The sequence below is a fragment of the Gossypium arboreum genome, chromosome 13 (assembly GCF_025698485.1).
Source record: "Gossypium arboreum isolate Shixiya-1 chromosome 13, ASM2569848v2, whole genome shotgun sequence".
Taxonomy (NCBI): domain Eukaryota; kingdom Viridiplantae; phylum Streptophyta; class Magnoliopsida; order Malvales; family Malvaceae; genus Gossypium; species Gossypium arboreum.
The window spans coordinates 24,950,379-25,022,467 of record NC_069082.1 but is presented as its reverse complement, the minus strand read 5'-3'; the positions used below and the strand labels follow the sequence as shown (position 1 = coordinate 25,022,467).

The 72,089-nt window shown below is 35.2% G+C and overlaps 4 protein-coding genes and 1 long non-coding RNA gene across 6 annotated transcripts; 2 read left to right on the top strand and 3 right to left on the bottom strand.

The window, feature by feature from the left end:
* Positions 1-14,719: 14,719 nt before the first annotated feature.
* Positions 14,720-16,878, bottom strand: LOC128286438 (uncharacterized). Its single transcript, XR_008276996.1, has 3 exons — positions 16,753-16,878; positions 15,794-15,835; positions 14,720-14,910 (listed from the first exon to the last, which is right to left on the bottom strand). It is a non-coding gene; the product is annotated as an uncharacterized LOC128286438 (long non-coding RNA).
* Positions 16,879-28,273: 11,395 nt separating this feature from the next.
* On the bottom strand, positions 28,274-30,164 carry LOC108461444 (mitochondrial uncoupling protein 3). The gene is made up of 2 exons (XM_017761285.2): positions 29,692-30,164; positions 28,274-29,244 (listed from the first exon to the last, which is right to left on the bottom strand). The coding sequence occupies exons 1-2, from the start codon at positions 30,079-30,081 to the stop codon at positions 28,702-28,704; spliced, it is 933 nt and encodes a 310-aa protein (XP_017616774.1). The 5' UTR covers positions 30,082-30,164; the 3' UTR covers positions 28,274-28,701.
* Positions 30,165-30,683: 519 nt separating this feature from the next.
* LOC108464370 (anaphase-promoting complex subunit 2) lies at positions 30,684-37,066 on the top strand. Of its 2 annotated transcripts, XM_053023887.1 has the most exons (16): positions 30,684-31,119; positions 31,198-31,510; positions 31,618-31,907; positions 32,134-32,205; positions 32,434-32,678; positions 32,996-33,412; positions 33,523-33,724; positions 33,827-33,941; positions 34,039-34,121; positions 34,891-35,010; positions 35,136-35,224; positions 35,299-35,380; positions 35,835-36,026; positions 36,106-36,174; positions 36,258-36,321; positions 36,581-37,066. In XM_053023887.1, the coding sequence occupies exons 1-16, from the start codon at positions 30,886-30,888 to the stop codon at positions 36,652-36,654; spliced, it is 2,661 nt and encodes an 886-aa protein (XP_052879847.1). In that variant the 5' UTR covers positions 30,684-30,885; the 3' UTR covers positions 36,655-37,066. The 2 variants fall into 2 exon arrangements, with proteins under 2 accessions (XP_052879847.1, XP_052879848.1); XM_053023888.1 differs by having other exon boundaries at positions 30,685-31,119; positions 36,258-37,066.
* A 107-nt stretch (positions 37,067-37,173) lies between these two features.
* On the top strand, positions 37,174-39,332 carry LOC108464506 (methyltransferase FGSG_00040). The gene has a single exon (XM_017764843.2). It carries the CDS (start codon positions 37,566-37,568, stop codon positions 39,162-39,164), a length of 1,599 nt encoding a protein of 532 aa, XP_017620332.1. The 5' UTR covers positions 37,174-37,565; the 3' UTR covers positions 39,165-39,332.
* A 78-nt stretch (positions 39,333-39,410) lies between these two features.
* LOC108464505 (abrin-a-like) lies at positions 39,411-41,455 on the bottom strand. Its single transcript, XM_017764842.2, has one exon. The coding sequence runs from the start codon at positions 41,254-41,256 to the stop codon at positions 39,523-39,525; it is 1,734 nt and encodes a 577-aa protein (XP_017620331.1). The 5' UTR covers positions 41,257-41,455; the 3' UTR covers positions 39,411-39,522.
* Positions 41,456-72,089: the final 30,634 nt, after the last annotated feature.

The window sequence follows — 72,089 nt, the reverse complement described above, 5'->3', positions numbered from 1 at the left end:
CAGGGGACACATGGCCAGATCACACGCCCATAGGGAAAACCGTGTGGACAATTTTTAGGCTATTTTCCAAGCCATTTTCCACCATTAAACACTCACATACTCAATCCTATTTCATAGCATACAACATGGCACATTTGACTACACAAGCATTCACCATCATATTAATCCATGTCTTTATAATGTGGACATATCACATACTCCCACCATCATACTCCCATATGACATTCCATACCAATTTCATATTACATCATCTTTTTAATTCTTCTTTCAAGTTACTCAATTACACTATAAATATGGTCATACCTATTAGTCCTCATTCATTCGCTTAATACATATGCCATTCATCTCACATATCATCCACAAGCAACCAAAACCACATCAAAACATAATCACATTTGCATGCATGCACCAATAATTAGGGTTACAACCCAAATAATCAATATGAGCCACCTCTCATGGCCATATACAAAATAATTATAATACCATCATGAGCCAACACATTTGGCTAACCAATATGACACATAACAAAAAGGCCAAGTCCCTATACATGCCATAACCAAAATGATAAAGCTAACTATATCCAAATGTTCAATTGATAGTGTGATCGAGCATCTGACGTTCTTCGATCCCCGAGCTAGCTTGGCGAAACTATAAGAGATGGAAAAGGAAGGGGATAAGCAAAAAGTTTAGTAAGTTCACATACAAATAAAATGAAATTTAAACAAACACTAATCATACATTTAACATGATGAGCATAACCTTGTACATTATCAAAACTCTTAAACTTATTTTTCATATACATATACATATATTCTTACCACAAGTTTATCATGTCTCAAGTCATTCTCATAAGTTTAATGTACATACCTGTGCCACTTGCACATGATAACATATTTTCTCGTCTTTGACATAATCATCAAGATTTCTCATTGAAATTCCTTTAGAACTACCCGTTGAACACTTAGAATACTATTGGATACGTCAGAAATTTGCACCTAAGTGCTTTATATATAGCCAATGGCTACTTCATATCTCGGATCACATGTTGCTCGTTTACGAGCTACTCACGGGTCTGTTCACATAGGCTGTCAGATATCCGCAACACATGTTGGACTACCTCACCATTAATAACATATACGAAACCAGTCCCCTGATGCCAAAACATGTCTCACATATATCACGAACTCAGACTACAACTCAATGAGTTCGGATGTCACATATATCTTGAACTTAGACCACAACTCAATGAGTTCAGATTACAAAATTCCTAGTGACATGTCACTTGTATCCTAAACTATTCCTAAGGTTCAAACGGGATTCTTCGATACCACATTTCTATCGAACTTGCTTGGAACATCAAGTTCAATACTCATAGCACCAATCACATATTCATGGAATTGTCAAGCATAATTCATCATACAATTTAGGCAATAAACACATGATACAACATCACATTAAAAATGTATGTACTTACCATACATGCAATATTAAAGCATTTAAAGTATGGTATATTTTGCATTATTTGCAAATAAACTTACCTCGGTACAATATGACAGAAACTAGCCTAATCCTCGTAAACTTTGTTTTTCCCCCGATCAAGACCCAAATCACGTTTTTCTTGATCTATAATATCAAATTTAACTTGTTTAATACATACATTGGTCAAATCGACCCTACACCATGGTCATATCAGCCCATATTTTCCTTTATTTCACATTTCTACTACTCATTTTTACACCTTTTACAAATAAGTCCTTTTTAGGTGTTTTCACTAAAAATGACTTAGTAAAAGATGTTTACCACACATCAAACATTCATATTCTTCCATTAAACATCAAAATACAACCTTGTCACATATGGGTCAAATTTCATGCATGAACCCTAACTTAAAATAATGGTAGAAATAGCTAGACCGATTGATGACAACTTCAAAAATGTAAAGAACATTAAAAACGAGGCCTGGGAGCATTTACAATCAAGCTTGAAAATGTTCAAAACCTTAGGTATGGAGACTCCCCAAATTTCAGCACCCTTAGAGAAGATGGACAAGATTTTTCTCTTCATTTTCCCTTTTTATTCTTTTATTTACCAAATGACAAAAATGCCCTTAAAGCCTTTCTTTCAAATTTCTCCTATTCATGCCCATTTTTGTCCAAAATTTTAGAACTTGGTCAAATTTTCATTTAAGGACCTATAATTAATAATCCAATGCAATTTCATGCTTAAAGCTTCTAGAACACAAGTTTTACAACTTATTCAATTTGGTCTCTAAAGTCAAATTGGGCATCTTAGGCATAGAATTTCTTCATAGAAATTTCACACAAACATGCAATCATGTCATAGACTATCAAACAATCATAAAATAATTATTTCTATTTTGAATTTGTGGTCTCAAAATCACTGTCCTGACTAGACCCTAATTCGGGATGTTACAAATAATCCATCCTGACAAGAATGAAATTGACAGACTTGGTCACACGATCCATGATGACCTATACAGAATCCTTCTTAGTAGAAGTTAAAGGAAACCCACTAACGAAGTCCATAGTCACTCATTCCTATTTCCATAGGAGAATCTTAATGGGTTGAAGCAAACCCAAAGGTAATTAATACTCAGCTTTAACTTGCTGGCACGTTAAACACCAAGAAACGAAATTCATTACCTCCCGTTTCAAACCCAGCCACCAGTATAACTCACGCAGATCACGATACATCTTATTTTCATCGGATGCGTAGTATAGGGGATACTATACGCTCCCGTAGAATGGATCACCTCAAATTAAAATCGCTAGACACACAAACTCGTCCTTGAAAAGACAGAATCCCATCACTGTTCAACCCAAAATTAGAAGTAATACCATCCTCAACCTTAAGGAATTGTAGAACCAAAGAGACATCCCCCAACTGTTTAACCTGAATCTGATCAATCCAAGTCGGCTTAACTTGTAACTCGGTTAACAAACTCCCATAATCAAACAGACTTAGGCGAGCAAACATTGCCCTTAAATCAAACATTACTCTATGACTAAAAGCATCAGCCACCATATTGGTCTAACTAGGATGGTACTCAATCATACAATCGTAGTCCTTAAGTAACTCAATCCATCTACGTTAACTAAGGTTCAACTTCTTCTGAGTAAAGAGATAATTTAGGCTCTTGTGATCGGTATAAATGATATACCTCTCACCATACAGATAGTGCCTATAAATCTTTAAGGCAAAGACAACTGCAGCCAACTCAAGATTGTGCATGGGATAGTTTCCTTCATGTGACTTAAGCTGTCGAAACACATAAGTCACTATCTTACCGTCTTGCATCAGAACACAACCTAATCCAACATGAAATGCATCATTGTAAACCATAAATTCCTTGTCAGATTCACATTGTATTAAAATAAGAGCCTGAGTCAAAATAGATTTAAGCTTCTCAAAATTTGATTACTGCTCATCTGTCCAAACAAATGGTGTATTTTTACATAATAGCTAAGTGAGAGGAGCTGTAATAAATGAAAACTCATCGATAAACCTTCGATAGTAATTTGTCAGCCCAAGGAAACTGCGGATCTCAGAAACATTCCTAGGATGTTTCCACTCAAACACAATCTCAATTTTTTTAGGATTAACTGGACCCCCTAACAGAAACCACGTGGCTTAGAGAAGTGACTTCCCTAAGCTAAAACTCACACTTGCTCAACTTAACGTAAAGCTATTTCTCACAGAATATCTGAAAAACTACTCTAAGATGCTTATCATGCTCATCCTCACTCTTAGAGTATACCAAAATGTTGTTGATGAAGACCACGACGAACTGATCCAAGTATGGTTGAAAAACCCGGTTCATAAGATCCATGAATGCAACCGGAGCATTCATCAAAGCAAAAGGCATGACTAGGAACTCGTAGTACCCTTAACAAGTCCTAAAAGTAGTCTTATGAACACTGACCTCTTTAACCTTAAGCTGATGATACCCAGTACGAAGATCTATTTTGGTAAATACAGAAGCCCCATGAAATTGATCGAACAAGTCATTGATCTTTGGAAGCGGATATTTATTCTTTACCATCAATTTATTTAATTGACGATAATCTACACACATCCTCATAATCTCATCTTTTTTCTTTACAAATAAAACTAGTGCCCCCCACGGAGACACGTTAGGAAAAATAAGCCTTCGATCGAGGAGTTCCTGAAGCTGAGCCTTTAATTCCATAAGCTTTTTTGGTTCCATGCGGTAGTGAGTAATGGACATTAGATTTGTCCTCGATAGAATCTCGATACCGAACTTGACCTCTCGATCCGAAGGCAAACTTGACAACTCTTCAAGGAAGGCATCTAAAAACTCCTTAACTATTTAAATGTCCCCAACAGATAAATATATAGAAGTTGAATTGTGCATAAAAGCCAAAAATACTTCACACCTTTTTTGAACTAACTTTTCAGCCGTAAGAGTAGAGATCAAATTGGAAAGGTAATCTCAGCGCTCATTAATCATAACCACTTCCACATCACCCTCAGATCTCAGAACCGCCCTTTTTGTAGCACAGTCTAGGCTAACTCGATGTTCCACAAGCCAGTCTATTCCTAGAATTAAATCAAATTCCCCAAATGGTAGTTCAATCAAATTAGCCAAAAACACAACCCCTTGTATCTCTAGCGGTACATTCCTATAAAGCCTATTAAACCAAACTGATTGACCTAGTGGACTAAACACAATAATCTCTCCAAAAATGCTCTCAATAGACATACCCAAGTCCATAGAGACAGAACTAGCTATATAAAAGTGTGTTGATCCTATGTCTATCAAAGAAAAATACGGAGCATTATGAATAAAGAACGTACCAAAGATAACATCTGTGGTGTCTTTATCCTCATATTATCTAGCCACATAAACCAGTAAAGGTTGCCTAACCTTATTCTGATTAGCACCTCTGTCCGATGCTCTCTCTACCTGTACTGTTACCACCCTTGATAAGACCACGGGCCCCGCTGAGGTTGAACTAAACCTGGAGTTGGAGCTCGCACCTAATTAAATCATTGTGAACAATCCCTGATATAGTGTTCCATCGACCTGCATCGTAAACAAACTCCTTACCTCCTCCAACATTCCCCAAATGGCATCTATCGCAATCTCTACATGGCTGAACCACAGTAGGAGCAACTGGAACCTCAACTCTCAGAAGCCTAACAGATCTGGCCCATTTCTTAGGCCACTTAACAAAACTAGAGGGCTCTGAATCATTCTTATTCTTACTCCTCTCACAGTCCCTATTTTCGCACTCAACGCGCTTAACCTCCTTAGAAATTCTCGCTTGTCCACTAAGACAGCAAAATCTTGCTCCTTCTGTGGAGCTATTAGAATCCTAAGGTTATCCCTCAACCCTTTCTCAAAGCAGATACACTTATCATAGTGATTCGATACCAGCTCACAAGCATATTTTCTCAATATTAGAAATTTGGCCTTATACTCAGCCATAGTCCTATCCCCCTGAGTAAGGCTCATAAACTCATGTCTACGAGCATCCACATAACTCTCCCCCACATATTTACTCTGGAAGGTGCTTTTAAAATAATCTCATGTAATCTGATCCCGCTGAATACCCTCATTAATCATCAACTATCATTGATATGCCTCGTCACGAAGCAGAGATATTGCACCCCTTCAATTTTAGCTTAGAGGTGTAGTCGGTATCATTCATAATCCTCTATGTGGCCTTCAACTAATATTCGACCATAGTCGAGGTGACTCTAGTGACACCCCTAAATAATTCAACTCTATTAAAGTAAAGTCGTTCAGTTATCGAACCACGATTCCCATAACCAGAATGGGGCCCAGTAACTCTGTCCAAAACCCTCAACATGGCTTGGGACAATGTGTCATCCTTAGCCAAGCGACATTGAGACCCGGTCTTAGCAGTAAGTGAACCCGGTATTTCACTTATATCCAAATTGGGCATATTACCCATCAAGGATGACTCAACTCAAAGCCCTCTTCGGCACTGCCGTGCCCATAGGTACCGCACCTACGTGATCCACAAGTTCTCATTGTATATATTATCTACATTACAAATTTTTATATATCAGTTCTAGTATTTATTAACGGATATTTTATGCTCAAAAAGTTATCGGAAGAATTTATAGAGATGTCTCAATCTCTAATTATAGTAGTACAGTTCTATTCATTTTAGAAATTTTCTAAACTAAAGTTTGTCTAAGTCAAAATTACTTACAGAATCGATGCCGGAGCTCGGTATTTCACAAAATGATTTTTTTCAAATAAATGCAGAAATGAACTTTTCCAAAAAAATAGTCTTCACAAAATTTTGAACCCAAAATTTCACAGTCTGAGTTTTGCAACATGATTCTAGCACCAAATGTAACACCTTAAACCCGGCCTAGACTGTAAAAGCCCATTTTTTGGTCAAATCGAAACAGTGGTTTTGGAACCATAAATCTGAAGTCAAAATATTTATTTTATTATTTTATTAAAGTTTACAGCATGGTAAAATTATTGTATGAATGTTTCGTAAAGAAATTTTACTGTTTGAATGCTTAATTCGATAAAAAGGACTAAATTGCGTAAAGCGTAAAACTTATGTTCTATTAGCTAAAAGTGTCAAATAACTATAGAACATTAAATTAAAGTTTCTTAAGTGGTAAATAGGCTAGTTATAAGTTAGTGGATGATAGTGGAGTGGCATTTGGTGTAATTACTAATGTTTTTAAAGGATATTTTGGTAATTAGTTAATAAAGTTAATGTTTATTAAAAAAAAATTAAAATCATCATCTTTTCACCATTTCTCCATGAAAATTAGAAAGAATGGCAGCTATGGGAGAAGCTTTTGGTTTGGCCAAACTTCAAATGCTCGATTAGATATGGTTTTAGCTCCGTTTTTAATGATTTCTACATTTTTGAGATCGTTGCAACTAGTACTAGCTAGCCCGTGTCTTCGATTTCAAAGCTGTTAAAGATTTTGATAGTTTTCATTGATGATCTTATGTGTTCCTTGATGTTTAATGGTGAAATATGAATATTTGATGTTAGATTTTCATATTTTATAAAGTGATTTTTGATGAAAATGCAAATTAGGGATTAAATTGTGAAATATTGAAATTATGTGGTTAAAAGGGTGATTATTTGGAAAATGTTGGATGCTAAGGCAATAAGAAGAATTTGGCTAAGCATAGGTAGGATGAAATTGCATGAAATTGTGATTTTATGTGATAATAACTAAATAGAAAAAATGTGAAATAATAGGGGCAAAAGTGTAATTTTGCCAAAACATGTAAATTGTGTTAAATTGAATGAATTAATGATTGAATAAGTAATTTTTTTTATTATATAGATTGAGAAAAATGAGATTCGGATCTAGAACGGGGGAAAATAAAGTATCAGATTAATCAACTTAATTCGTCGTTACAGCAAACGAGGTAAGTTCATATGCTAATAAACATACTTAATTATGTGTTATAAATTCTTATTTATTATTGAATTGAATTGAATACTGAATGGTTATGATTACGAGTCAAAATCGACAGAGTTAAGGCATCCGAAAGTTCTGTACGAACCTTAGGAATAGTATAGGATACAAATGTCATGACATTAGGGTTATCGAGATGAGAATATGTGTAAGACCATATCTGGGATATGGCATCGGTATGATATTACGTGTAAGACCATGTCTGGGACATGGCATCGATACGAAATTTTGTGTAAGACCATAGTTGGGCTATTGGCATCAATATGAGATTACATGTAAGACCATATCCGGATATGCCATTGTACAACTTATGTGTGATTCCCGAGTATCCTTAGTGATTCTGAATAGTTCAACGGGCATAGTCAAGACGAGAATGATACAATCAAATTAAGTGTAACAGGTACGTACAAAACCAATATGAGAATCAAATGAAGGTAATTTGGTAAGTTCTTAGTGTTTCATGTGTATGAAATGAGAAAGATTTATGTATAAGTATGTTTTGTGCCAAAAAAATGTGTTTATTTGGCTATAATGAGGTATGAATTGAATGATGTGTGAGATATGAGTTATAAATGTTTTAACTAAATATACATATGGCACATAGTATGCGAAATACTGTTATTTGATGATAATTCACATGATTTATCTTTACTAAATAGAATGTAATTGATCTACACGAGCAAAGAAATAAATAAACTTGTGAAGCTTTGTTAATTATGTGATTAGGATTATGGTATAAATGTGAAATCAAATGAATTTATATTATAGTATATGTAAATGCTTAATATATGCTATTTAATAAGATAAATTTAATATCATACGAGCTTACTAAGCTTTATAGCTTACTTTATATTATTTTTCTATGTTTTATAGTGATTCAGACATTCGCTCAGTTGGAAGCCGGCAGAGATCACATCACATTATCTGGTTTTTTATTTCAGTATTTATACACTTGTGACTTGGTTATATGGCATGTATAGGCTTGAGTCTTTTTGATAAAGGTTTTGGTGATGTATTTGGCCATTTTATATGGCTTATTAATGACTTATGTTTGACGTGTAATTTGCCTTGTGTAATGGCATAATTTGGTATGGTTGGTGATGGTTCAATATGATCATTTGGTCATTTGGTATATGTTGAGTATTTACTTATGAAAAGCATGAATTTAGACTTAATAAAATGAATGGTTAATAGATGATTTATGAGCCAAGCTTTGTATGTGATTGATGGCAGTAAAAAAAATACATGTTTAAATAGGTTGTATTGATGAGTATGATATGTACTTTGGTATATGATTGAATAGGTGAGTAATGAGGAATGAATCATGCTAGTTGATATGTGTTTGATTGTACAAATGGCATTGATTTGAGTAGTGAAATGGTTGAAGATGAAATGACATGATTTGTATATGAATTAGCATGTTTTGGTTGCCTATAAGTGCATTAAAATGGTATGAAATGGTTTGGTTTAGGTATGCTTGAAGAGGGTGAGAAATGTTGCTTAAACCAAGCCTAATTTCACCCCACACGGTTGAGCACACGGCGTGTGACTCGACCGTGTGTCTACTGTAACTTAATTAAAGAAGTCAGTGAGTTACACGACTTAGACACACGGTGTGTCTACTGGCCGTGTGTGACACACGGGCTGGCACATGGGCGTGTGACCGGCCGTGTGACCCAAGTCAGTTTACCTTCCAGTTTTCCCACTGCCATAGCACACGGGCGTGTCTTCGGCCGTGTGATGTAAGTCAGTATGTATGCCCTATTTTCACACGGCTTGTGACACGAGCGTGTCTAGTGGCCATGTGAGGCACACGGCCTGTTCACACGGGCGTGTGACCCTTGAATGGTTGAAATTTTTATGTGTTTCCTAAAGTTTGCAAATATTATCGGTTTAGTCCCGAACCTCTTCCAATCAAGTTTTAAGGTCTCGTAGAGCCTTATAAGGGACATTATAATTATATTTTATTAATGTTTATGTGAAAATGAATGATTTATGTTGTGATTGATCTGTAATGCCTCGTAACTCTATTCCGGCGACGGATACGGGTTAGGGGTGTTACATAAACATTATGGCCAAAATCCCCAAAAAAAAAAATAATCTGAAATAGTCCAAATATTTAGAAAAATGATTTAATCTAAATTAAAATAAATTAAAAAAATAAATTTATTGTAACTGAGCTTCTGTGACACTGGCCCGTATGAGTCTGAGGATTACCTAAAAATATCAGTTAAACAAAATATGAGTTTTTGAAACTCAGTTTGTAACAAATAACTTAAACAATTAATTTATATCAGATCGATTTAACTGAAACAAAATCATAACAAAGCAGTACAAATACAGACATATTTCCTACCCCATCTGCTATACCCCATCTGCTACACACCATCTCCGACCATCCAACACACCATGGGGTATGAAGCACCAATCCAATCCTACATACCACTTAATGTTGATATGACACCTTTTAAAATATTTGCAGTTGAGCTGCTAGTGTAATAGTTGAGTTATCATCATTCACACAAATACTTCCTCCACATAATATAACCCATCCCAAATGCAAATACAGATCAGAATAGAAATCAGACATGATACAGTTATACATGTATAACATAACAGATACAAAGCATGCATAGCATTTTTCGGGTTACTCAGAGCCTATTACAAGGTTTACTTATCATATGACGTCTCAAATATATGAATAGATATAAAAATTTATACTAATAGACGACCAAATTTCATATTTTACAATTTCATATTTTACAGTTTATTTGATCATATACTGACCCCACAGAAGGCCTACGAAAAATCAGAATGATATGTATGGCCTTAGGAAAAAATTCAATATTTTGGGGCCACACGGCTTAGATGGCAAGCCCGTGTGACCCACACGACCTCACACACGCTCGTGTGGTCCACACGGCTCAAATAGCCTAGACCATGTGTCACACATGGCCCAGAATATGACCTATCACACAACCTGGCACACAGCCGTGTGGTGTCGACAGATTGCTTTTTCGGCTTCCATGGATAATTGTTTTTTTGGTGTTTTGCATTATACACCTGGTTGGATTTTGAAGGCAACCTCAAGATTTCTAGTACCTAAAATTGACAATTAAGCACTCAAATCAATAATAATCTACCCAAGACTAAACCTTTCTCCACCATAACTTCCACCATTAACCCAAATTTAACAATTAACTCACACGTAACAGCGATTACTTACCCGAAACAAAAAAAAATAGCCTTCACAGATACTAACTCATCGGAGGACCGTTATTCCTAAAATCTTCACCTAATATCCAAAAAGATTTCTCAATTAAACAACAACAAACATCCACTCACAACCCCAAAACTTTTCACCAACTACAAATTAACTAAAATAATAATTAAAGAAACACTTAATATCGAAAAAAATAATTGCAAAAACACTTACACAAGTAACCGATAGTAAGAATCACACCCCAACATAGATTAACTTTGCAACCCAAAAGAATAAAATATGGTTTCTTGACCAAATAGGAGTCAACAAGGAAAAAGAATGAACAAAATAGAAAATAACTAAAACACACAAAAAAAAAAAGAAGAAGAAACAAGAACGGTAAAGAGGGAGCAATGGGAAGAACATGAGACGTGAGAGAGGAAAGAGAATTTCTTTTAGGGATAAGAATTAAAATAAAATAAAATAATAATTAAATCTATTTATTAACCAACCCAATCCCAGCAACCTACTAATTAATCCTTACTTAACAGCTTAATTAGAGTTCAAATCAAACCCAAATTCTACTAATAGAACAACTCACAAGGTTACTAACAAACAAAAAATAATAATCATAGCTGTTTCAACCGAGACTCAAACCTATGCCCAAAGAGCACAAGTCACTTAACCACTAAACCAAACTAGTTACTACATTGGAATTTTACAAACCAACAACTTAGATTTTTAGGGCGTTACATTAACTCTCATCAAATCAACTCTAAAATCCAAAAAAATTACATCCATAAGACTATATTTGACAAATTAAACAAATGCACAATTAACAATAAATTTATTCTATTAACAAAATTATGAAAAATCCAAACCTAATAACATTAGCAATTAACTTTCATAAAATCGAATTAAACATTAAAAACTAACACCATTACATGTGAGTACCAAAATGTATATCTTTTGACATATATAAATACCAAAATGGACAAAAAAAATATAAGTACTACAATAGAAAAAAGTATCAAACTCAATACCAAATAATATATTAACCAATAAAAAGGTTAATTTGATTTTTTTTTTTGGCTTTATTTAGCCCTCATTGGATGAAAAAATTATCATCACCATTAACTCCTTGATGTGGATGTCAAAGGCAGATGTGGCATTTATGTTATTTACACACAAATTTCGAGTCAAAAGTTGACTTGAAAATCTAGAGTCAAATTTATTGATAAATTCGAAAAGAAAGTTACAATCTCTCGATTTCTTTACAAAGAAATATCATTTCATTCTTCTCTCTAGTTTGATTTCGATCTAGAGGTCGTTTAGATTTGATCTTAAATGGATATGAATTGTTTCAAGTGTCGTGGCGACTTGCTCTTAAAACGGATTTAGACCTTCTTTCTTCGACTAATTTGAATCAAAAGGCGATTAGCTTTCTTAAAAAATGATTGAACTAGATAAGAAAGCGACTTTTCTTCAAAACGTGTATGGTATTTGTCAAAATTTCTTTAAGTTCTTTGCTTTCTTCAAAGAATTCTGTGGAAATCTTCTAGGCAGCTTGGGTGACCCTTTTTACAGGGACATTGACTTGAATAAAAAAAATTCTTATATAATTTAAGTGTTTCATTTTACAGTTTTACAAGAATTTAAATTCTTTCATTTATCTCTTATTAAATTAATTAATTAGAGCTAAAATAATCCTTTAAAATTATCACTTAATAATTTTATTTTTAGTTAGTGGTAATATAAAATTTTATTAATTATCTTTTAATAATTAAAATAATTAAAGAAAATAATTATGATACAAGTATAATGTTTTCATTTTTACCCGTAATAATTTTAGTTTTACCCACAATAACTTCAGCTTGACACATGATATTTTGCAATTGATTCAAAATTTGGGACTCTTAAAATTTTGTAAAAGAATTTATAAGGCTTTCTTGCTTTTCAATTGCTTCTGTTTTACTCTAAAATATCTTTTAATAAAATTCAAAAATATATATGAACTATAATTTAATGTATAATTTAATACATGAATTTTAATTTAATATAATTATACATATAAAACTTTTGTTGTGGTTCAAATATATACATGAAATTTTAATTTTGATTCAATAATATACATTTACAATAACACATACATCAATTTATTTTATATTGAATAAATATAATTAATTTTATATACAATATATAAATATAAAATAATGTTATATCAATAATTATGTTGAATCATTATTATAATTGACTCTATTAACGTATGAACTGCATTAAGTTGTAGATGATTCCATAGTAATTTTAATTAACTTTTGTTTCTGATTAAGTTTTTAGTCTATAATTTTTAAAGCTTTTAAAATTTATTTTACTTTTTACTATTTAATGTCATGATATATAAAATAAAGTAATAACAATAAATACATGTGAATTGCGGCATAATATCCTATCCTATTCACAACTTCATTAACTTTATCATCCAATTTGACAGATAATAAAATATGGGGCTAAATATAAAAAGCCCCGAAAAAGGGCCAAATTAAATTTTTTGGTATAGTTCGAGGGCGAAAGAAATAATTCAGCCTAACTTTTATTTCCTATATTATGAAAATACCCACAAATCCCTATGGTTTAAAAAACATCACATAAATCCTCTTTTAAGATTTATTTGAGTAAAAAAGATAATTATACCTTTGTTACTATTTAGTATGAATCTTCTACTTCTTTTCTTAAGATATATTTTCTCCACGTTTAATAACAAAATACTAAAATTTTAATTATTATTTTATTGAAGTACTAAAAATCAAGGATAAATTATGAAAAAAGTCACTTTTATTTGTCTCAGATTACATTTTAGTCACTTATGTTTGAAATTTTACGTTTTACCCACTTACATTATCGTGTTGTAACATTTTAGTCACCGAGCCATTAATTGTCGTTAACGGTGTAACGATAAGCTGATGTGGCATGTTAAATCATTATTTCAAATGAAAATTTTAGGTTAAATTATACAATTGGTCCTTATATTTTTTTCATTTGAGCAATTTAATTTTTTTTCTTTTATGTTATTTTAACTTTCCTTTTTTTTCTTCTTCTTTATTTTCCATTCTCTTCTGCTTCTTTTATTGTTTTCCTCCTTTCAATTATTTATGTCAATAACTGGCAATGACTGGTTAGTTCGGAAAAGAAATGAACAATGATATAAATCAGCTTAAGATAGCGTACTCAGGTGCATGATAGCCGAAGGTTCCCAAAACACAAGTAAAATGAAGACGAGCAGCCATGTCGAGACCCTGGTTTGAGAGGTTAAAATCTGCAGTCTTCACTTTGAAGTCTTCAAAAAGGACATTGCTAGATCTGATATCTTTGTGGATAATCAAAGGTTGAACCCTCTCGTGCAAATATTCAAAGCCCCTTACCACATCAACCACAATTCTTACCCTCTACATCTAGTCAAGAACCAGACCCGGTTGTGCTCCTTGAACTCCCTTCCTTCTTGTGATTCCCAAAAGCAAGAAAAAAAAATGTCAAACTAAAATGCTTAACCTATATGCACGGATATTTTAACAAATGGAAAATATAGAAAAACTACGTTAAGAGAAATTGAGATGTAACACCCCAAACCCGGCCCAGACGTTATGGCTGGATCCGACATGCCATATCGAAGCGTTCAAAACATTTTATATTGTTGATCCAGAAAAACCTACTTAGTGTTTTAAAGATAATTTCATTATAGGTTAAAGTGAATGGAAGTCATGCACCGTAGGAAACCGAAAAGAGGAGGTGAGTCTATCGGACTACTTAAGTACCAAGCTCCCTTCGAATCCAATCCTAGACATGCACACCGCCATTGCCACACCTTAACGTCATGTATATTTCTAGGAAACCGATTTGATTAAGTTATTTTTAGGAAAAGTGATTAATTTTGGAAAATACTTTCATTGCGGAAGCTTTGCTTGTTGTCGTGTTATTTTAAAATCAATTGTTGTTTTTTTTTTGAAAATGCGCCCTAAAGCTATCCAATTTCAATAGTTAAAATAAGTAATACCTATCTTAGTAATACATATTAAAACCATCAAAAATAATTAAGCAGCCTTATTACATTTAAAAACCCAAACCTCAACGTAAATAATAGGATGTCCAGTTCACCAGAAGAAAACCAGACTTTCAGAACGGGTGGCCACTCCGAATTCCCTCACAGCTCCAAGCCCACTATGGTTGGGGATTTCCTGCGTGGATGAAAATAAAAGGGGTGAGTTTGGGGAAACTCAGTGTGTAAGGAAAACCCATTCAAAGCCCAAGTCAACTAAAGCCTATTGGGCCTAAGCCCATTCAGTAATGATGGGTCTTGGACGAGCCCTTTTCAATTACAATAAACTGGGCCTTAGCCCCTTATTCAGATAACAGTATGGCCCATAGGCCCATTTCAGAATACATGCAACATCAATAGCATATGCAAGCCCATTTGGGGAGACTACTCAACCCACCAACCACTACACTCCACCCGTACCACCCCTACACTCCATGTGGGGAATAGCTCAACCCACCCATTAACACTCCACAGCTTGCGCCTTGCTTCTCGATTAACGATGAATTGAGGCAAAGCTTCCAAGATGCGTGGACAAGCCACTTTCAGTACTTCCTCATCAATATCCCAATCCCATGCATCGATAATAACAACATGGCATGCAGTAAATAACAACAGTCAAACATGCATTTAGGTCAATTTAACCCTAGGGGTATTTCGATAATTTATCTACTAGGAGTAAAACTGTAAATTTTCCACTTTTAAAGGTATTTCAGCAATTTATCTATTTTAGGTTTTTCATGCATATTCCTACTTTTCACGTACTAACAGAATCACGTGCCGAGGGTTCTTACCGAATTGGGCCGTTGGCCCATCATTCCAATTTTGGCCCATTAAGCCCAAAAATATCGAGGGCATAGAAATCATGCACTTTGCAGTCCAAATTTTGCAGCTTACCAAAAACATTAATCGATTTACCTCACGAGCATTCGCACACTCGCAAATCTACAAAATACTAGTTTTCGGCATTTCAGCTTTTTGACTTTTGCCGATCCAGACTAAGAAAGAGGGTGTTAGTTACACACCTGTTTGCGATGATATGCTGACGAGATCCACACACGAACTGCCTACAATTGGATTACTAACACATTAATCTAACTATTCAAATACGAACTATGTATTAACCTCTTACAATATTCAGTCAACCACACCTACAGATCATAGTAAGCTTATAAGAAATCAATAAGTAACTCATTAACAAATTTTTGTCAATGTGTACCATATAATCATAATCTCACTGCAAGCTGTCTTCCTGAACAACAGTCACTAAATCATTTATAACTGGAGCTACGAAACTCCAAATCAAGTGCCGTTAATTTTACCTGAAAATAGACTCATATATCTTCTATCCATAAAATGTTCAGAATTTTTGGTTTAGCCAATCAATACCAGATTTTTCTTAAAGTTTCCCATGTTTCACTGTTTGACTAATCTGACCACTCTTCATTACGAATCAAATTTCTCATTGTACAGAATTCAAAATATGTTCTCGTTTATTTCATTTGAAAATAGACTCATTAAGCTTTAATTACATAATTTATTCAGCTTCTAACTCATCTCTCACAATTTATGGTGATTTTCCAAATTCACGTTACTGCTGCTGTCCCAAGCAGATTTATTACCAAATCACTCTTTCACACATAACTTGCATGCATGTTTTTTTTAAACATATATATCACCAATCAATCATCACATATCTATGATTTTACTTAAGTATAATCTCCATTTCATCATTTTAAAGCACAACATATTAGCCGATTTTTCCCCTTAGCATCTAAGCACATGCATGCTCATTTGTTTGCCTCAACTTCACATATCTTCCATTTTTCATCAAAAGAACATGAAACAACAACCATTTCCTTCATTTTAATTCATGACCAAATGCTTACAACACAACCAAAAACTAAAATATGCTTCAAGAGTTAAGGTAGAATCAAGAAGAACTCATGAACATCAAGATAGAAGCAAACTACCATGAACTTACCTTCAATTTTCTTCCCCAAGTGACCGAACATTCAAGATCTTTCTCATCTCCTTTCTCTTCTCTAACTTTAGGCTATGATGAACAAAGATGGACAAAACTTTGTTCTTTTCACCCCTTTTTTTTAATAAAATTTCATATTTCATCCATTTAATTCTTTAATACAAAAGACATGAAATTCCCATCATGGAACATTTACCTAACCCATTATCATGGAACATTTACCTAACCCATTATCATGAAACATTTACCTAACCCATTATCAATTTGTATCAATTTGTACCATAAATTATGGATATCAAGTGCACATTTTGTCTACAACAACATGATGGCCGGCCACTTCATGAAAAACGGGGGGTTTGTCATGCAAATCCTCCTATTTTGCACTCCTATTTATTTAGCCACTTCAGTTTAGCCTATAGCATTTTCAAACATGTTCACATAGGTCCTATTTCATAATTTCACCCCCTTTTTCTTATGGAACAAAAATTAACTAAAATTGTCGGGTTCTATCTTAAGCTTGGGCCTTCTAGAGGCCCACTAACATAATTAAACCTATGCCAACATTCACAGAATTCCCGAAAATTGGGGCGTTACAACTCTACCCCCCTTAAAAAAATTTCGGCCTCAAAATTTACCTGATCCAAATAGTTGAGGGTATTGTTGACGCATAGTCTCTTCTGATTCCCAAGTAACTTCTTCCCTTCCATGATTACGCCACAGTACTTTTACCAACGGAACCAACTTCCTTCTTAGAACTTTAACCTCTCGATCTAAAATTTGTATGGGTTCTTCCTCAAAGGTCAAATCAGTCCTTACTTCAATCTCCTCCACTGGCACAACTTGTGAGGGATCCGATCGATATCATCTTAACATAGACACATGAAAGACGTCATGGATTCTATCTAACTCTGGTGGTAACTCTAACTGATACGCTATTGGCCCTACTCGCTTAAGAACCCGATAAGGCCTTATAAACCGCGGACTCAATTTGCCTTTCTTGCCGAATCTCAAGATCTTCTTCCAAGGTGAAACCTTTAAGAAAACCATATCACCTACTGAGTACTCAATCTCCTTACGCTTCAAATTTGCATACGACTTTTGCCTATCAGATGCTTCTCTTAACCTGTCCCTAATTATTCTGACCTTATCCTCAGTATCAGCTACCAACTCTGGTCCAAGAACTTCTCGCTCTCCTAGTTCGGTCCAACAACTAGGTGTACGACACCTTCATCCATACAGTGTTTCATACGGTGCCATCCGAATACTACCAGTAACTGCTATTGTATGCATAAATTCGCCAACGGCAAGTAATCCTCCCAACTACCTCGAAAATCAATCACGCATCCCCTCAATATGTCCTCCAGAATCTGAATAACCCTTTCCGATTGACCATCAGTCTGGGGATGGAAAGCCGTACTAAAATTCAATCGTGTCCCCAATGCCTTATGCAACTTTTGCCAAAACTGAGATGTAAATCTAGGATCCCAATCAGAAATAATTGAAACTGGGACTCCATGAAGTCACACAATCTCCGCCACATACAACTTGGCTAACTTTTGAAGTGAAAAGTCAGTACGAACAGGTATGAAATGGGCCGATTTGGTCAACCTATCCACAATTACCCACACCAAGTCTTTCTTTGATGGTGTCAAGGGCAGCCCACTCACAAAGTCCATGGTTACCCTCTCCCACTTCCAAAATGGTATCTTCACCGACCGTAATGATCCGGAGGGTAATTGATGCTCGGCTTTCACTTGTCGGCATGTCGACATTTCCTACAAACTCCATTACTTCTCGTTTAAGTCCAGTCCACCAGTACAATTCTCGTAAGTCGTGATACAACTTGTTCCCTCCAGGGTGCATGGCACAAAGTCCTCCATGAGCTTCCTTCAGTATTGTCTGCCTCAAATCAGAGTCCTTCGGAACACAAATTCTTCTTCGGAAACATAGAACTCCTTTGCCATTTAACCCAAACTCAGAATTTTCCCCTTCCTTAACTTGTTGAAAACGAGCGACCAAAGACTCATCGTTCAACTGCTTTTCCTTAATCTGATCCACCCAAGTTGGCCTCACTTGTAACTCAGCCAATAGACTTCTATCATCATACAGACTCAGACGAGCAAACATTGCTCTCGGATCGAATCTGATTCTCGACTTAGAGCATCGGCTACCACATTAGCCTTGCCTGGTGATACTCGATCGAATAGTCATAATCCTTAAGCAACTCAATCCATCTCCTTTGCCTAAGGTTCAGCTCCTTTTGAGTCAACAAATACTTAAGACCCTTGTGGTCTGTGTATATAATACATCTCTCCTCATACAAGTAATGTTTCCAAATCTTAAGTGCAAATATCACTGCCGCCAACTCCAAATCATGAGTAAGATAGTTCCCTTCATGAGGTTTAAGCTGTCGTGATGCATATGCAACCACCTTACCCTCCTGCATTAACACGCAGCCCAAGCCTACATGTGATGCGTCACTGTACACAGTAAAATCCTTCCCAGACTCTGGCTAAATTAATACAAGTGCTTCAGTCAGAACTTTCTTCAACTTCTCAAAAGCCTCCTGCTGGGTCTCAGTCCATACAAACGGTACCCCTTTCCTTATGAGTTTTATCAGAGGTGCTGCCATCACAGAAAAACCTTCCACAAACCTTCTGTAGTATCCTGCCAACCCTAGGAAACTTTGAATTTTCGACACCGTCCTAGGTGTCTTCCACTCCAAAATTGCTTCAATCTTTTGAGGGTTCACCTTAATCCCTTCGACAGAGACCACATGTCCTAAAAAGGTTACCTCCTTTAACCAAAATTCACACTTGCTGAACTTCGCAAAGAGTTCCTTCTCTCTTAACACTCACAGTACTATACAGAGATGCTCATCATATTTCGCTTCAGTTTCAGAATATACCAGGATATCGTCAATAAAGACGACTACAAACTGCTCTAAAAATGGTTGGAACACATGATTCATCAGATCCATAAACACTGCAGGAGTGTTCGTCAGTCCAAATAGCATAACCAGAAACTCGTAATGACCATACCGAGTCCTGAATGCTGTCTTATGGATATCTGCCTCCTTGACCCTTAACTGATGATATCCAGATCGAAGGTCGATCTTGGAAAATACAGAAGCTTCTCTAAGCTGGTCGAACAGATCATCAATCCTTGGCAGTGGATACTTATTCTTAATCGTCAGTTTCTTCAACTGGTGATAATCAATGCACATCCACATCGTACCATCCTTCTTTTTTCACGAATAGCACCGGTGCTCCCCATGGAGACACGCTTGGCCTAATGAAGCCCCTATCCAACAACTCTTAAATTTGAGCCTTTAACTCCACTAACTCCTTCGGTGCCATCCTATACGGTGCGATGGACACGGACGCCGTTCCAGGAAACAAATCTATTCCAAACTCAACTTCTCGATTCGGAGGCAATCCTGGAAGCTCCTTTGGGAAAACATCTCGGAATTCCCTAACAGTCCTGACGATATCCACAGTCAGATCCCTAGTTTCAACTTGATTTACAAAAGCCAAGTACGCCTCGCATCTCTTACGCATCAGTTTCTCAGCCTTTAAAGCTGATACCACATTGGACAAGTAATCTCTTCGTTCCCTAATAATTATTACCTCCTCATCCTCAATAGTCCTTAACACCATCCTATTAGTTGTACAATCCAGCGTTGCCCTATGCTTGGTCAGCCAATCCATCCCTAAGATCAAATCGAATTCTCCGAATGGTAACTCCATTAAGTCTCCACAGAAAATCCTACCTTGAGTTTCTAAAGGCACCTCCCTAAAGAGTTTCTTTACTTTAACTGAGTGACCTAACGGACTTATCACAGTTACCCCACACACAGTTTCCTCAAAGTGAACGCCCAATGCCCCAGAAATATCACATGCAACATATGGATGAGTTGACCCCACATCTATCAGAGCAGTATAGGGTACGTCAGAGATAAAAAACGTACCAGTTATGACATCAGGTGTGTCACCCTCCTCACGGCGACGAGCAGCATATACCAAAGCTGGCTGACGAGCCTCAGTGTTAACAGTACCCCTGCTAGGTGCCCCACGTCCATGGCCATTGCCACCGCGACCTTAGCCACGACCTCTCGACGGCGACAGTCCACCTCGCGCTGGTTGCACAGGTTGCACAGCCCTTTGTTCAACCACTTGAGCCTGAGCTGGCCTCTTAGGACAATCCCTGATCTTATGTTCCTTTGATCCACAACGAAAACAAGCCCCAGAACGTTTCCAACATTCCCCCAGATGCATTCTACCACAATCTCCACAAGCTTGTGGTCTAACAATGTTTACCGGAACCGCTCGAACTGGTTCCTCCATCCTAGCTCTCTTAACATTCCGGTTTGCAGCACCAGTTGGTCCAGCATCTCTCCTGATCTGATTTCGATCCCTGTCACGGTTCCTTCGTTCAGCTTGCTTCACCTCTTCGGCTATCTTAGCATTTTCTACCAGTGCAGCAAAATCGCGCTCTCTCTGCGGAGCTATGAGCACTCTTAGCTCATCCCTGAGGCCATCCTCAAAGCGAACACTATGCTCGTATTCGGTAGAGAAAATGCCATTAGCATACCGGCTCAATCGTAGAAACTCTGTCTCATATTCAGCAACGGTCTTACCACCTTGGGTCAGGTTCAGGAATTCCTTCCTTCGCGCATCCACATAGCTAGCTCCGACATACTTCACCTTGAAAGACTGCTTAAACAACTCCCAAGTTACCCTCTCAGCTGGGATACCCTCTCTCACAGTGATCCACCACTGATACGCCTCATCCCGTAGTAAGGATACTGCTCCTTTTAACTTTTGCTCCACTGAGCAGTCCAAGTCATCCATAATCCGCTCCGTGGCTTCCAGCCAGTACTCAGCCACATTTGGGGCTACTCTAGATACACCCCTAAAAACTTCCGCTCCATTGGCCCAGAGTCGCTCAGAAATGGACCCCCTATTTATAGGTCCGATATTAGCTCTGGCTACCCTTTCCAAAACTCTTAACATGGCCTGCGACAGAGCATCATCCCCCGTGACTCGATCATAAGGCCGATTCTCATCCACCGGTGGTGGTCGTGCTACTCCAAGCGGGTATGTATTCAGAAGACGAATATCCAGCTTGAGTACTACCTCGGCCTCGACCACGGCCTCGACCACGGCCTCGACCACGGCCTCGACCACGGCCTCGACCACAGCCTCTTCCCCGAGTAGCTCTCGTACTCATATCGATTTATCTGATTACGAATTTTATGCAGTTAGTTTACTGTTTCTACTATTTATTATAGAATATCTTATGAACAGATAAGGTTTCAGAGTTGTTCTCGCGTAACCACGCTTTAGCTATCGCCTCGCTTTCAAGGACTTAGTTTACCCTACAGTCTCAGTTTTGTAGCCTTTACGCTACATTATCTATAGTACTATCTCTAAGGTTTAGTACTAACTATAGTACAGTTCAGTATATAAAACAGAATAGTACTTACAGCCTTGGTGCCGGGGATTCAGTGTGCCACCTCATTAGTTTTCAGATAAACTCAAAAGATTTAGGCTTTTTGAAATCCATTTTCCAAACATTTGTGTTAAAAAAAACAAGTTCGGAGATTATCTCCTTTAAACAGGAAATTTATTTTCAAAAGTCAGGTTTTTTTTTCAAAAAAATACCCTCTTTTTTTTTGGCATAAAGTTTTGAAAACCCTTTTTGGACCCGATCCACAGCCGAGTTATTGCAACCTAGGCTCTGATACCACTAAATGTAACACCCCAAACCCGGTCTAGACGTTATGGCCGGATCCGACATGCCACAACGAAGTGTTTAAAACATTTTATATTGTTGATCCAGAAAAACCTACTTAGTGTTTTAAAAGATAATTTCATTATAGGTTAAAGTGAATGGAAGTTGTGCACCAGGTAGGAAACCGAAAAAGAGGAGCTGAGTCTATCGGACTACTTAAGTACCAAGCTCCCTTCGGATCCAATCCTAGACATGCACACCGCCATTGCCATACCTTAACGTCATGTATATTTCTAGGAAACCGATTTGATTAAGTCATTTTTAGGAAAAGTGATTAATTTTGGAAAATACTTTCATTGCAGAAGCTTTGCTTGTTGTCGTGTTATTTTGAAATCAATTGTTGTTTTTTTTTGAAAACGCGCCCTAAAGCTATCCAATTTCAACAGTTAAAATAAGTAATACCTATCTTAGTAATACATATTAAAACCATCAAAAATAATTAAGCGGCCTTTTTACATTTAAAAACCCAAACCTCAACGTAAATAATAGGATGTCCAGTTCACCAGAAGAAAAACAAACTTTCAGAATGGGTGGCCACTCCGAATTCCCTCACAGCTCCAAGCCCACTATGGTTGGGGATTTCTGCGTGGATGAAAATAAAAGGGGTGAGTTTGGGGAAACTCAGTGTGTAAGGAAAACCCATTCAAAGCCCAAGTCAACTAAAGCCTATTGGGCCTAAGCCCATTCAGGTAACAGTGGTACTGGACCAGAGCCCTTTTCAGATTACAATAAACCGGGCCTTAGCCCTTATTCAGATAACAAGATGGCCCATAGGCCCATTTCAAAATACATGCAACATCAATAACATATGCAAGCCCATTTGGGAGACTACTCAACCCACCAACCACTACACTCCACCGCATTCACCCCTACACTCCATGTGGGAATAGCTCAACCCACCCAAATTTAACACTCCACAGCTTGCAAACTTTGCTCAGCTTAACAATAAATTGAGGCAAAGCTTCCAAGACATGGACAAGCCACTTTCAAGACTTCTTCCGTCAATATCCCAATCCCATGCATCGATAATAACAACATGGCATGCAATAAATAACAACATCAAACATGCATTTAGGTCAATTTAACCCTAGGGGTATTTGATAATTTATCTACTAGGGTAAAATTGTAAATTTTCCACTTTTAAAGGTATTTCAAGAATTTATCTATTTTAGGGTTTTTCATGCATATTCCTACTTTTCACGTACTAACAGAATCACATACCGAGGGTTCTTACCGAATTGGGCCCGTTGGCCCATCATTCCAATTTTGGCCCATTAAGCCCAAAAATATCGAGGGCACAGAAATCATGCACTTTGCAGTTCAAATTTTGCAGCTTACCAAAAACATTAATCAATTTACCTCACGAGCATTCGCACACTCGCAAATCTACAAAATACTAGTTTTCGGCATTTCGGCTTTTCGACTTTTGCCGATCCAGACTAAGAAAGAGGGTGTTAGTTACACACTGCTTTGCGACGATATCTTGTGAGATCCACACACGAACTGCCTACAATTGGATTACTAACACATTAATCTAACTATTCAAATACGAACTACGTATTAACCCCTTACAATATTCGCCCAACCACACCTATAGATCATAGTAAGCTTATAAGAAATCAATAAGCAACTCATTAACAAATTTTTGTCAATGTTTATCACATAATCATAATCTCACTGCAAGCTGTCTTCGTGAACAACAGTCACTAAATCATTTATAACTGGAGCTACGAAACTCCAAATCAAGTGCCGTTAATTTTACCTGAAAATAGACTTATATATCTTCTATCCATAAAATGTTCAGAATTTTTGGTTTAGCCAATCAATACCAGATTTTTCTTAAAGTTTCCCATGTTTCACTGTTTGACTAATCTGACCACTCTTCATTACGAATCAAATTTCTCATTGTACAGAATTCAAAATATGTTCTCGTTTATTGCATTTGAAAGTAGACTCATTAAGCTTTAATTACATAATTTATTCAGCTTCTAACTCATCTCCCACAATTTATGGTGATTTTCCAAATTCACGTTACTGCTGCTGTCCCAAGCAGATTTATTACCAAATCACTCTTTCACACATAACTTGCATGCATGTTTTTTTTAAACATGTATATCACCAATCAATCATCACATATCTATGATTTTACTTAAGTATAATCTCCATTTCATCATTTTAAAGCACAACATATTAGCCGATTTTTCCCCTTAGCATCTAAGCACATGCATGCTCATTTGTTTGCCTCAACTTCACATATCTTCCATTTTTCATCAAAAGAACATGAAACAACAACCATTTCCTTCATTTTAATTCATGACCAAATGCTCACAACACAACCAAAAACCAAAATATGCTTCAAGAGTTAAGGTAGAATCAAGAAGAACTCATGAACATCAAGATAGAAGCAAACTACCATGAACTTACCTTCAATTTTCTTCCCCAAGTGACCGAACATTCAAGAGCTTTCTCCTCTCCTTTCTCTTCTCTAACTTTAGGCTATGATGAACAAAGAAGGACAAAACTTTGTTCTTTTCACCCCTTTTTTTTTTTAATAAAATTTCATATTTCATCCATTTAATTCTTTAATATAAAAGACATAAAATTCCCATCATGGAACATTTACCTAACCCATTATCATGGAACATTTACCTAACCCATTATCATGGAACATTTACCTGACTCATTATCATGAAACATTTACCTAACCCATTATCATGGAACATTTACCTAACCCATTATCAATTTGTATCAATTTGTACCATAAATTATGGATATCAAGTGCACATTTTGTCTACAACAACATGATGGCCGGCCACTTCATTTTAAATGGGGGGTTTGTCATGCAAATCCTCCTATTTTGCACTCCTATTTATTTGGCCACTTCAATTTAGCCTATAGCATTTTCAAACATTTTCACATAGGTCTTATTTCATAATTTCACCCCATTTTTCTTATGGAACAAAAATTAACTAAAATTGTCGGGTTCTATCTTAAGCTTGGGCCTTCTAGAGGCCCACTAACATAATTAAACCTATGCCAACATTCACAGAATTCCCGAAAATTGGGGCGTTACATGAGAAGACAAGAAAACTGAAGGAGAAGCAGAAGAGAATGGAAAATAAAGGAAAAAAAAGGGAAAGTTAAAAGATTATAAAAAATTAAATTGCTCAAAACGAAAAAATATAGGGACCAATTGTATAATTTAATCTAAAATTTTCATTTGAAATGATGATTTGCCCTGCTACGTCAACTTATTGTTACACAATTAACGGAAATTAACGGCTCAGTGACTAAATTGTAACATTTCAAATATAAGTGACTAAAATATAATCTGAGACAAACAAAAGTGACAATTTTAATAGTTTACCTTAAAATCAAATTATAATTAAATTCTATTTGACTCCAAGTAAAATTAAGTATTATAAATCTATATATAATCCAATTAAAAGTAAGTATAAAATATTTAATATATATCTGCATAAAGTTGTTTAAAAATAAATAAATAAGAGAGGCAAAAACGAAAATATAATTATAATAGATGAATTTTATTAAAATAAAATTACATATATTAACTTTAAAAATACATTATATTTAAGATATTTTTATATTAGAATATAATGAAAATTTACAATTTAATATAATAATAAATTAAAATAGTTTTATAAATAATTAAAATAATAAAAAATATTGAATAGAAAAAAATGAAGATAACAAAAACATATTTAATTAAATTTTTTTTCATTTAAAACTCATTCAAAAGATAAACCTATTCTAGTGTATTTTCAAGAGTGAGAAGGAAATTTTTTAATCTAATAATTAAGCTACAAAATTTTTCTGTCTTCACTCAATTTCATCTTAGTGAATTTTTAAATAATAATTATTAGGAGGAATTTTTATATTCGTGTAAAATTTAGAGTGGTTTTACATACTTTTATAATTTTTATACGATTAATGTTTTAATAATTTCAACAATTGAATTTATAAGATATTTGTACTTATTATGCATATAAATTTTGAACCGGTCCAATATCTCTATTATATCGATTTAAAACATTGTCTATATTAATATATATTTAACAGTTGAATATTTTTATAAAATGAATAGTTAAAAATTTTAATTTATGTCAAACTTAATATGCATGATCTATATGAATTGAGCATGAAATATTACAGTTAGATTGTTAAAATATTAATTGTGTAAAAATTATAAAAAATGTAAAATGACTCAAGTTTTACATCGATGTAATTGGATTCCTTCTATAATTAATTTAATATTTTTAAACATAAATTATAATTATAAGCAATAAATCTCACCTAAAATTTTTAAGGATTTATTGTTGATTGAGACTTATTAAGCTAAATGCTTATATAAATGCCTAACCTGTTCAGAGTTACTTAAATAAGGGTCAATTGTTTCAAAACATTCAAATAAGGGCTTAATATTTTCGAATCTTAGTTGGGCATTTGTACAGCATACCCAGATACATTTGTGGTGTTGAAAAAGCTAGTATTTTTTAATGATGAAATGTATTTATTTAAACTAGATGGAATTTGTATAAGTTAAATAAAATTATTTTTAATTAAAAAAGGGAAATTGTATTTTATTTGAGTCTAAAACCCGATTTTCGAAGAAACCTTAATCTACCCAAAAATTGTCCAGAATCCAAATTTCTCAAAAGTAGTCTTAGATTATCCACTTGCCTTTGCATCTGGAAGCATTCATTAGTGAATTTTACAACAATTTGTCCCTTAGCCCAGTCTCTGGAACCTTAAAGTAAGAGGAGCAAAATTGGTGAAATTGGGCACTTGCTTCACAATGGCATTCACGCCTTTGTGTTTTGGTAAGCCGTGGATAAAGCCCACATTTGGATCGCTCACCAACAAGACAAGAAGAAAGAGAGATTGGGGGAGAAAAGTGGAGATCAGGAGAATGAGGGAAGAATTTCATCATAAAGTTAAGCACCAGAACTGTCTCATGTAAATTCTACTGTCTCTTTTTTTTTTTTTTTGGGGATTTGTAATTGAAGACCATAATATTAGCTTTGTTGAGTTGAATAACCCATGATATTTCATGGACAAATTGTTTCCTTTTGCTTAATAAATTGCCATTATTATCTATTGTGGAATTTTTTGTTGGTTTCAAAGAAAACCACATCGACATCATCTTCATGTAGGTTTCTAAATCTTTTGATTTTGAGTTTTGCATTTGATTTTTGTTTGTTCATCTTAAGTTTTTCAAGTTTCAAAATTTTCAAAAATTATTCTACAATTTTGAGTTAGCATAAAGGTAAGGAAATCTTTTAGTATCTTTTTTTACTTTCAAATTCTCTTTAGAGTTGAACGATGAAACTTCGAAAATTCTTTTAGAGCTGATGAATAAATATGGGATTTTATATTAGCTTTTAAGTATCTATATCCGTGTATGCTAAATTTGGTTTATGTATAATTTGTATTTTTTTTCAGATTTGGGTAATCTATGTGACAAACCCTTATTTCAACAAAATTGAGAACATTAGATCCTTATTTGAAGGTTTTGAAACGTGATAATCCTTATTCAAGCAACCTTGAAAAGTTTAGGCCTATTTAGCCGAAGATCTAATTCTTATCGTCTTATTGCTCTAGTGATGTAGTGTTTGGCAGTAGAATTGAATAAAAAAAATTAATATAAAACTAACTCATATCATCATATGTATATATATGTTATACATAAAATAATAGACCTGCATTTCATACTTCTCAGCATAAACATTATACTTAAAGAGGATTGATTAGCTTATACAGATGTAAAATTAGTTTTTTTCTTATATGATCTTACAGTTTCATGTAAAGTTTTGAATCAATTCATCGAAAATACTATTTTTTATTCGTCCTACATACCGTACTTACAAACTTGAACAGGCCACAACATGCACAAGAAGCACAAATTTACCGATCTCGCATTTACCGCCAAGGGACTGCAAATCACAACAAGCTTAACCTTATATGGGAAAAATGCCATAAAAAAACACTACATAGGAAGCAGAGCATCAAAGCAGAACATCTTCTGCCCAATGCTGGCATTCAAGTTATTGCCCCTGGAACAAGAAACCGGTAATAACATCTGAAACTATCCAGTAAGTATGTTGGCATCTGAAGCCTGATCGGGTCCATTAGTCAGAAGGAAGAAAGCCCTGAAATTTGTCGGAACTTCTCGTAAGATACCCAGAAAAAGAATTGCCAAGGACCAAGCCTTGCCCATGTAGTAAAGAAACCTTTCCACAATGCTGTTAAACCTTCGATTTTCACCGTCTTCACCAAACAATCATATGAGCTCTTGTACATAACATTCCCTTCCTTACTAGCCGCTTGATTCATCATTCTTGTCTTCACAACATCAGCCGGACAACTCAGCATTGTAGCAGAGAGACCTGACATGATCGATGCCAATGTGTGTGCATAGATGTTATCATCAGATATCTGATTATTTATAACAAAACGTTTTGCATGATCATAACAGGCTAGTTCACCCATGTTCACTAAGAACGCCCTCTGAACATTTGGCAAAACCCCTTTCCAAAGACCTCCAAGACCTTCCATGGCTACAATTTTGTTAAAAGCATCAAACGGTCCTTTGTATCGAGGTTGAAGACCGTTGTTTATCAAACGGCCATCCGCTTGCATCCTCACCTTAACAAGGTCAGCTGGACTTGCCACAAACTGTACTACTAATACTATTACATTCCAAATCAATACTTACAATAATCAATCTTGTCAAAAATGTAAGTGCATAAGCAATAGCTGGATTGCTAACACTGTTAATTGCTATAAAATAAATTTTTCTCAACAAGCAACATAAACATTAGGCTGAAATATAATTTTTTTACCGGTTGAACATAATGGACTGAATTTTCAAGTGACCATAACGGTGAGATCAAATATCACAAAAAATTTTCATGTCATCGACTTATTATAAGCAGTGGGATTAAATCTAAAATTTCAGCATAACAGAGCTACTGGAACCTTTTGCATATTTAGGAAAAAGTAAAAATCCCAATTCAATCATACAGTATTTTAAGAAAAATTAATAATCCCAATTCATTTTTTTGGCAATTTCAAGAAAGCAAATTAATCTCCATGATTTTGATTCAGTATTTGAAGGCAAACCTGAGCAATAGCGCCGGAAATGCCACCTACAAGCGCTTTAGAAGACAGAGAAAGAGAGCCATCGGCGCTCACCAAATTCCTTAAATTCTCGTAACCGACGATCCGAATGGGAGTGTAGAACAGATGCCTAATAATAGCCGGGGAGAGACCTTTATACAGCCCTGAAGCGCCTTGGTCACGGACGATACCGGCGGCGACACGGAACGAATTGGTGGGACGGCGCGTGGAGGAGGAGAGAGGTTGAGACTCGCCGTGAAGCTGGAGCCTTGTCTTGGTTAAGTCTATGGGAAAGGTGGAAGTTTCCGCCACCATAGCCGATAGTGACGTCAACAAGATCTTAATTCCGGTTCGGGTTCTGGTTTCTTTATGTCCATGGACATTTGCCTTCATATGATCTTTGAGACTTTGAGAGAGACCCAAGCGAAGCTAGCTTTGAGCAGCGCGTCCAAGAGAAACAAATAAGTTGAAAAATGTTATTCTGGTTTTAGTCCCTCTATCATAATAAAATTTAGATTTCATCCTTAATTTTAATTTGACCTAATCTCACGTCTACTTCTATAATCTTTTTAGTATGTCTAAATTAATTACTGCCGATAAAAAAATGCCCCAAATTTGAATGTTATTTGAACAGTGACATATTTTACCATTAAGTTTTGAGAGAATTTAAATTAATTTTAAAAAATTTAGGTTTTAATTAAAATTTTAACAAATTAAAGGCTTAATTAGAATTTTTAAATTTTCTGAAAAATCTAATTAAATTTTAAAAATTTGAGGGCTTAATAGAAGTTCTAAAATTTTTAAAGAGGCCTAATCCAAAATTTTAAAACTTTAAGAGGTCTAATGAAAATTTCTAAAAATCATGAGGAATAATTAAAATTTTCAAAAATTTTAGGAATCCAGGTACTAATCCGACTTCACAACTTGACCATAAGAAAGTTGTTAGAAAAAAATAACGTCATAGAGGAACTAAAATTAAAAATAGACCAAAACATGGCTTTCGAAATAAGTGAAACGACATATGTCATGCGTCGTTTTGGTGGAAATGTAGCAAAAGCGATTCATGGCAGTGGCGGTAAAGAAGAAATCTAAAAAATGGAACTAAAAGAATTCCACAGTTCAATTCTAAGCTGAAGTATTGAGGCCTAAGTTAGGGTTTTTCAAAGCAAGGAGAGGATTTGTGTTATTTTCTTGTCAATGGAGTCATTAACTTCTACTCCAGTGTGCAATCTAGGGATTTTGACGAGTCTCGACAACGACTCCGTCCAAGAAATCCTCCAAAGCTACGACGGTTTCTGCACCGCCGCTAATTCTCTCCTCAAAAGCTCCGGCGATCTCTCCCTCGAACATGACTTCGTTTCTCATGTTCACACTCTCTGCAAACTCGGCCTCCATATTCTCTCTCGGGACTACTTCCTTAGATTACTAGAGGTAATAATCGGTTAAGCCATTGCAGTCTCTTTCGAAATTAAATTTTCTTGATTTCATCTTTTTTTTTTTTAATTATAGGAAGCGTTTGAGAAAAATGGGGCGTCGAGATTTTGGCGCCATTTTGAGGATTATAACAAAATTGAAGAAGAATTAGAGAAGATTGATGAGGATGAGATTCAAAGAGTGCTTTGTAATGCTTTGGAGGAGATTTGTTTAGAAAAAGAAAATCAAGAGAAATGCTTGTTAATGTTAGTTCATGCATTACAGTCCTATACGGATAATTTGACTGATGGAAAGCCCGACTTTGATGTGGGAAAAGTCTATCTTTTCTCAAAGTATCAATTAATTGTTTCCTCCATACTTATGGCCAACCTACCTCGACATTTTCCCGGTATGAAATTACTAGCTTTTTATTGAAAAAAAGGTCAGTTCTTTTGTTGTGCATAACTGGGGTTTTATTATTTGAGTATTAGCTGATAATTTCATTGATGTTGTTAGAGGTGCTTCACTTTTATTTTAAGGGAAGGCTTGAGGAGTTAAGTACCATAATGGATGGAGAATTAAATGAGGAAAATGAGCATCGAGATAGAGATGAGATGGATTTGGATGAAAAGAACAAGTATAGAACTGGTGAAATGGATATTGATGAGTGCTATTCCCAAGACAAGTTTTCAGAGAACAGTAAGTTGGTGAGGAACATTGGGAAGGTTGTTCGTGATCTTAGAAATCTTGGTTTCACATCAATGACTGAAGATGCCTATGCTTCTGCTATTTTCATGCTTCTGAAGGTGGGCTTGTTATTTATCATAAAATATGTATGCTCACCTTATCTAATTGAACTCAACATAGTTATCTGATCTTTTTCTATTCAATTCTGTATTGGACTTTGTGCTTTTTGTTTTCTTTAATGATTCTCCTTTAGAAAATATTACCTCTAGCTTACATTGCTTATCATGTTTTAGGCTTAATAAATTTACCTTATTTTAGCAACATTCTTTCCTTGTTTGCATACAGGCTAAAGTACATAATCTGGCGGGTGATGATTACCGGAGTTCTGTTTTGGCTTCCATTAAGGGTTGGATACAGGTTGGTTTTGGTGTTTGTAAATCCGTCACATTTTTCCTTTTCATTGAAAGCAACTTTAAGAAATCAATTCATGGATGTCTTGCTAATCTTGCTGTTAATTTTGGTAAAATATTAAAGTATCTCTTTCCAGGTTTCATGTTATTTCAGGTTTTGTTAACTTGCTGTTATTTTTCCCTATGGTTAAGTTACTTGAGAGCTTGTTCCTTACATTTGGAGAATATTGTACAGGTCGTTCCTCTGCAATTCTTGAACGCATTGCTTGCTTATCTTGGTGATTCTATTAGTTTTGACCAACATTCATCAGGTATCAAATCACCTCTGGCTTCACAACCATCTTCATGCTATTCTGGAACAAATACTCCATCAGAAGGACTCATTAGATGGAAATTGCGGCTAGAGTATTTTGCTTATGAAACATTGCAAGATTTAAGGATAGCCAAACTATTTGAGATTATTGTGGACTACCCTGAGAGGTAACTCTTTTCCCATTCAAAAATTTCTTTATTCCTGCAGCTCTCTCTCTCTCTCTCTCTCTCTCCTTTTTAGGTGAACCTCTGTGAGTTTGAAGAATTCTCTTTCCAAGAAAGTTATCATCCCTCGGCCTTTCTCCTCTCTCCTCTCTCTGAATTTGGGCAAAAGAAGACAGATGGGACTTAATTATAATCTGTAGTACTGCTTTTTTATTTTTGTTTGTGTGTGCATGTGTTCATTGCTTGAATGGAAGTTGGTGGTGCAATAGAAACTATTCATGGAAATTCCTCATCATTTAAATTCTTTCTGACTACTACAGTTCTCCTGCAATTGAAGACTTAAAACAGTGTCTTGAATATACTGGACAGCATTCTAAGCTGGTTGAATCCTTTATTTCTGCACTAAGATACCGCTTACTTACTGCGGGTGCCTCAACCAATGACATATTGCATCAATATGTTTCAACAATCAAAGCACTCAGGACCATAGATCCAGCTGGTGTTTTTCTTGAAGCTGTTGGTGAACCAATAAGGGACTACTTGAGGGGAAGAAAAGACACCATAAAGTGCATTGTGACCATGCTTACAGATGGCAGTAGTGGTAATCCAAATGGATCTGGAAACAGTGGGGATAGCCTTCTTGAGGAATTAAATAGAGATGAAGAAAATCAAGAAAATGTTGCAATTGATGATGATTTTAATACGGATGACAAACAGGCTTGGATTGATGCACAACGGTATGTGTACTGCTATAGCTGTTATTGACAATGGTAGTTTACATGTATATAAACTACACAATCAAAATTGTCATATTGACCTGCATCTCTGTGAGTTATTTCTTGCTCAGCTGGGAGCCCGACCCTGTTGAGGCTGACCCTTTAAAAGGTAGCCGAAATAGAAGGAAGGTTGACATACTTGGAATGATTGTCGGCATAATTGGTTCGAAGGATCAACTTGTTAATGAATATCGTGTTATGCTTGCTGAAAAACTTCTGAACAAGTCAGATTATGATATTGACTCAGAGATACGGACTTTAGAACTCCTCAAGGTATGCTGCCTCTATTTTGTTATTAGACTCATTCTGTTCTTTTTTCCTCCCTTAAGTATCTCTTCTGAAACTTGCTCGTTTGCATATTATTGTTTTTTACAGATACATTTTGGAGAGAGTAGCATGCAGAAGTGTGAAATCATGCTTAATGATTTGATTGATTCCAAGAGGACAAATACCAACATTAAAGCAACCATTAGTAACACATCTCAAATAGGTATTCCCTGGTTTTGTATAACTTTTATATATGGATAGCTGGATCTAATTCTACCTTCTTCTAACCTAATCTGTTTAACATTTGGTGGAACTCCAAGATCCGGTGGCAGCAGAGACTGGGATTTCTTTGGATAATCTTGATGCTACAATCATATCTTCAAATTTCTGGCCTCCAATCCAGGCATGCGTTTCACTGATACTGTTTCTTTTCTATGTTAAATTATTAAAATTTACCTTCTTCGTTGTTGTTAAAGATAGGCAGAGGTTCAAAACATCTCAAAATAGCATTTTAGATATTCTTTTTCCCCATTCCTCTTTCTCCTTTTGGCTTTAAGTTTATTATTTACCAAAGCCAAAGTGGCTTTTTGGCAAAGAAATTATTTGATCAAAGGAAAGGCTAATACATGATAGTTAGGGATCCATTTGATTGATGCTTTTTCTATTGGTCCCATATATTCAAATTCAATTCAAATTTATTTTATTTTCACTTTCTATCGAGAAAAGCAAAATGTGTAAAGAAGAGCCACCAATCAAACAGAGCTGAGGGAATCAATTATACCAAAAGAAATTGAGAGAATTGAATAACTTCAATATATTTTCTTAACATGTAATTTATCATGCCACCTTTAGTTTCATATTTTTCTCTCCTCTTTTTCATTTCACTTTTGATTTTCATATGGACCACGTCTATGAAGAGTTCATAAATTGACAATCTACCTGAAAGGGGAAATAAATGATTTTGTATAAAATATGCAAGAGAAACTTGTTCAGGACAGTGTTTGTCTAAAGAAGGCACAGCAGATATAGAATATGTTGGTGTCCAACAAACTTGTAGTTTCGTTGTTGCCCATGCTTATGGTACTGATCGAAATCCTTTCTCTTTTTTTGAAGTAATCTAGTGTTTCTCATTATCGTGGTCACTTTTTCATAAATGTTCTGGAAATTTTCAGGATGAGGCTCTTATCATTCCTGAACCTGTTGATCAGCTGCTCTCTGATTATGCAAGAAGGTTTCATCAAATTAAGACTCCTCGAAAGCTAATTTGGAAGAAATATCTTGGAACAGTCAAGGTTAGGTCTTTCAAAGTGTAATTTGTGAATGCCAATGAATGCCCTTTTTAGTATCAATTATTCTTATTGCATTACCAATATGACATAACTAACATTTATGCTTTTAATTAATGAAACTATTGTAGTTGGAGTTGCAATTCGAGGACAAGGTAATGCAATTTACAGTTGCTCCTGTGCATGCAGCAATTATAATGCAATTTCAAGACCAAACGAGGTACTTTCAACAATCACAAACACTTTGCATCTTATTGTTCATATGAAAATGGTATGTTTGTTTTCCACTTTCAGTTGGACCTCTAAGAATCTTGCTGCTGCTACTGGGATCCCTGTTGATGTGCTCAACAGGAGGATAAGCTTTTGGATAAGTAAGGTATGTTTAACTAATTCATGTTCTTCCATATAAAAAAAAAAATGTTCCCGGTTCAAAATTATGAAATTTCCTTTTGCCACGTAATAGCTTGAGGCAGCCCCTTGATCTTCAATGTGTTATTCTATTGTAATGCCAAATTGTATTTGCCTCTCAAGATATAAGTAATATGGTAAATTTCCCTCTGCAGTTGTGGTTTGGAACGTTATTGGGAAGTTGATGCAAATCTTCCTTCTCAGTTACTAGCTTTTTAGTTATTAGTTCTCAATTTTGAAGTACATATTCTGCATTGTTTTGATTTGTTGTTGGTACAAATTTCTTGGCATTTTCCCTCGCAAGTAGGAGCTAAAAGTTTCTAGTAGGTAGAAATTTGGCATTTTTTGGTAATCAATACAGGAATGATTGGAAAATGAAGTCCATTAACAAAGTTATTATCCTCACTAAATCTTGTATCCAGGGTGTTCTTACTGAATCACTAGGAACAGATCCTAGCAACCATGTATTTACCCTAGTGGAGGGCATGATTGAAGCTGGCAAAAACAGTGGTATTACTGGAAACTGCGAGGAGCTTCTAGCTGGTGACGAGGAGGCAGAGAGATCTGTGGCTTCTGTTGAGGATCAACTACGTAAAGAAATGACTGTATATGAGGTATGTGATGCATGTGAATAGTTTTCCATATGCCATTTTCCTTGCTGATGCTCTCTAACCAGAATTTAGGTCATTGTAGAAATTCATCTTGGGTATGCTTACAAATTTTGGCAGCATGGCATTAGATCGAATTCATAATACTCTAAAGGTAGGATGTTTTGACATGCCCCCACACTTAATATTGAATAAAAGTCACATAACTGCTAACGTAAGTCAACATGTTGCTTTCAGATGTTTTGTGTAGCCGACCCTCCATATGATAAATCACTCCAACAGCTTCAAAGCTTCTTATCAGGTCTAGTTTCTGAAGAAAAATTAGAGCTCCGAGATGGAATGTACTTTTTGAAGAAGTAATAATCAGCTGATATAGTAATCAGCCGTTAATTATAAAGCATTTAACAGGTAGCACCGGTAAGGATAATCTGAGAAATTGAAGGGTGCAATCCCCTTTCGGAAATGTATTCAATACTTATGAGATGCTTTCTGGATTTGTATCTTGTTAAACTTGATATATTCTAAAATTGGGCTGTCTTACTTTGCTGTTGGCCTAACAGGTGAACATGAAAATTTCCATAGGATCTTTGTTTCATATTTGCCACGAATGGTTGACACCTTTTCGCTTAATTAGCCAGTATGATTCTGTTAAAGATGGTCCTTCTCTAGAATCACCATACTTCCGAGTTCTGACAAGATTTATGCAAGTAAAGCTGGATGTAACTTGGGATTCTGCGCAAGATTGGACATGTCTCTATGTTGATGATACTGTCTGGATGGTACTACAGCTACCAGGCTTTCATGGTTGAACTCTCAAGATTGGAACCCTAGCTGAGGGATACAAACTATTGCGTTTTGAGGAATTTTTGAGGCTGAGGCCCATGTTATTACTAGTTCTGTTGACTCCCAAGTTGAAGTAAATTTTGTTATAATGTAAATAAGTCCCCGTATAATGCAAATCTTTTGAGATTTGAATGTTGTTATTGCACATTAACTTTTCATTTTTAATGCAAGTTTACTGCCATAAACTAAGATAATAAAAAGAACTTTCAATAAGCAATCAATTAAACCATAAGACTTATATACTGTGTCAACTTTATACACTGACCTTCCAAGTTTGTATGGTGTGACTTGAAAGATTTAACTAAAATATTTGAATGATTTGAATCCAAATTTAATTTAATAACTTTTTACCCAAAATCATTTAAATAAAATATTTTTAGAAATTTTTAAATTAATTGAGCCTAATTACGTGTCCTAACCCATGTCAATTAACTCATGTTTTAGTCGGTTGCATTGACCAAAAATTTCACTGAAATAAACAAGACTGATGTAGCCGTTGATGTTGTCAAAGAAGAAGATCCATTATAGAAAAGTTCAAAATTAGATAAGAGAATAAAGAAAAAAAAAAAAAGCCCAAAATGACATGACCGTTACATAATTCATTACTCTCAAAATTTAAAACCAGAAAGCAGAAGCAAAAAATAAAAATAAAAATAAAAATAAAAAACCATACACACAAACAAATCAAAAGGGGATATAGCCATGTCCGGCGCTGAAGAGCAAATGCAGCAGCTCAGATCAAAAGCCACTGAGCTTCTCCTCAGAGAAGAATGGCGAGATTCCATTCAACTTTACTCAGAGTTAATCGACCTTTGCCAATCCCAAATTTCAAACACCCATCAACATTCTGACCCTGGTCATCTCTCCAAGCTCCACAAATCCCTCTGTGTTGCCTTCTCTAACCGAGCTGAGGCAAGGTCAAAGCTCCAACATTTCACCCAAGCTCTTAATGATTGCGACCAAGCACTTCAAATCGAAGCTACCCATTTCAGGACATTGATTTGCAAAGGTAAGATCTTGCTTTGTTTGAATAGATATTTCAATGCCTTGGACTGCTTCAAAGCAGCCCTCTTTGATCCTCAGGGTAATGGGAATCTCGATATTGTTAATGGGTATTTAGAGAAATGTAAAAAGCTTGAGTTTCAATCTAGGACAGGAAGTTTCGATCTTTCTGATTGGGTCCTTAATGGGTTCCGAGGAAAACCTCTAGAACTTGCTGAATATATCGGTCCAGTGAAGGTTAACAGGTCTGAGATTAGTGGGCGTGGCTTGTTTGCAACAAAGAATATTGATGCTGGGACTTTGGTTTTAGTCACTAAGGCAATTGCAATTGAAAGGGGTATACTGGGTGGTCAAGATTCAGCTGAAAATGCACAGCTTTTTATGTGGAAGAATTTTATAAATAAAGTTAAGGAAGCTGTCACTAGATGTCAAAGAACACAGCTTCTGATTGATATGCTATCCACAGGTGAAAATGAAGCGGGGCTTGAAGTTCCTGATATGAGTATCTTCAGACCTGAGATTGAAGAAAATGGATGTTCAAATGATCAGAAACTTGATATGGATAAGATATTAAGCATATTGGATGTCAATTCTCTTGTGGAAGAGGCAGTTTCAGCTAAAGTGTTGGGGAAAAACAGTGATTTTTACGGTGTTGGGTTATGGATACTAGTTTCCTTCATCAATCATTCATGCAATCCAAATGCAAGACGTTTGCATGTAGGGGACTATGTTATTGTTCATGCTTCTAGGGATGTCAAGGCTGGTGAAGAGATCACTTTCATGTATTTTGATGCACTTTCTCCATTGGAAAAGCGTGTGGAAATGTCATTGTCATGGGGATTTAACTGCAGATGTAGCCGATGCAAGATCGAGGAAGCTGTTTGTTCCAAGCAAGAGTTGAGGGAGATTGAGATAGGCCTTGAGAAAGGGGTAGATGTAGGTGGTGCAGTTTATAGGTTGGAGGAAGGTATGAAGAGATGGGCAGTGAGGGGAAAAGGGAAGGGCTACTTGAGGGCCTCGTTTTGGGCTGCGTATGCTGAGGTATATGGTTCAGATAGGTCAATGAAACGGTGGGGCAGGCGGATTCCACCAATGGAGGCTGTTGTGGATAGTGTGGTAGAAGTCATGGGAAGTGATGAGAGACTGTTGAAGGTTGTTGTAGAAGGACTGAAGAAGAGTGGTGGTGTGGTGGAATTTGAGAGAGCAATGAAGTTGGGAAGAGGGTTTTATAGCAAAGTAATCAGAAAACAAGCATTGAGGACCCTTCTTGAGATTGGCATTAATGATAAAGGCTATTAGCTAAATAGCCATAGGAAAAACAATCCTATTGATTTTTTATTTTTATTTATTGTGTGCTTATTGCCTTGCTACCATTGATGTTACAATGATTGAGCACCCTCAAGGTTGATGTAACTGACAAATCTTGTTGCAATAAACTAGACCGTTTATCAGGTCAGGATTAGCAAACTTCAATGTTCTTGTAATCGAGATGCATCCACATAGTACTAATTGCTTGAAATGTTATGTTAGATTAGAATAGACTAGTTATTGAAGAAGATAAAAAGTGTCTATTAGCAAATGGTGTTGGGTACATGATCATCCCAGCATTTATTCATTCAGTACATGGAAAGACACCAGCATATGCTTTTTTTTGTTTTCATGGTTGCACCTGAAACCAAATCTGGCTAAATTGTTGATTGCTATAATGATTGACCGAGACCTCAAGAAGGGTTGCAGTAGGATCATGCACATCCATTACCATCTCAGTCATCTTATGCAAAATGGTTCCATCATTTCGAAATACCCATCGTTCCTCAACAAATCCATCACACGTAGCCACGTTGACCAACCCACTATAATCGTTTGCATACTTGAGGCACCCGTTTCTATTCTTTTGGGGCCTGATGGTCCCATCTGGATATATCGCCCATTGTTGTTTAGCATCGTTGCTCACGCAGTCTTCCAGCCACACCCGACTTCCACTTGCTAGCAAGCACATGCCTTTGTAACCGACAATGGTGGTCACTGCTGGCTTTGTATTGTTGCTGGCATAGAAAGTTTGCCTAGAAGCGTCAAACTTATGATCCACAACCAAATTAATCATACCTGAGCTATCTCTACTTCCCGTCAAAACTAGCCCAGATCTGGGATTTCTTATTGTTCCATCACTGCGGATTTCCCATTTGGTGGCATCAGGAACAGCCGTGTCGCAATCATAGATCATCACATAATTTTGGGAGCTGTATCCATAAGTGGTTAAGCATTTTCCGCCAGATCGAATTGTGTTATCATTTGATGTCAATGTCCACAATTGATTGGCTTGGTTCTGTCCACATTCCCATAAGATTACTTTGTTTCCATCGTGGTAGATCCCCTCGTATACATCAACGCAGAAACCATTTTGTCCAGTAATATGTGAGGTTGGTGCTAACACTTTTTCACAAGTGTCACTGTTATCTACCAAGCCACTGGATCTCAAAGAAGAAGTTGAGGTTGACATGCGCAAAAACTGCAAATTAGGTCTTGGGTTACATTCCATTGGCATTAATGCAATGATGAAAATAACTTGCCTCAGGGTGCTTAAAACCAATTCTTGAGCATCATATACTAAACGAACTGCGCTTGCGAAGATTCCATCTGTTGCAGATTGAATGGCGGAGGAAATGTCCTCCCAGCTGGTTTCGTACTCCGTCATTAAGCCATCTGGATTAAACGTTCCATAAGTGCCATCCGCGTGAGGCTCTGCAACTGCAAGTATTTGTTGCTGGATGTTTCTCATTCGCGCAGCTTCGGAAACCATCTGGATGCAAACTATGAGGGCTCTTGCGATAGGGGCACGGTTATTATTAGGGTTGATGCAATTCAGGTTATCAATATGTTGGCGTAGTTCATTCATTCCCAGAGGGATTTCCCTTCTGTCACCTACTCCCGCAGCACCCTCAAGTGCCCCATATCTGCCTGTAAAGGGTAGGCCACTACTGCCTGGGAACAAAGCATTACGTACATCGTTTGGGACATCACTAAAGAAATAGGAGCCCGCACTTGCATGATAACCCAAGATATACACATTACTGACATTCAAGGCTAATGTGACAGTTTGGTAACCATTTGAGAGCTCTACCAGGACATATTGCCGAGGATCAGTAGGCTGTGCAGATCGGGGAGGCAATATCGGTATGTCTCCGCTTCTATCTGCACGCTCTGTCAATGCATTGTACAGATCCTTCATAAACATCAGATAAGAGTTCCTGGTGGCTCTTTCAGTGGTGAATCTCACTGTGTAAATCTTGAGCTTGTGCTCATTTTCTGTTACAGCAATGCAACACGATGGTTCAACTATGGATATCCAATAAGCCCATGATACAATCAACACAGCAATCCACACCTTCATTTTTGAAAGCGAAAATCTTTATGGAAGTAGACAGATTTTGGGAAAATAGAGAGAGTTGTGCAATGCTCATAACAATTACTGTCAGCAAGAAGACAATTTTCTCAAAGGCATGGAAAAAAAAGCAAAATTGAGAACCCCATAAATTATTTTAATCATTTGTTGGCCAAAAAGATATTTTTATTTTAATCATTTTGATCTTATTGTGAAATTTTTGTTGCTACTAATTGTGGGCGAGGTTATTTCGGCAGCAAGCTAAATGACTCATTTACCCATCTAATTCAACGATATTGCTATTTATTGAACCGTGTCGGTTTCTGATTCGAGAAGAGATTTGGATTTAATTTTTTTAATGAAAAAAGAATAATTAATTTATTACAAAAGATATAGGATGGTTGTGTTTTTGCGTGTATGACTTGACGGAGTCGTCGAGGAGGACCGAAGGAGAAGACCCAACACGTGACTAAAAAAAAATATAGAAAATTATGAGGTCTAATCTTGATTTTAGTCTTATTCTGAAATTCGTGATTTGATTCCATCCATCTATTTTTATATTATCATTAAAATGTCCAATTAATAGTAGCTCTAATTATTGATGTTAAGTTCAAACTTGAAAATTTTATTCTTACTTGTTCACATAATTAATGCTCAATGATATATTGATATCTTCTTTAGTCATTCCATGTAATTTTTAAAAATTTAAATCGCCATTTTAAAGATAGAAGGCTAATGATTTTATTGATTTAAATTTGTTAACAACATTATAAAGTATATTTGAAAATCTACTATCTGTCAAAGGATTTTACCTTTTCTAGCTTCTTCTCTTAATTTTTTTAAAAATATAATCTTATAAAATGTCATAAACCAATATATTTAGCCTTAAATTTACAAAGTATGCTGAAATGACACGTTTTCATTTGTCCTTTATGTGGCATGATTCTGGTCTTTGAATTTGATTATGATTCTTCTATCATGTTTGCTTTTGGGTTTCTTTATTGGCGTGCTAAGTAGAGTTGATCGGTGGGGAGATTTAAGGTTTTTTGGTTCCAGTGGAGAAGGATTTGGCAGGGCTTAGTATTAACGAAGGAGAGGAGGAGGCTTGGCAATTTCACAATGGATTCGAGATGCAACCAAAATTGTTTGATTTATATTTAGCGGAGTGTTTCCTAATGACTAGTGTGGTCCATTTTCTAGCAATATAAAACACCATGGCTAATCTTTGGCACCCCTGGGTGGTGTATAGATCTTGGATCTGGGCGAAAAGAGGTATTTGTTTAGGTTTTACAATAGGGTGGACATTAATAGGGTGGTAAAGGGTACACCATGGACGTTTAATAATCATTTGTTGGTATTTCATCGGCTTGAAAATAATGAAGATCTAATGTAAATACCATTGATCTTTTATTGGTTTTGGGTCCAAATTCATGATCTCCCTCTAGGATTTTTTTCGAAACGGTGGCAAAACAGTTTGGTAATTTTATAGGGGTATTTGAGGTGTATGATTCAAAGTAGATCTCTTTGAGTTTTAAATAGTGCTTACGAATTAAAGTAAGGATTGAAGAGCGACTTTTATTGAAACATAGAAAGAAAATTCAAATCTTGCTATCTAGCTTTATCAATGTGAGATTTCAGTACGAAAAACTCATGTTATTTTGCTTCATTTGTGGACATCTTAGCCATAGAGACAATTTCTGTCCAAATTGGTTGAGCAAGGATTTCAAGAAAGAGGAGGTAGGATAGGATATTTCATTGAGGGCGCCGACTAGGAAATTTAGCACCATGACTAGTGTTTGGCTGTGGGAAGACGATGGTGCAGAGATTTCGAGAGGCGTGTGGGGGATGAGATCGGGTGAGCGAACATTAAGAGGTAAGATCTTATCAGAAATTAGGGGACCGATTAACCCAATATTGGGGATAAACTTGGAACAAAATTTTCCAATGGAATTAAGGGATCAGACAGGATCTTCAATTGAATCGGGTTAGGATATGATGGTACAAGATCTTGAGGACGACATAATGGAAGGCCTAGATAGTAAAAGAGGCTGAGAACATTTATAATCACCTCCAATGTTTCTAAGTTTATGGATGCAACTAATGTAATTGATGAGCAGAATATGGCTTATCCATGGGATTATAGACGGTCGACAAGGTTTAGGTCAACTAGCAATAATGAAGCTTATAAGTTGGAATGTCTGTGGATTGGGGAGTCCACGAGCTGTTTGAAGGTTTTGAAACAAACTAAAATTGTACTATCCCCATAGTCTTCATCATGGAAACTAATTGGATTCCCACTAGATGGAAAAAAGTTCGTAAGAAGTGTGGTTTTCACTTTGGTATTGATGTACTAGCTGAAGGGATAAAGGGTGCCTTAGTCTGGTGTGGAAAATGGAAGTGTCAGTTAGTTTAAAGAGTTTCTTGAGGTAACGTATTGAAGTTGAGGTTTAGGATGAAAGTGATAGTGGAAAGTGGAGGATGACAAGCTTTTATGGTTCTCTTGAGGCGAGGTTTCGAACAGAGGCTTGGGACATGCTAAAAGGGTTAGGATAATACCAAAATTTACCATGGATGGTCTGTGGGATTTTAATGAGATAATGTACTCTTTTGAGAAAAAAAAAGGATTGCCTTGGGATGAAATATGCATGAGGGAGTTTTGGGATACTTTATTAGATTATCAGCTAGAAGATGTGGGGTATGGAAGTCCATGGTTTACGTGGTAGAGGGGTAATTTTGTAGAAAACAATATCAGAGAAAGGTTAGATAGGGGGCTTGCCAATTCGGCTTGGTTGACGAATTTTTCGAAATTTGATTTGCACCATTTATCAAATTTATTTTTGGACCATTTTCCTTTGCTTATAGACACAGATCGAATGGATAGGTGGGGGCATCGCTACATATTTCTACTTGAATCATGGTGGACTTTGTAGGAGACATGTGAATGTAAAATTCGTAGGCTTTGGTTAAATAGTGAGGGTACTATTCTTGATTGGTTAGTCGAATTGTGTTTTGGAATATAGAGATAGGCGGATGGGTTGAGGGAAAGGAAGAAAGGGAGTATAAGAACGCTTAGGAGATGAGTTGTGTATCTAAATTTGGGAGATAAGGAGGAGGAAAACATTTTGGAATTTTTGGATGCTAAAACATAACTTGGAAATCGATAAGGAGGAGATTTATTGGGAACAAAGGGAAAGGGCGAATTGGTTAAAACAGCGTGGTCAAAACATGAATGTAACACCCATAACCCGGTCCAATCATCAAACCCGAGTTATGGAACGCTATAGTCATAACTGAAATGGAACACATTCAATTCACATTAATTAAACATAGAATACTTCATAAATGCATAATTATTACTCAAATTAAACAAAAACAATCCAATAATAGTCAATTCAATTTATAATTAACAAATATGTCATTTTCAGATCATATATAGGCTTATGTATGCTTCAGTATCATTTAGAAATTCAACTAGGACTAATTTGAAACAATTTTTAAAATTTCAGTTTAATTACATCTTAAACAAATCCTTCAAATAACCATCCAGATCATAAACAATCAAGTATTATGATATATAGTTAGATTCGAGTATTAATCGAGCTTAAGAAAGCTCTAAAAATAATTCAGAACTAAGCATGGACTAATTTGAAACTTGACATAAAAGTAAGGTAAAAATGTAAAACAGGGGTTACACGACTATGCGGCAACCTAAGGTTGTGTCAATAATCCTACATCTAAATTACCAGTTACACACGACCATGTCAACCAATCGTGTGACATAAAAAATGATCACTTTTGAAACTTATACAATCCAAACTTTTGAAACTTATACAATCCAACCCTTAAGCATTACTAAGCACATGATTATGTACATAAAATATTGCTAAACATTCAAGAATTCAATCCAAATCATTATACAAAACAACCTAAAGTGCCTAACCAATATGCCATTTTGACACCATCACAAACAGATCATAAATCATTATCAAAACATTCAACAATTATAATACCAACATAATTCTTTCCAATGATTCATTCAAACATTGTATCTCAAAATGAAATGGTACATTTTTGCCATGATAAACATACCAAACCTTACCTTTTAAACAAACATAAGATGTGTCATACAATTATCAATGTTGATCATATACATTTCAAGCCAACAACTAATCTTATATCATATATCTAATAATCAACCATTCATCAAGCATTACCAATTCATAATCTACCATGATTCAAGGATAAGCGCATAATCAGTAACCGAAGTACTAGCTTTCAAGATTGACCAAAAATTAATCACCTATATACATGTCACAAAATTGAGTTTTTAAACAATAAAAAGACTACAAAATCAATACCGGGATAGTGTAAGCTTCTCGACGATCTGCTTGACACATTCCTCAAGTTGGCTATAGGAAAAAAAAGGGGAAAAAAAGGGAGTAAACATTACAAATTCTTAGTAAGTTTACAGTTATTAAAACAACAACTAACCTCATTTTATGAATTTATACAACAAGTTATTAAACTTGACAATTTTGTCTAAATTCGACAATCATATATCAACAAGGTGAGTTAATCCCATAACCAATTCATGTAATAATCTGAACATTTAGCATTTCAAATAACTTTAATATCAATGGCATGGAAATAAAAAACTCAATAACATTCACAACATTCCAATTCACAATTACAACTTAAAGTCTCAATGGTACACATATATCAATGTATACAAGCTTTACTTAATCAATCTAAAGACTATATGGTATCATTTCATTTTGTTGTCAACAATACATCCAATTTCAATATAATGACATTCATTATTCCATTTTTATTGTTCAAATTCTGCATCAAATTCATAAATTTATCACATTTCTATTTTGGCCTCCTGCTTGTATATACGATACATATGAGTGTTCAATACTATCGATATTCATATATACCATTAATCGACTTTGTATTACCATATCACAATTTTCAATCCAGTTTACATCTCACAAATCAAATATAACATTACTTCTCATTTCTTATCTATTTGCAATCTCAATTATCAAATAACACTTTTCATTTTAGATTTTCAATTTCATGATTTTAAGGACTCTATCATCATGATTTCAATTATACTTATCCCGCTTTTACCATTTATTACCCCTATTAACTCGTCTCGAACTTGAGCGGGTACACGAATCCAACCAACACACTAGTTTGACACCCAATGCCCCATCGGAAAAATTTGAAGTAAATAGTTTGCGCCCAACACTCATTAATAAGTTTGACACCCAGTGTCTTATCGGTATAACCGAAGTAATTTGGCACCCAATGCCTCACCGACTCGTAGTCGAAGTAACCCAGAACTCTTCCTATACTATGGCATGCCAACTTTATCCAACTCTACTCGAACAGTTAATAAGGTAACCATTTTCAATTTCCATTATAAGCCAATTTATCAATTCCATTATATATGTTCAATAGTAATTTACCAATACCTATCAATATTCTAACATAATTCTTCTTAATACAAAACCAATTGTGCATTTACCTCAATATACAATAATCTCAAATCAAATCAATTTAATCATAACCATAAACAATCGATTAAATTCATATAAACACAATTCAATCAATTATACGCAATTATCAATTCTATTTCATTTCAGACATCAATTCATCATTTTAAGTTTTAACCATCAGATTATAATTTTTCTATGTTTTAGTTCATAACTCACCCATTGTACTAAATTGTGCACAATTCAAACTATTATCAAACAAATACAAATACACAAATTAAATATAAAAAAATTTAAATTCAATTGTACTTTGTGAATTTACATAGTCAAAACAACAAACCAACATCTCTCTAAAGACTAATCGACAAATTTTGCCATTTCCCCGATTATCTTCAATTTGGTCCAATTTCTGATCTATTCAATTATTCAATTTAGTTTATCAATTCCAAATATCTTATATCATCCTATTATACATATATATTAGTTTAATTTTGTTATTTGAATGCCCTTAAACTTTTTCATTTTATTCAATTTAGTCCCTAAAATCGAACTTATCATATCTTCCTAATTTGAACTCCAATTTTTAATTCCACTTCAACTATGTCGATATAAAACCTCCTATTACTACAATTTTAAAAAAACTGATACCAATTTCAAGATATTCAAAATTTTGTCCCTAAACTTAAATTAACAAAATTTACTGAACAATTTAATCCTATTTCATTTTTAAGCTTCAAAACCTACCATAAACATTCAAAAAATTCAATTAATATCAATGGTAACTTTAGAAATCTTTAACAATTTTGAAAATGGAGATACGAATTAGCTGGACCTAATTGCAATGATATTAAAAACATAAAAATGACAAGAAACAAACTTAAAATCTTACTAAATTGAGGGCCCAAATGCTTCAAGGCCCATTTTTTTCTTTTGCTTAGTAAAGAAGATAAGTAAAAGAAGGAAAGAATGATTGTTCTCTTCTTTAATTTAATATATATCTTTAATTAAAAAATTTAATTAATCATAGTTTATTTAATTAAACATGTTTAACTAATATTAAATTCAATTTACAAAGTTAGTGGATAGCAATTGGATTCCACCGCAGTTTGACATACATAAGAAGGTTCAATTGCTCAATTGATCCTTTGGTTAATTAAAAATTTATAGCAATAGAAATTTTATCACTTTTATGATTTAGTCCTTTTTCATTAATTAACTATCAAATCACTGAAATTTCTAGATCAAACTTCAATCCATTTATACAAAAACTCCATAAATATTATTATTTTGTGCTCGATTTATGAAAACAAGATCTCAATACCTCATTTTCTAAAACCACTGACTTTCGATACACACCACTTGTACCTTGACTAACTAACCAACTAATAAAATCTATCCAATCAAAATTTACCATAATACTATACTTAACTCTTAAATATTAATTACTAATATATATGAACTCACTTTTTAGAATTGTGATACCGAAATCACTATTTCTGACACCATTGAAAAATGACCTATTACAATGACATTCTTTCATCGGTTTATATCTCAGAGGTGACAGAAAAATAAAATAGAAAGGCTTTTAAGGGAAGATTGAGGATTACAAAGGATAGAATGGAAATAGGTGTGATTGAAAATAATAAATTTTCTAATCTGTTCTGTTCATAGGGTTCAGGTGATATGGATCACATTTTGGAGGGGGTGAATTGGTGTATATCAAAGGATTAGAATTGAGTTCTTATAGCGAAATATGAAAGGGAGAAGATTCTAGTTGCATTGAATGATATGGGTCAAACAAAAGCATTGGAACTGATGGTTTGTCTGCTTTGTTTTACTAAAAATATTTAATAGGGCAGAATGTGGGTTCTTTTTGTCTTAATGTCCTTAATTGAGGTACCTTTTTATCTGAGATTAATCATACTGATATTGTTCTTATCCCAAAAATTGTGAACTTGACATGTTTGACACATTTTCAACCAATCAGTTTATGTTTAGTTCTTTACAAATTATATCAAGGGTAGTGGTAAATCGCTTTCAGCTTATTGCTTGTATATTGTGCAATGCACTGAACTTAGATGTTTGAGGTCAAAAGTGGTAAATCAATTATTCATCATGTCAAAATTATATGTAAATATGAAATGCCTGGCCATGTGCTCCAAATTCAGTACTTGTATCATATTTGCTCAAGAGTCATCTTTTCTATTTTTTTTTTTGTGTTGCTTGAGGACAAACAATGACTTAAGTGGGGGAGAGTTTTATCTGCCATAATTTAGTGTAGCAGATTAAACTAATTATCACACTTGAGGTGCTTGAAAACAAGCATTATCATTAGTTTTAATTATGTTTTATTGAGTTTACATAAAATTAATAAAATGTGCAAATTGAGTCTTTTATTGACCTTAGGGGTCAGATGAGTCCTAAGGGTGAGCTAATGAACTTTGTAAGTGTGCAAGAGACCATTAGAAGGAGTGCTAAATTGATACTAGTCACTATCTCACAACATAAGGAGCAGAGTGGAGAAATTTTGAGGTTGCTTTCAGTGTCGCGACATAACTTAAGGATGTGGTGACATACCTTTAAAGATATCCCAAGAAGTGTATATTGACTTCTATGTTGCGACACAGGTTCTGATGTGTCATAACATCAACTCTAGATGGGAATTAATACGAGCCAAGGGGCTTTTTGGTCTGCACAATCAAACTTAAAGCTCAAGAATGTTAGTTAATCTAGGGTTAAGGATTACGACCACCTAAAATCTATAAATATGCCCACTTGTCACATGTTATGGACACCAATCACTTACCTTAGAATTTTTTCTTTTAATTTCAGTATAGTTTTTCTCTTTTCTTAGGTTTTAGATTTACTTTCAATTTGTTCTTTATTTTATCTCGAAAAATTTGATTTGTAGTGACAATCAAACATTGTGGATTCACTTTAATTCTTAATACAAATCAGGCTTTTTCTGAAACTTTATCATGTTTACTCTTTATATCGATTCTATATTGTTTATGAAAACCATGGGTAATTAATCCTTCTATGTAGGATTAGTGAGTGGATGTATGATTTATTAACTATTTTATAAGGTTACTCAATAGATCAGCTGTTTGGGAAAGGAAGAACCTAAACCCTAGGCTTGACAACCCTAAAAAGTCATCAAGGTGGGAATTAACCCAAAATTGGTAAGGCCTATCCATGAACACCTTCACCCCAAGCCAGTCTGGACTGTGAGGTCAAAAGATAAGTAGTCCTTGTCAACTCGTTGTTTTAGTAGAAGATCAAAAGATCCTGCTGGGATAGCGACTAGTTGATTAATAATGAGCCCGAAGTGATAGTTGATGAGGATTACCGAAGTGAGCTAATCACCTACAATCAAATTTAATTAATTATACTTTTCAATCTCTTGTTATTTATTTCTTTATTATTATTTTACTATTATAAAGATCTTAAAAATCCCTTTTATTTATGTTTTTGTACTATAACTGATTTAGAGTACTAATTAGATGTTTTAGTGTTTAGGTTAAAATTGATCTAGCATTAGCCTCTCTTGGGTATGATCCTTAGAGTACTCACCTACTCCATTGTAACTATATTACAACTAGACACAGATACTTGCAGATATTGCCTCATATCTATATCTTTTATTGCAGTATTCACACTCTGGACATTAGTACGTCTGGAGGCAATCACCCTACATTGGCAGATGGACTGCTAGGAATTTAAAAAGCTGAACACGATATTTTCCTCCAGGATAGGTGAACCTCTTAGATTCAACCTGCCTAACTTCCTTTCCACCTTGAAAGACATAAAAGGATTTATTTTTCTACCTCATCGATAGTGGAAAGAAGTCAATAAGGTTGTTAAGGCAAAGAGTTAAATCTCTGCCGTAAAAAGAGAGGAGAGGTGAGTAATGCTAATGTGGTCTCGATGTTGTTATAAAAGGAGTCACAATGAGTGGTGTCCTAGAGAGGAATGGGAGGTTGAGGAAATAGACTCCCTCTGTACTTGAGGCAAATCCTCGTCATATTCTAGACCGATTGAAATGAATGAGGAATGTATTCCCCACGATAAATCGTACCCTCCAAAGGAAGATGGGGTATTATTAGTTTCGCCTAGTCGACCTTTTCCTTGATTCATTCGAAATCAAAAGTAATAGAGGAAAACGATTTTCTTGGAATCTTAGGTAATCTATCATATTATAAGCGATGGATGTGATCCCATAAATCAAGATTTATTGTCAAGCTTGAGCCATCTATGAAGGATTTAGCTATTGGACAGTAAAGAAGGTAATGGGAGAGTTTTATCCGCCATAATTTAGTGTAGCAGATTAAACTAATTATCACACTTGAGGTGCTTGAAAACAAGCATTATCATTAGTTTTAATTATGTTTTATTGAGTTTACATAAAATTAATAAAATGTGCAAATTGAGTCTTTTATTGACCTTAGGGTCGATGAGTCCTAAGGGTGAGCTAATGAACTTTGTAAGTGTGCAAGAGACCATTAGAAGGAGTGCTAAATTGATACTAGTCACTATCTCACAACATAAGGAGCAGAGTGGAGAAATTTTGAGGTTGCTTTCATGTCGCGACATAACTTAAGGATGTGGTGACATACCTTTAAAGATATCCCAAGAAGTGTATATTGACTTCTATGTTGCGACACGTTCGATGTGTCATAACATCAACTCTAGATGGGAATTAATACGAGCCAAGGGGCTTTTTGGTCTGCACAATCAAACTTAAAGCTCAAGAATGTTAGTTAATCTAGGTTAAGGATTACGACCACCTAAAATCTATAAATATGCCCACTTGTCACATGTTATGGACACCAATCACTTACCTTAGAATTTTTTTTTAATTTCAGTATAGTTTTTCTCTTTTCTTAGGTTTTAGATTTACTTTCAATTTGTTCTTTATTTTATCTCGAAAAATTTGATTTGTAGTGACAATCAAACATTGTGGATTCACTTTAATTCTTAATACAAATCAGGCTTTTCTCGAAACTTTATCATGTTTACTCTTTATATCGATTCTATATTGTTTATGAAAACCATGGGTAATTAATCCTTCTATGTAGGATTAGTGAGTGGATGTATGATTTATTAACTATTTTATAAGGTTACTCAATAGATCAGCTGTTTGGGAAAGGAAGAACCTAAACCCTAGGCTTGACAACCCTAAAAAGTCATCAAGGTGGGAATTAACCCAAAATTGGTAAGGCCTATCCATGAACACCTTCACCCCAAGCCGGTCTGGACTGTGAGGTCAAAAGATAAGTAGTCCTTGTCAACTCGTTGTTTTAGTAGAAGATCAAAAGATCCCTGCCGGGATAGCGACTAGTTGATTAATAATGAGCCCGAAGTGATAGTTGATGAGGATTACCAAGTGAGCTAATCACCTACAATCAAATTTAATTAATTATACTTTTCAATCTCTTGTTATTTATTTCTTTATTATTATTTTACTATTATAAAGATCTTAAAATCCCTTTTATTTATGTTTTTGTACTATAACCGATTTAGAGTACTAATTAGATGTTTTAGTGTTTAGGTTAAAATTGATCTAGCATTAGCCTCTCTTGGGTATGATCCTTAGAGTACTCACCTACTCCATTGTAACTATATTACAACTAGACCTGTATACTTGCAGATATTGCCTCATATCTATATCTTTTATTGCAGTATTCACACTCTGGACATTAGTACGTCTGGAGGCAATCACCCTACATTGGCAGATGGACTGCTAGGAATTTAAAAAGCTGAACACGATATTTTCCTCCAGGATAGGTGAACCTCTTAGATTCAACCTGCCTAACTTCCTTTCCACCTTGAAAGACATAAAAGGATTTATTTTTCTACCTCATCGATAGTGGAAAGAAGTCAATAAGGTTGTTAAGGCAAAGAGTTAAATCTCTGCCAGAAAAAGAGAGGGAGAGGTGAGTAATGCTAATGTGGTCTCTCGATGTTGTTATAAAAGGAGTCACAATGAGTGGTGTCCTAGAGAGGAATGGGGAGGTTGAGGAAATAGACTCCCTCTGTACTTGAGGCAAATCCTCGTCATATTCTAGACTGACTGGAAATGAATGAGGAATGTATTCCCCCACGATAAATCGTACCCTCCAAAGGAAGATGGGGTATTATTAGTTTCGCCTAGTCGACCTTTTCCTTGATTCATTCAGAAATCAAAAGTAATAGAGGGAAAACGATTTTCTTGGAATCTTAGGTAATCTATCATATTATAACTGATGGATGTGATCCCATAAATCAAGATTTATTGTCAAGCTTGAGCCATCTATGAAGGATTTAGCTATTGGACAGGTAAAGAAGGTAATGAATAAATGATTTATTTTATGGATTTTAGCAACGAAAGTAATCGGGGAACTACACCCCATAGACATACATAAATAAGAGAAAGAAAGTAGTGAAAAGAGAGGTGAAAAATATTAGGTAAAATGACCAAATAGAAAGATCGAGGAGTTGGGAGATTCTCCCTTCATGTTTCAGTTTATTTATAACCAAAGGAAAGCGTGGAAACAAATTAAATGCATGCGAAATAATCGTTCAAATATATTAATGTAAGGAAGCCACCTGTGACATTGGGAGTAGGAAGAAATCTTTAAGATTCACAAAACAAGAATATCTACCAACTGTTACCCATTATGGTGTGACTCTTGTGAAAATAGAACTAGCCATACATTCGTTCAGTGACAAGTGTTGTCGAATAGGGCTAATAAACCATTATTATTGATGGAGTAGAACTCAGGATTCAAGGTAGTAACTCTGGTGCTTCGCCAAGGTAGGAATAAAGATGTTTCGTAGGTGAACTTATCTGTCTTGTTAATCGACCCATTATATGGGTAGGGTTAGTGTATAAACAACCTTAGCAATCTCGAGATTATCCGCCATAATTAGAAGTAAGAAGATGATGGTCATGCGATGTTCACTTTGAATAAATCGCTAAACGAAGGAGGAAGAAAAAATGCGAACTATAGTATGTCTAAATTCATAGTGGTCAAATACACACTAAAGAGCTAATATCTATAAATCGTTAAGTGTTGGTGGAATCAAAAGAATAGGTGGGGAAAAAGTAGTGAGAGTGAACAAAAGGAGAATTAAGATGAAGGTTCTAGTAAGGAGGAAAGGCGACTAAGTACACCAAACCCACCCTCTAGGGGCAAGAATAAATAAGGGTATCTTTAAGTCCACCTTGGCTACTGAGTGAAAAAGGAAATTTCGAGGATGAAATTTTTTTGGGTGGAAGAGTTGTCACACCCGAATTCCTTTAGGGGTTAAATTGAAAGAGTCCGTAAGCTGACAGTTTCTACTGAAAAATCAGGAAAAGATAGTAATTGAAATTGTACAAGGTTAAAATCTAATCATGGTTTGGTTGGATTAGAACCAGCCGGTCCCTTAGTGGGGGACAAAATGATTAAAAACATATGGATTTTACACGGTTGAAGGCCATGCAGGAAGGGTTATATATAGCTGGAGAGTGACTTCCCAAGGGAGACTTCTTCTCCAATCTATTTCATTCTTCATCTTCTCCATTGGTCGATTTGAGGAAAAAATGATTAAAGAAAGCTATGCATGGATTGATTATCGTGAGGTTTAGGTTGGGAGAATAGAGAATCTAGTAAACTGGTAAGGTTAGGGATCCTTCAGTAACGTATAATTTAGGAACTAAAGTTAATGGCTTCTACAAGCTATATTAACGGTTTTGCATGTTTCTAGAAAACTGAGATTTGAGTTAAACATGCCAAGTTTAACCCATTATTTTGGTTTTCATGCTTAGTTTTTAGGAGAATTGAAGCTTTGGCGCTAGGAAAAGATAAGTTGATGAGGCAAGGAAGCATCAAGTAAGTTTCTCAACTTCAACCTTATAACTCCCAAACCCGACCTAGACATTATGGCCGAATTCGAAAGGCTACATTGGCCATCGAAATGGCCTAGTAAAATCGTTTAGTTTCTTACGTGTGAATTTGATTGATTTAAAAAAACTTAGGATAGTTGTCATAAATGTTTGATTATTAAGCCATTAAATTTAGAGTCCAATATATTATACGTTGTGTCGTATGATAAAAAAACTTAATTGATTTTTTCAATTTGCTTTTTTTTTAAAACTCCTTTTTCATTATTAGGCAGCGGAGAAAGTGATGCCTTTAATTTTTGTCCGAAATAACATGTTTTATGGCATATTGAACCGATTATTAGAGTTTTTCATTTTTTAACGAAATCCATGCATGCAAAATCCCAATAAAAAATAAACCCACGCCACAGTTCAAAATTAACATATTACAGCCCCAAACAAAAAATATATTTAAGATGAAAGTACTTTATTTAGAAAAAATTAGATGTTTGAGTTGAGTACTTCATATGGCATTTCTGATCTTAGGCTCAAGGATTACTTGTAAGGATTAAACAATGGGATGAGCTTTAAAAGCTTAGTGTTAGCCTTAACAGAACAAACAGTAGTATTACATACATTTCAGACAATTGCAATAGGGCACATAGCCATCAATATCAATGTCCATAATAGATCATGACAGTTTAATAAACAATTTATATGAATGTGTATGATCGAATGTAAAACAGTGCAAAGGACCTACCTATCCATCATCTACACACCAGAAGTTCCCCAGAACTAGTCATCCGAACACCAAAACAGTAAGAGCCAAAGCTCGATTTGGTTAAACCACCAGTAACAATATGTAGTACGTAACACCCCACACTCATACCCTACACCGGGATAGAATACGAGGTGTTGCCGAAATCGATCAAATACATTCACACATTTCTTAGTCATCAAAATTTAGTTAAACTTAAAACTTTTCCACTCTAAATCAAAAACTCCATAATAAAGGCCTAGTAGGCTTTAAATATTCATTAAAAACCATTCGGGAATGATTTGGGTCTTACCATGAACCTTGAAAAATATTACTAGCCACATGAGCACACGCTAGTGTGGGAGGGGCAACACGCCTGTGTGACCAATTCGACATGGTCTTGCTATTGGGCCGTGTGACTCATATGGCCTAAGCAATACATGGACACACCCGTGCCCTCTACCCCTGTGGAATTAATTCTAAATTCACACCTACAGGGGTTTTCACACGGCCTAGCACACTCCCGTGTCCCTGGCTCGTGTTCTTCACACGGCCATGACACGCCCGTGTCCTAGCTTGGTGCAAAAACCTGGACATTCTGTTTCTGACGTCAGCAATTCTTAAGGGTCACACAGCCAAGACACACGCCTGTGTGCTAGGCCATGCTTTTCACACCGATGACACACACGACCGTTTCTTTGCCCATGCGTTTACTACCATGCATATTGACTTGCAAAATTTACGTGCAGGGGGCACACGGCCGTGTCACAAGCCCATGTGGCGGACCGTGTGTCACACACGGCATAGACACACGCCCGTGTGCCTACCCATGTGGACAAAATGAGGATATTTACCAAGCCTCTTTGCCACCCTTGCATACATAACCTGCATAAAATCAATCCATACCAAAATAAGGGCACATCACACAACCAAACTAACCACGATGGACAACATTTTATTTGTGCGTTTTACTCATCCATGAAAATAATATCTTATATATAAATATCAAAATGAGCATTGACCATTATCCATGGACTTATACAAAATAAATATATTTGTTCCAAGGCAACACATTCAACTATTTCTTAATGACACAAAACATTAAATTCTAGCCCTATACATGCCATACAAGAAAACAAGAAATCTAACTATACCAAGTGCTTCGAATGATAGTGTGATAGTGTGGTTGTAGCCTCCAACGTCTGTTGATCCTCGAACTATTTAGGCGACATTATAAGAAAATGGAGAAGAGAGGGAGTAAGATTAAAGCTTAGTAAGAAGTATGCAAACACATAGCAACAACTATACCATTCATCAACAAGCTCTTGATATAAATAGGCATAAACACAACTTACTCATCACAAACCAATATTCATCATATAATATATATTGAACTCACATCTCACACAGACTAAATAGGTACCTGTATCACTCACAACACAATTATACGTTTCTCTTGATTTTAAACCATAACTCTCACCATTGAACCATTTGAAACACTACCGAATATTCAATGAGCCTCAATATGGGGTAGGATGCCGATGCCATGTCCCAGACATGGTCTTACACTAGCTTTACTCGTAGCTTATGCATGTCTCAAACATGTCTTACAATAGCTCTCGTCTCAATGCCGATGCCATGTCCTGAACATGGTCTTACACTAGCTCTCTTAATGTGGCTGATCCATGTCCTAGACATGTCTTACACTAGCTCATAATAGTCTATACATCATGGCATGAATATCCGATTTTATTTCCCATGGTTCAAACTGGAGTTTTGCTACCTTAATTAGAATCATGCCTTCTCATTTCCTCAATCAAGTAATTCATGCTAAATTAACTTATCCCATATAAGGACAATGTAGTTGTATAATTTGCATACAACTTACCTCAGTTACAAAACATGGTGTCTAGTCGATCTAATCAATTTGCTTAGCCTTTCCCCGGTCTAAGTTTGGAGTTTGAATTTCTTGATCTATAATAACAAAAATTCATAAATTCAATCACTTTATCGATCTAGGGACTCAATAATCTATACTTGGGCCAAATGACCATTTTGTCCCTAGACTTTTGCAAAATAACCATTTTACCCTAGGTTCGAAAATTGATTTTTATCGACTTTCATCATATCAAAAGCCTAGCCGAACCCTTTTTTCTCTTATAGCAAATCCAAAATTTCCACTATCTCACATTTATCATCAAATTTTCAACTTATGCAAAATAGTCCCTATTAGGGTTTTCATGAGAAATCCCTTCACAAAAGTTGTTTATTACACGTCTAATACTCATATTCTTCCATAAAATTTTAGAAAACTACACATATGCTTTCATGGAAAAACCCTAATCTCGTAACCATTTTGTAAGGGGTCCAAAAATGTAAATCAACAAAAAGTATGTAAATCACTTACTTGCAAGAGGAACAAGTTGCTGAAATTTTTAAAGCTCAAAACCCTTAAAAATGGCTAAAAAATTGGTGGTAGTGAAGAAGATGAGAATGTGATATCATCTTTTTCTTATTTTATTTCTATTTTAGTCAAATTAGCCACCAAACCCACCAAACTTGGACTTTTTGACCAAATTGTCTCCTATGGCCGGCCATGCACTATCTTAGGGTATAAATGTCTTTTAAAGACCCCCAATTTAGGTTCTCTAGCTATTTTGCACCTTTAGCTATTAAAATCGGACTTTTGCACTTTAGGCGATTTAGTCTTTTTTCGAAATTAAGCCCTCAAATGCTAAAATTACTTCACCAAAATTTTCATACACCCTTATAATCATGATATAACCCCAAAATAATTAATATAATAATTTTTCTAACTTTAGATTTGTGGTCTCAAAACCACTGTTTCAACTAAGCACAAAATCGACACAGTAAAACTAACAGTAAAATTGCAGATGAGCTGCTAGTGAATTGCAGTCAAGCTGCTGATAAATTGTAGATAACATTCAGTAAATTGTGATAAGTCATTGGTACTCCAACAATACTTCAGGGCGCAGATATACAGTTAATCAATAACTTGCAGATAAACTGCCAATACTCCGCAGAACTCCTCTGTCACCCATCAAATTTGGAAACCCATGCAATACATAATGACATGAAGTAGTGAAGCATATCATGCTTAATCAGTAATAATTTAGTATGGTGGCATGTAACATCCCTATTTTTGGCCTAGTCGGAACAGTGGTTTTGGGACCACAAATTCGATGAGAAAAATTTCATTTTTATTATATTTTTATGGTCTATGATTTCACGGAATGATTTCATGAAAATTTCATTCGAAAATTTCGACGTTTGGGCACTCAATTTGGTCAAAAGGACTAAATTATAAAAGTGCAAAAGTTGAGTTCTAAGTGTTAGAGGTGTCTAATTGTTATGAAATTTTAAATGAGAGGTCCTTAAATTGTAATTAGACCATTGTATAACTTTTTGGACAAAAATGGCCTTGGATGGGTAAAATTTGAAAGAATAGTAAAAAGGGCATTTTGGTCATTTAGGGGTAAAATGAATTAAAAGACAAATTTTAAAACCCAAATGTGTCCCTTTCTTCTTGCTTCAGCTGAATTTACCAAGAGTAGCCATGGTTAGGGTTTGGCCAAGCTTCCAAGCTCATTTGTTAGTGATCCCGAGCCCCGTTTTTAAAGTTCTTTACATTTTTTAAATCCCGATAACTTGATCTACTCATTTCTACCATTATTTTGAGCTAGGGTTTATGTTTCAAAATTTACCCATGAGTTACATGCTTGTATTTTGATGTCTAATGCAAGAAAATGAGTGTTGGGTGTTAAATAAACAACTTTTACTAAGCGGTTTTCGATGAAAACATCCGAAAGGACCGTTTGGTAAAATTGTAAAATTGGTCATAAAAGGGTGATTTAGTGGAAATTAGGGGCTGCCATAGTTATGAAAATGATTCGGCTAGGCTTGAAATGCAAGGAAATTGAATAAAAATCATCTTGTGAGCATTGGGGCAAAAGTGCAAATATGTGAAAGTTTAGGGGTCAAAATGAAAATTTGTAAAAATATGATTTTTGGACAATGTGATTTTTGTAAAAATACAAGGTTATGGATTAAAATGGTAAATTGTCATTTCTAGATCTGAGGTAAGTTCGTATGTTAATAATAATGCAATATAATGCTTGAATTGTAATTCTCTATTGATATGGCATAAATTGTATGATTTAATATGTTTAGGAGAAGTTGATGGATGGTGTGTATGATATGGAAAATGTGATGTTTGTTGTGTTATGTGAAATTGAATGGCAAATTATTGTTACATGAATTGAATGTTAAATTAATATTACATGGGTTGTATGAGTTGCTACATGGTTGTACCTGACGAGGTTTCGACAAGTAAGTTCAAATAACTTAAAGTAAACTCATAGTATGCTTAATTGCATAATTTATGAATGTATGGTAATTGCATTTGATGATGGCATGAAATTCTATGAAATATATCCTTAATAATGACATGTTGATAAATATCCCAGTTGAGGTTGAAAAGGAAATCTAATGGATAAATCATAGCTTATATGACTTGAGATCCTGCATGTGTTGCAAAAAGAATTTAGCCCGGGCGGGTAATCCGTTGATCTCAAATATAAAAAGGATTTAACCCGGACGGGTGTTCCTTGAGTGATTGAGCCTCCCGAAGAAAACGTGTGCATTGTGGATTTAGCCCTAACGGGTAATCCGATTTGGGTCTAAATTTAGCCTGGACTGGTAATGCAGATCTGAGCTCATTGAAGGTGTTTGTCACTATAAGGGATTTAGCCTGGACTGATAATCCCGACTTCACCTTATGTGTTTACGATACGGAGGATTTAGCCTGGACTGGTAATCCCGCCGTAAGATGTAAGGTTCGCGGGAGTGCATACATGAGATGATCGCTCTTATGATTTGACAGTAAATGGATAATCCATCGAGATTTTTCGAGAGACTCAACGGGATTAACAGGAGATATAAAAATGAAAATGTTGAATGATGAGCTCATCTAAGACAAATTTACATGGTGCATTGTTATGGAACTAACTTATCGATTGAGTGTATATGATAGGGAATTATCCTATACTTGGAATGCATGACTAAGTATGCCCATGAGAAATAATGACTTTTATATTGAGCTCTATTGTGAAAAATGAGTAAGGGATCCATGAAATGGTAAGTTCATAATTAGTTGGAAATGATCTTACGATAGTGATCATTATATTGTACCAAAACTGATTTGGACAGCAACATTAGTCCTAATTTGAAAATCTACCAAAAATAGTGGAAATTGAGTTAAAGACTGCATAGAATATGAAATTAAAGCTTAATGAGTCTAGTTTCACATAAAAGAAACGGTGTAAGCAAAAAAAAAAATTGTATTATGAGATATTTGAATTCTTGTGAGACAGAGTCAGAGTGATTCCAGACTCCCTTGTCTTAAATTTGGAAAATCACTAGAAATTATACAAAAATAACTATGAGTTAGGAATCATATGAATAAAATCTTTAATGAGTCTACTTTCAGTATAAATAGACAAGAATATTATCCGAGTCTCGTACTTTGAGATATTTGATTTTTAGTAGATAGAGGTCAAAGCTACTAGACAGTGAAACTGGGGAGAATTTAAAGAATAAAATGTACTTATTGAATAGACCAAAAATTCTAGAAATTTTATGGTAAGAAGATATATAAGTATAGTTTCAGGGAAAATTAATGGGTCTTAATTTGGAGTTCCATAGATCTAGATATAAATAATTTAATGACTGTGACTTGGGAAAATAGCTTAGCTGGAACTTGAATAAATAGAAAGAATATGAAAATAGCATGTTATCGCATTGCTTATTATTTTCATGCGAGCTTACTAAGTGTAAAGCTTACTCCATTCTTTCCATTTCATTTAGTTTTGTCAGGTCAACTCAGGGTTGGAGATCGTCGGAGGCAGCATCACACTATCGAGCCATTATCCTTGGAGTATTGGCATGTGTATGTTAAATGTTTTCATGTGAGTGGCATGTATAGGGACTTAGTTTTCCTATGATGGATGTTATTGTGATTAGCAAAATGTATTGGCTTATATTGATTTGTTGATTATAGTAATGAGATATGGCTGATAATGATTTTGACTTGTAAGCCTATTTATCCATGATATGTGTTAATATCTTGTGATGTGGCTAGACTAGTTTATCATGAGTAGGTGGAACTAATGCATAATAACGAACTAATGATGAATGCCATTGGAATCATGTATGTGTGTGCATGTAAAGATGAAAAAAGGCTTGAAAATTAGCCTAAGTCTTGACCACACGAGTAGAGACACGGTCGTGTGTCTCAGTCGTTTAGAGGACATGGCCTCGGGCCTTGGGCGTGTGCCTTGGGCGTGTGCACTTAAATGGTTGCTGACGTCACAAATAGAGAGTTACACGGGCTAAGGACACGGGAGTGGTCCAAGCCACACGGACGTGTGCGACCACACGGCCCAACCCACACGAGCGTGTGACTCTCTAAAGCATAAAAATTGGTTAAGTTGCCCAAAGATTTTCAAAGTTCTTGGTCTAGTCCCGAACCACGCCGATGTATGTTATAGGCTTCGAAGGCCTGTATAAGGGACGATGTGCATGTATTTGAAAAGTTTTAAATTTTGGGCAAAATTTGGTGACCTGATTTTTTATGTTTGTGAATGTTTAAGTCTGGTAACTCCTCGAACCCTGTCCTGGAGTTGGATACGAGTGAGGGGTGTTACATGGCATGCAAAACATGCTATCAATATATACAATAAAATAGTGGCATTCTTTTACATGCAAACAATAAACAATATCAATCAATCAATTTAAAAAAAAAATCATTCAATCGACTTACCCTTAAATGTAACATCCCTTACCCGTGTTCGACTCCGGAACAGGGTACGGGGCATTACCGAAACATACACATGCAATCGTACAAAATCGAGACATATTTTTTTCATCCAAATTAAACTATTCAAATTTCATCACTAAGTCCCTGATATGGATCTACAAGGCCCAAAACATACTATGGAAGCGGTCTGGGACTAAACCGAGAACTTTGGAGAACATTGAAAAATTTCTTAAAAATAGGGGCATACGCCCGTGTCCAAGGCCGTGTCCTTCACACAGCCATTCACATGCCACATTTTCCATACTTAGTCATTACACACTCATTCAACCAACTCATACCTCTCACAAAATGCATTATCATAACATTTAACTTAACTAATATTAGCCAACATCGATGGCCTTATACAAAATGAGTTATCAAATATTAAAGGCCAACATTTTATGCCAAATCAATTATGACATATAAAAAAATAACCAAGTACTCTATACATTTCATAATTCAAAATATGAATTTCAAAATATCGAAAGAATGATGATAATGTGGATGGATCTCCGACGATCTCCGTACCCCGAGCTAACTTAGTGACACTATAAAACAAGGGAAAAAAGAGGGGAGTAAGCATATAGCTTAGTAAGTAGGTATGTAAATAAAAAAAATATATTAACATGCTTTTATAAATCCTTAAAATATGTTTTCAAAATAATACAATCATAACTACACATAGATCCACTATTTACTCAAGTTCAAAACAAGTTGTCTGTTCGAGTTATAGTCACTAAATTATTTATATTTGGAGCTATGGAACTCCAAATTAAGATCTTCTAATTTTTCCAAAAACTAGACTCCCATATATTCTTACCATAAAATTTTCAGAATTTTTTGTTTAGCCAATAAGTACAGTTTATTCTTTAAAATCACCCCTGTTTTGCTGTCTAATAGTTCAAGCCCCCCCTTTACTAAAAATTAATTATCTCCTCATACGGGATTTGGATGATGTTTTTGTTTGTTTCTTTTGAAACCCATAATTATTTTTGTAAAATTTTTAATGATTTTCCAAAATCAGAATAGGGGATTCCAAAATCATTCTGACTCTGTCTCACAAAAATTCAAATATATCATAATATGAAATTCTTTTGCTTACTCTGTTTCCTTTATATGAAAGATAGACTCAATAAGATTTACTTTCATATCTTATTCAACCTTAATTCAATTTCCACCATTTTTGGTGATTTTTCAAAGTCACGCAACTGTGACAGCCCTAAAGTGACCCTAGTCGGAAAGCGGTTTCGGGGCCGCTAAACCGAGTCACCGAATTATTTGAATGTGATATTTATTGTCTAAAATATGTGAATGTGAGTGTGTGAAAATTTTTAAGCTTCGATTTAGTTAATTGCATGTGAATGGAGTACATAGGACTTATGTGAGAAAATTTAGAAATGTGCTAGGCAAATGTAAAGTGGCCTAATAATGCATGTTATAAAAATGGTGGGTTGCATGTCAAATTGCCCAATATTTGAGCTAATGGCCGGCCATGCTATGAATGGAAACATGTCACAAACATGTTATGTAGTGATGTATGTTAGGAACAATAGAATAATGAGTATGGGTAATAAAGAAATGGAAAAAGGAAAAAAAAATGTGTGTGGTTGCCCCCCCTCCTCCATTGCCGTGAGTGTAAGAAAGAAAACAAAAAAAAAAGTGTCCATCTTTCTTCATAGCTCTTGGCCGAATGTGCTAAGGAAGAGAGAAAAACAAGTTGTGTTCTTTGGTTTTTCTTGACCGAAAATTCAAAAGAAAGAAGGGAGGAAATGTTGAAGAGATTCGGCCATGCTTGTAGCTAGGTGAAGGTATGTTTGATGTTGTCCATGAGATGCATGCATGTTTTAGTTGGTAGCTTGAGTTCTACCTAGCCCATGGTCTAAATCTTGCTAGGTGATGGAAATGACACTCGGCCATGGATGCATCATTCTTGCTTGGTGTTGATGTCATTTACATGCTAAAAATGAAGCTTTGTAATGATGCATGTGAACGTGGATTGATGACTCTTAAATATTATTTTTAGCATTTTTTTTTTGAGTGAGACATTAAGTTCTTTGTTTAACCATGACCAAAATCGAAATGGTATGGTGTTGTGATGCATTCGGCCATGGTAGGAAGTATAAGAGAAATATGTTGTTGTTCATGTTATTGGATGAGAAATGGTAGTAAGGTGAAGTGCAAATGCTAGTGTTTGATTTACTAGTGTATATGTGTGTATTAGCCAAGTTTTGAACTTGAAACAAAATGGTGTTTAGTCAATACAAGTGACCATACTTGTAGAATGTATTAAGTGTTGCAATCGGCCCCAACATAGACATGTATGTTCGCCACATGAATGAGTATATGAGTTGATGTGTATGTTCGCCATAGGTAGCCTATTGATGGCTTTAGCTTGGCTTAGAAAATTTGGTTAAGCGGAATATTAGCAAATATGTTGAATTCGATTCGTGATTTCGTACATATGGGACTTTAATGTCTAATGTATATATGGGCTAATACCTTGAGCTTCTCTTTGATGTTCGAATGAATTGTATTAAATTGCTTGATGTGATTAAAATGTGTATGATCATTGTGTATTTGAGCTAAAAGGTGGCCATATGACCTATCAAACTCCTTGTCATATTCGCCATAAGCTAGCAAAATGAGACTTTAATAAGTTAAATTTGTTTGAATTAGCTCAAGAGCTTAGGGACCACATTGGATAAGGGAAAGGAAAAAGTGATCGAATAGCCGTTGAAGTCGCTTCGACAACATCCGAGGTAAGTTTTCGAGTAATGGAACTTAGATTATGATTTGATTAGATCATGTTTTAAGCAAATCAAAATCATGCTTTTGTGTGTGTCATTGTTGAGCGAAATTGCAAGTGTGATAAGTGCCTTGTGTTTGAGTTTTGCTAATGAAAACGAAATACTAATGTGTCATGATTTATTGATAAATGTGCATGGTTATTCAATGATGTCCGCTAAGTCCCGAAGGCTTTGTGCTAAGTGACTATATCCGACTAAGATCTGAAGGCATTCGTATGAAGTTACTAAATCCGGACTAAGATCCAAGGCATTTGTGCGAGTTACTAAATCCGGGTTATGTCCTGAAGGCATTTGTGCGAGTTACTATAACCGGCTATGTCCCAAAGGCATTTGAACGAGTAGCTATATCCGTTAAACTCCAAAGGTACATGATTCGAATTAATGAACTTGCTGTAAAAATTTCATTAATACGCTTGTGAAATTCCAACAATGAGGTATGTTTTGTATGTGCTTTGAATTAGTTGAGCCCTTACAAATAAGTATTCGCCAGTTGATAAATGAGCTACCGCCTTTGGCTAAGTTGATCTTTGTGTATGAATATAAGGGTTGGTAATGTGAAGTAAGTATGATATTGAGAATTTGTGCATATGAAATTATCATTTAGCTACATAAATGCTATACTTTGGTTGTGCCTAAATTCATGACTCAAACTTACTAAGCATTAAATGCTTACTCCGTTTCTTTGATTCTCTATTTTATAGATTTTGGTTCTCCAGCTATCGGACTCGATTTTGAAGTTGAAGTCGCCCACACTATCAAAGCTCCTTTCGGTATATTTTTGGTTGGACTTTGAAATGGCATGTATAGGACTACCCTTTTGTTGTAGGTCATGTACCTTTCGGTTTTGTGTAATTTGGATAGCCATGTGAAAATGGCTTAAGTATACTTTGGGCATGGTATTATAATCATTGTATGTTGTTCATTAAGAGGTATGAAAATGTTTGGAAACGATTAGCCATTGCGATGGTTAATCATGATCATATTTTGTGCTATTTATGTTAAAGGGCTAGTTGAATCATGGAAACTATGAAATAGGTAAAGCCTACCTTAAAGATAGATGCTGACAGCTGCAGTGACGTGGATGTGAAAATAACTAAAAATAGTAGGAATGGAATTAAATAGTGAATAAATTATGTAAACGAACCTTGACGAGTCTATTTTCATAGGAAAGTAACGAAACGATCATATGAATAGTATGTTAAGAGATATTTAAGTTTTTGTGAGACAGGGCCAGAAAGGCTTCTGGAGTCCCTGTTCCGACTTTGGAAATTCATTATAAATTGACCAGAGATAATTAGAAGTCATGCCATATATTTACAGATTCCTTTTTGAGTCTAGTTTTTGTATAAATAAACGGCATCAGTATTGAATCCTTGTACAGGGAGATATCCAAGTCGTAATGCTCAAAGGTCAGTGTAGTCTATCCCTGTAACATGGGGGACTTTAACTAATAAACTGTACTAATTGGCCTGACCAAAAATGCTAGAAAAAAATTTTTATATGCATATATGAGTCTAGTTTTAGGGAAAAATCACGAAACTGATTTTTGAGTTGTGGAACTCAAGATATGATTTTTAAGGTGACAGTGACACAGTTAGCCGGCTGTCTGGAAATTTTTAAAATGAACTGTGCAAGTAAGTGGTTTAAGCCCGTTAACCCCTCGTGTCCGACTCCGGCAACGGTCTCGGGTACAGGGTGTTACACGCAACTGTTGCTGTCCAAAACTATTTTATTACTAAATTTCACTCTTTCATGTTTTCTTTGTAGTAGCTTTTATTGTAACACTTACTCCATATCAATCTTACCAAAGTTCGATCACATATCGAGCACATTGCTCATAAGTTTACACACACGTACCTGCATTTATTCATCACATAGTCAAATTCAATTACACTTAGTCATTTCCTGTTGAACACATTGGAATAATAACGGATACCCAGTGGCCTGCACATAGTACCACCCTTGTAGTCAAAGCTACCTTCTTCACAAAGTGGCCTTTACATAGTACGATACATATCTTACACATAGTGGCTTACACTTGGTACCACACATGTGATTGAAGCTATCGGTACGCATAGTAGCCTGCACTTAGTATTACACATGCAACCTAACCATTTGACACACGTAGTAGCTTGCACTTAGTACTACATACGTGACCTAAAACCATTTTAAACACATAGTAGCCTGCACATAATACTACACGTGTTCTCACAATAGATTATTCGTATCTTTTCTATTCCGAAGGTCTAACCGAGAAATTCCTCACTTTTCAACCTTTTGCCAATTCATTCATAATCAATTTCAATTCATAATTTACATCAAGTGATCATTCAATATTGAACCACATCTCATATAATGACAAAATATTATAACATAAATAAAAACGATATACTATTTACATACAAACTTACCTCGGTGCAAAAAATATAGTAGTTTTGTAATTTAGTCCACAATCTTTTCCTTTCCCCGATCAAAGTCAATTCCACGTCTTCCTTGATCTATAATAACATATTTGACTTATTCAATGCTCACATTATTCAGATCAGCCCAAAAACATCCTATGGCAAAAATTACAATTTTGCCCCTAAAGTTTCACAAAATTATGATTTTGCCCCTAGGCTCGAAAAATAATTTTTAATCAATTTCCTTGCATTTTAGGCCTAGCTGAACCATTTTCATAACTATAGCAGTCCACAATTTGCACTAAATCACACACTTACACATTAATAGCCGTTGAAGTCGTTCGACAACATCCGAGGTAAGTTTTCGAGTAATGGAACTTAGATTATGATTTGATTAGATCATGTTTTAAGCAAATCAAAATCATGCTCTTTGTGTGTGGTCATTGAGCGAAATTGCAAGTGTGATAAGTGCCTTGTGTTTGAGTTTTGCTAATGAAAACGAAATACTGAATGTGTCATGATTTATTGATAAATGTGCATGGTTATTCGAATGATGTCCGGCTAAGTCCCGAAGGCTTTGTGCTAAGTGACTATATCCGGACTAAGATCTGAAGGCATTCGTGCGAGTTACTAAATCCGGACTAAGATCCGAAGGCATTTGTGCGAGTTACTAAATCCGGGTTATGTCCTGAAGGCATTTGTGCGAGTTACTATAACCGGGCTATGTCCCGAAGGCATTTGAACGAGTAGCTATATCCGGTTAAACTCCAAAGGTACATGATTCGGGAATTAATGAACTTGCTGTAAAAATTTCAGTTAATACGCTTGTGAAATTCCAACAATGAGGTATGTTTTGTATGTGCTTTGAATTAGTTGAGCCCTTACAAATAAGTATTCGCTCAGTTGATAAATGAGCTACCGGCCTTTGGCTAAGTTGATCTTTGTGTATGAATATAAGGGTTGGTAATGTGAAGTAAGTATGATATTGAGAATTTGTGCATATGAAATTATCTGTTTAGCTACATAAATGCTATACTTTGGTTGTGCCTAAATTCATGACTCAAACTTACTAAGCATTAAATGCTTACTCCGTTTCTTTGATTCTCTATTTTATAGATTTTGGTTCTCCAGCTATCGGACTCGGGATTTTGAAGTTGAAGTCGCCCACACTATCAAAGCTCCTTTCGGTATATTTTTGGTTGGACTTTGAAATGGCATGTATAGGACTACCCTTTTGTTGTAGGTCATGTACCTTTCAGTTTTGTGTAAATTTGGATAGCCATGTGAAAATGGCTTAAGTATACTTTGGGCATGGTATTATAATCATTGTATGTTGTTCATTAAGAGGTATGAAAATGTTTGGAAACGATTAGCCATTGCGATGGTTAATCATGATCATATTTTGTGCTATTTATGTTAAAGGGCTAGTTGAATCATGGAAACTATGAAATAGGTAAAGCCTACCTTAAAGATAGATGCTGACAGCTGCAGTGACGTGGATGTGAAAAATAACTAAAAATAGTAGGAATGGAATTAAATAGTGAATAAATTATGTAAACGAACCTTGACGAGTCTATTTTCATAGGAAAGTAACGAAACGATCATATGAATAGTATGTTAAGAGATATTTAAGTTTTTGTGAGACAGGGCCAGAAAGGCTTCTGGAGTCCCTGTTCCGACTTTGGAAATTCATTATAAATTGACCAGAGATAATTAGAAGTCATGCCATATATTTACAGATTCCTTTTTGAGTCTAGTTTTTGTATAAATAAACGGCATCAGTATTGAATCCTTGTACAGGGAGATATCCAAGTCGTAATGCTCAAAGGTCAGTGTAGTCTATCCCTGTAACATGGGGACTTTAACTAATAAACTGTACTAATTGGCCTGACCAAAATGCTAGAAAAAATTTTTATATGCATATATGAGTCTAGTTTTAGGGAAAAATCACGAAACTGATTTTTGAGTTGTGGAACTCAAGATATGATTTTTAAGGTGACAGTGACACAGTTAGCCGGCTGTCTGGAAATTTTTAAAATGAACTGTGCAAGTAAGTGGTTTAAGCCCGTTAACCCCTCGTGTCCGACTCGACAGCGGTCTCTGCATGTGGTGTTACACGCAACTGTTGCTGTCCAAAACTATTTTATTACTAAATTTCACTCTTTCATGTTTTCTTTGTAGTAGCTTTTATTGTAACACTTACTCCATATCAATCTTACCAAAGTTCGATCACATATCGAGCACATTGCTCATAAGTTTACACACACGTACCTGCATTTATTCATCACATAGTCAAATTCAATTACACTTAGTCATTTCCTGTTGAACACATTGGAATAATAACGGATACCCAGTGGCCTGCACATAGTACCACCCTTGTAGTCAAAGCTACCTTCTTCACAAAGTGGCCTTTACATAGTACGATACATATCTTACACATAGTGGCTTACACTTGGTACCACACATGTGATTGAAGCTATCGAGACGCATAGTAGCTCTGCACTTAGTATTACACATGCAACCTAACCATTTGACACACGTAGTAGCTTGCACTTAGTACTACATACGTGACCTAAAACCATTTTAAACACATAGTAGCTCGCACATAATACTACACGTGTTCTCACAATAGATTATTCAGATCTTTTCTATTCAAGGTCTAACCGAGAAATTCCTCACTTTTCAACCTTTTGCCAATTCATTCATAATCAATTTCAATTCATAATTTACATCAAGTGATCATTCAATATTGAACCACATCTCATATAATGACAAAATATTATAACATAAATAAAAACGATATACTATTTACATACAAACTTACCTCGGTGCAAAAAATATAGTAGTTTTGTAATTTAGTCCACAATCTTTTCCTTTCCCCGATCAAAGTCAATTCCACGTCTTCCTTGATCTATAATAACATATTTGACTTATTCAATGCTCACATTATTCAGATCAGCCCAAAAACATCCTATGGCAAAAATTACAATTTTGCCCCTAAAGTTTCACAAAATTATGATTTTGCCCCTAGGCTCGAAAAATAATTTTTAATCAATTTCCTTGCATTTTAGGCCTAGCTGAACCATTTTCATAACTATAGCAGTCCACAATTTGCACTAAATCACACACTTACACACATTTTACAACATTTTTCAAACTAGTCATTTTATGCAATTTCATCAAAAATAACTTAGTAAAAGTTGTTTATCACACTCTAAACATTCATATTCTTCCATAAAACATCAAAATACATGCATTTCATTCATGGGTAAATTTTTAAATATAAACCCTAGCTCAAAATATTGGTAGAAATAGGTAAATCGAGCTGCGAGGATCTCAAAAATGTAAATAACATTAAAAATGGGGCTAAAATGGACTTACAATCGAGCTTGGAAGCTTGAAAAACCCTAGCTATGTCTTCCTCATGTGAAATTTGGCCTAGGGGTTGAGGATGGACAAAAATTGGCTTTTAATTTTGTTTTTAATTCATTTTAATAACTAAATGACCAAAATGCCCTTAATGAAAAACTTTGAAAACATGCCTAACCATATCCATTTTTGTTCACCAACTTAACCGATGGTTTAATTAAAATATAAGGACCTCCAATTTAAAATTTCATAACAATTGGACACCTTTAGCATGTAGAACTCAACTTTTGTATTTTTTACAATTTAGTCATTTTGACTAAATTGAGTGCCCAAGCGTCAAAATTTTCGAATGAAATTTTTAAAAAATAATTCCATAAAAATTTAGACCATAAAAATATAATAAAGACACATTTTTCTATGTCAGATTTATGGTCCCGAAACCACTGTTCCGACTGGACCCAAAATCGGGCTGGTCCATTAAAGCACTTACACAATCAATTAATCACGTTACAAGCCCTAGAACATTTGGCCAATACTATTTTGACACTTATTTCATTCTATCAAATACCAAATTAACTCATACACAAGTTTTTAACGACCATAAACACAAAAAGTTATTACCCACACTTAATTTACACAAATCTGAAGCACTACCGTAAATCTGTAACTTCTACACTTCAGATCTGGCTAAACTAGTTCAAATATATACTTAAAAAAAAGAAGTTGCACATCAAGAATGACCATTAAACACCCCATAGGGTTAGACCATAGAAAAAAGAGATCAGATTTTTAGATCTAGTTTTCGGGATCACTACTTACACTGTTTCGGCTTAAAATGAAATTACGAACAACTTTCGATGTTACTGCTGACCTGAGGCTTTCAAATTTGGACCTTCCTCAATTTAAACACGAAATAAAACATGTGATAATTGACCAAATATGAATGGTAGATTCGACCATTAGAGAAGAAACAGAAAAGGAAAAGCAAAATCATATTTGACTTAAAACTGCAACTTACACTCCACCAGATTTAAATCTGTGACAAAAGAAAAAAAGGAAATGAGAAGGTGAAGGCTTTAGAGGGGGTGGATATGCAAGAAAAATGAAAAAAAAAATGGGGCGACAACAATAGAGAAATTGGGAGATCAAAGGGTGTGACATAATGATGAAGAGAAGAGAGAAAATGGTGAGGAAGAGAAAAGGAAGATGAGAGAGGCAGCAATAGGGGAGAAAAAAATGTTCAAAAGAGGTTGAAAGAACAACAAAAAATTATGTTATAT

Bases quoted from the DNA above. Each gene is read 5' to 3' on its own strand.
- LOC108464370 (XM_053023887.1), top strand. From the start codon at position 30,886: ATGGAGTCATTAACTTCTACTCCAGTGTGCAATCTAGGGATTTTGACG. The intron at 32,206-32,433 runs GTTGGTTTTGGT...AATATTGTACAG, and splicing joins CCATTAAGGGTTGGATACAG to GTCGTTCCTCTGCAATTCTT. The intron at 35,011-35,135 runs GTTAGGTCTTTC...AAACTATTGTAG, and splicing joins AATATCTTGGAACAGTCAAG to TTGGAGTTGCAATTCGAGGA.
- LOC108461444 (XM_017761285.2), bottom strand. From the start codon at position 30,081: ATGAAGGCAAATGTCCATGGACATAAAGAAACCAGAACCCGAACCGGA. The intron at 29,245-29,691 runs GTTTGCCTTCAA...TTAGTAGTACAG, and splicing joins TTTCCGGCGCTATTGCTCAG to TTTGTGGCAAGTCCAGCTGA.
- LOC108464505 (XM_017764842.2), bottom strand. From the start codon at position 41,256: ATGAAGGTGTGGATTGCTGTGTTGATTGTATCATGGGCTTATTGGATA.
- LOC108464506 (XM_017764843.2), top strand. From the start codon at position 37,566: ATGTCCGGCGCTGAAGAGCAAATGCAGCAGCTCAGATCAAAAGCCACT.